Source organism: Eumetopias jubatus, unplaced genomic scaffold, assembly GCF_037043125.1.
Source record: "Eumetopias jubatus isolate StellerSeaLion01/CBP00866 unplaced genomic scaffold, mEumJub1_p1.0 scaffold_1, whole genome shotgun sequence".
In the NCBI taxonomy this organism is placed as follows: Eukaryota; Metazoa; Chordata; class Mammalia; order Carnivora; family Otariidae; genus Eumetopias; species Eumetopias jubatus.
In genome coordinates, this window is record NW_028274807.1 from 93,499,497 (window position 1) to 93,571,585 (window position 72,089).

Here is a 72,089-nt window from a genome sequence, read left to right on the forward strand (position 1 = left end):
TGTGCGTATGTGTGTGTTGAAAGGAGTGGGGAATGGGTGTGTCCACCAATCCATCCAGAAGTCAGACCTACACTCTAAGCCAGGCCACTCAGCCTCACATGTTCAGAATAAGGCATCAGGCCTTACCCCTCTATGTGGGCACCACTCTGAGATCCAGGGAGAAACATCTGGGGTCATTGTTTGGCCTTGCCTTCACCTGCCTATTTGAAACACAGAATGTGCCAGAGATCTCTGTGGCTGACACCTTTTTATATATTAATATTATCTATATTATTATAAATAATATATAAATATAGTAGAATTTTAAATAAATTTATAAAGGGAAAATATATGTAAACACATCCTCATCCTTTTACATATATTTTCTACAAAGGAAGCCAGGAGAAGACACAAGACCTACCTAACACCCATGGAGCCCAGCCTGGAGCTCCCCCGACACACTACCACTAGGGAGAGTGGACACCCGTGCAGCAGTGGGTATTTATTCTCTAAGGGGGTTGAAATCCCCCAGTTCATTCTCTTTTCACTTCTCCCATTCTCCTCCTACCCACTGAGCCCAGAACAAGGGGAACATGGACAAATTCAGAAATGGCTGTCTTTTCTAACACGGTAGTTCCCACCCAGGTCTGACAGCTCACCTTCCCCAACTATCACCTCATCCACTGGGGTTCTGACTCACTCGGTCTAGGTTAAGGGATAGTCTAGGCATGGGGAGTTTGAAAGGTCCCCACATGATTCCAATGTGCAGCCAAGGTCAAGAATCTCTGCTCTAACAGCAACAACACCGCCTCACACAAACACACACACATACACACACACACATACTTTAGTTTTAGGCCAACCTATCCCAAACTGCCCTGTCCCCCAGACCTCACTTAGGGGAAGATAGCCTTGGGCATTGTTTCAGCAGCATTGGGTGAGTCTGTGCTGCTATTATAAACAAAATAATGGTGAACTTGGATACAGTTCACCATAATATGTTCTCTCTTCCCTTGCTTGCTATTATTACCATTTTGGCACAGATAAAAATCAATATAAAAATAGCTTACTATGAGAGCTGGAACTGAAATGCCTAAACCATTTCACTATTTTTAAAAAACACAATGCCTGACAACAATTTGAATCAATACTAAAAATTATTTAGGAAAGATTTTAAATTGTAAAATTATAATACTTAATTAAAGACGATTATCTTTTATTTATATACTTAATAATAACAATAATAATAGTTAATAATAAAAGACGATTGTCTTTTCATTTACTTAGAGGTCTTCCGCCTATGAATCTGAAAATACTCAGCTTCTTTTTTTCAGAAAGGATGAAAGGAAGCTGAAGTGCACACTGAGCTCTCTAGAATTCTCATCCTGATCATTTGCCCTCAGGCCAAAGAAGCCAAAGTCCCAGAGGGCCTTCTAGAACCTCTCAGAGGACCTCCTTCCTGATGCTGACAGTCTTATGTCTCAGACTGGCTGCTGGGCTCATGTCCCCTGCTCTCCCTCACCAGACCATACTTTTTCTATTTGAGGGAAGATGTTGAGAACTAACCCAAAAGAGAATATGAAAAAGAAAACGAATTAGAATGTCACTGATAACAGTCTCTGCCTTTACATGGGGAGCAAAGAAAGTTAATTTGAAGGATTCAAACAGGGGGTGGCATAGTAGATGACAAGCGTGAGATCAGGAGTCATTGCGATCATAATATAAGACCAACCAAAGAGCTGTTTTTCAATTTACAGTGGCATTTGCTCTTTGATTAACTCGAGGCTGAGAAACAAGTCATTTTCCACTTCACTGGTGATAAGTCAATATTTTTACTCCAAAGAATGACTGCTTTCATTTTTTACTTTCGCCTAAATGAAATTCTTAATTGATTAGTATTTAACAATGTAAAACATTCAGACAGAGGTGTCAGAAGAACATCTTTCATTTAGCTCAGAACAATATATTCTCAAGAATGTGCTGGCTCAATCTGGAAGTCTTTCCTTTGGCGTGGACACTTTGCTGCCTCAGTCAGAGCCTGGCATTTGCCTATTATGGACGACCAAAGAGGATTCTCTCAGAAACTTTCTGAAGGGGAGAAGTGATGAGCAGTGCCAAACACTCTAAATACATCCTCAGAACAACTCTGGAAGCTGGAACTATTTCCATTTCACAGATTAGTATGGCCAGCCAATGACCAAAACAGAGAGAAAAACAAAGGACTGTGAACATTTAGTACATCCCTGTCATAGGGAAAGAGATGGGAGAGGTTTTCAGTAGAGCTTTAAGAAATCTGTGTTAGTTTGAATTATACTTCTATGTAGGGTGGCTTGGCACTATCTATCAAAATGTAACTACATATTCTAGGACACGACAATCCCAGGATGTGGGATTCATCCCACAGATGCATGAACGCCTGCAGAATGTGCCCATGCATTGTACTCATTTTAGCCGAGCTGGAATCACAAATGCTTGGCAACAAACTAAATGTCCATTGACAATAAACTGCTTAAATCATTTTATGGTACATCTATCAATAGAATGCTCTACAGTCCCTAAAAGTGAGGCCGCTCTTTCTGAAGCAGAGGATCTTCAAAGTATATTAAGTGAAAAAAGGGAGACATAGAACAGTTAATGTTGATTTGAAAAGCATACACATATTTATTTATAGCCACATGTATTCTATATTTAGAGGCTTCTCTGGGAGGATATACAAAAACCTGGTAGTAGGGGCTGCCTCTGTGAGGGGAGTTAAGTGGCTTCAATGAAGGGTAAGAAAGACTTAATTTTCATTTTTTACCTTTTGAATTTTGTACCATATGCATGAAGTAGTTATGAAAACAATTGTTTTTAATTATCTGAAGGGAATCTGTAATCTTCTGTTGAGGCTCAAGGAGGTAAAGCCATGAACCCAAGGTCAAAAGCAATGAAGCCAGGTGTGAACCTGGGTTGGTGTCATTCTAAATCCACAGGTTTTCCTGCCACCAGTGTGCTGTTTGTCCTGTTCTCCCCTTTTCACGTAATGAGATCTTAGGGCTGACCCAGAGCCCTCATCATCTGAAAAGGCACATGTCCCATCTTCAGCATGGCTGTCTTTAACCTCACCTGGAAGAGACCTACCTATAATAAATTGCTAAAGAAACGTAAGAAATTACCTTAACTTTCTTGGTCCAATATCTTAAAGGAAATTTTATTCAACAAAGCTTCTTTTTAATGTTTTATAGCAAACCAATCTCCTGAATAATTTATGTGAGAAAATATTATAAATTTATGTTGTGACTTTAAGTTGGAAACTTGACTACTCATTCATTTATTTCAAGAACATTTACAGAGGGCCTATTATGTACCAGCGACTGTACAGGCTCTCAGATTATAAAAATCAATAACACATGCATCAGCCCTCCAAGAGCTTGGATGGAGTCTATTGGGAGGCAATCAGGCATACAAGAATCTGCAATATGAAGCAGAATGTGATGCCAACTAGAAGCCAGATATGGAAGGGTGTGGAACAGAGAGGTAGGAGGTACTTGCTGAGTTGTTCCTTCAGAGTCCTGGTCATTAGTCATAGGACTCAAGGGGCACCATGAGTGAGAAGTGAGCCCAAGGCACCGGAAAGTTCAGGCCCCGTTTCAAGGGGCAGCCACTGCTTCCCTCCCTGCTACCGATGCCTCACAGGAATGAGGGCCAGTGTTGCCAGATCTTCCTATTTTATGAAAAATCTCTTGACTTTTATGTAGTGGCTTATATTTTTTAAAAAACCACCAAGCTTCTCAAACAAAATGTGTCTGTGGGCAAATTCTGCCCACAGAGCACCAATTTGAGAACCCCTTTCTTGTGTTTTCATGTGCTTCCTGCAGTTCTCCCATGGACAAATAGGCAGTTCAATCTCTTGCTCAAAAACAAAGGCCCTCACCTTTCTTTTCTCAGGGGGAACTTCTGGTCCAATAACCTGTCCTCTCAGCCTCCTGAACATTTACCAGTGACCTGCCCCTTACACCATCATGACTTTATTAGACTGTCCTTGAAGACAACTTTTTAATTCTGAATCTCCAGGGCAAATTTTCCCAAAGGGTTTCTGCAGCCCACCCTGAACACATTATCATTAAGAGCTGCACAGAGAGTTACTATGCCCATAATACCAGTACTGCTCTTCTATGATTATTCCCACCACATCCTCACTATTAACTTTGATGTAGGGCTTTGCTCACAGACTGATTGCCTCAGCATTGGAGACATATGGGAGAAGGAACCAAGCTCTAGAGTTTTGGGAAATTTTCCAGAGTTACTTGAATATGGCAGCAGTCTGGGCTTGAAGCCAGAAAACTTGGATTTGAGTCCTAGTTCTGTCACTTATTCACTGTGCGGCCTTGGGCAAGTCATTGCCAGTTAAATATCCATTTGCTCATCTTGACAAGCAGAATCTGATGAGAATATTCCTAATGGACCTCTGGCCCTTATTATTGAGATTCTCTTATCCTGATCTGAATGGACTTAGAGAAGGTCTCCGTGAGAATGCTATGAGTCGACACATGGCAGATTTAAATGACAACTGCAGGGCAGGGGAGCATCCTCCAAAGGCATCATCATCTTTATGAGGTCACCAGAGAATGAAGCACATATTTTGTCAGAGTAAGTTCTTGTCCTCAAATGCTTGAGTCAGAGTGAGGCCATGCAGCATGAGGCCCAGAAACATGAATGTCTGGGTTCTTCGCTTTCTCCACATCTGAGCCAAGTTAGCAATCCCAGGTAATGGATGCTCTGATGTGGAAGAAGAGGCCATGGGAGCACAGAGGGCAGGCTCCAACCCAGGGTTAAGGGGAGTCTTGGAAGTCTTTCCGGTTGAAATTTCTTTCAAGTAGAGGACTAAAATGTGAATAGGAATTAGCGTTAACCTTAAAAATAAAAGTCAGTTATTTTGCCAGCAAAAGTGGGTTTATTATTTGGGGCATGCAAGCCATTGACAAAACCATAGACAGGTCTAACAAACAAAGGAGATAAATTGTTATTTTTATGCCATATCATCACAACCATATTAAGCCATGAACTTCTATGATCAGTTCCTTAGTTCATTCATTTATTCATCCATCATTCATCCATGCATCCAGTCAGGCACCCATTGATCTATTTATTTATTCACCTGTCTCCCATCCAAGAAATAATGCTGTGGTTTCAACCTTGGCAGCTGACTAGAATTACATGAAGAAACTAAATATCCCAGTGCTTCAGCTGCATCCCAGACCAGCTAAATCAGAATCTGTAGGCGTAGGACCTGAGCATCAGTATTTTTTAAATCTACCCCCAAAATTTCAATGTGTAGCCAAGTTCAAGAACCACTGAAATGATGTGTTAATTTACATACCCATCAACTTAACCAAGGTTCTGCAATCAATTGCTCCACTTTCCCCTTATTGCTCTGCATTCTGGTCTGTCTATCCCAGGCCTGTGACTTGTGGGGGACTGGATATTCAGTCCAGACCACCTGCAGTCTATAGGACATCATTGTGCAAATTAGAACAGGTACCCCTCTCTCAGAATACATTGCTTCATTCTGTTTAAAAATGTCATAATATTGGGGCGCCTGGGTGGCTCAGTCGGTTGAGCGACTGCCTTCGGCTCAGGTCATGATCCTGGAGTCCTGGGATCGAGTCCCGCATCGGGCTCCCTGCTCAGCGGGGAGTCTGCTTCTCCCTCTGACCCTCCCCCCTCTCATGCTCTCTCTCTCTCTCTCTCTCTCTCTCTCTCTCATTCTCTCTCTCAAATAAATAAATAAAATCTTTAAAAAAAATGTCATAATATTATATACTGATTATACTAGAATAAAATCTGTCCATCTGCCATTTAATGAGATGTTGTAATAAATATATGAATCAATGACATTTACAATGTGAATAGAGAATCCTTATATGTGGTAGCCTTGTACAGTGTATAACTTATACAGCCACATAGGATGATCATTGGTCAGGGCAGGTGTCTGATTCTGACTCTCTGAGTTTCTGATTGGAGCCTAGTCAAGATGATCCATAAATAAGGGGAATATATTTCCAAAGCCTAAATATGTATCCTTGGCACTGAAAAAATCTTTTGTTTTTCTGATTAGTGGATTCATTTAAATGAAGAGTCTTGTTAAAGGCATAGAAATTAAATAACATCTACTTACTTATTCAAGTAAGAATCCAAGAGGATTCTTACTGGGAAACGAGAGACACACAGAGCACCATCTTTGCTGTGCTCTTCCTCCAAGGCATCTCATGCTCAGAGATGGCTGTTTGAGAAGGAACAACTAATCCCTGCAATCTCTCTCTTTACTAACCCATGGTAGGCACACTGCCATGTGGGAACTTGGGCTCCCTGATGGCCAAGAAAAAGAGAGACAAAAACTGACAAGAGTGATGATGGTCTCAGACACCCACATTTGTCCCACAAAAGTTCTGGAGGAAGGAGATGCACCTTCAGATGAGGAGGAGCTGTGCTGGACTGGAAAATACCATTTGTGAATGTGAGCATCTTCTACCCACCAGTGGAGGACAGAACAAGGACTACTGGTCAGTAGATAATACAGAAAAAAATAGTAGTGAAGCTAATCTTTCAAAGAACTATCATTTAAGTGGGGGTGGGGAAATGAGGTTATAGCTAAGTCCCCATCCTTCACAGAATTCTTTGTCCAATGAATCTAGGGTTACAGTGAAAACAGTCATATTCTAGAAGAGAGGATTGCAGTCCTGGTCCTGATATTAATCAACTATTTGATCTTAGGGGAGTCAACTCATCACCTGGTACCTGTGAGTGCACATTTGTGGATTAAGGGGATGAACTAACTGACTTCCAAGATCCCTTCCAGATCTAGAGGCAGCAAAGCATGGAGCAGAGACTCTGGAGCCGGAACACTTAGAAACACATTGTGGCTCTACCTCCTGCTAGCTGTGTGACCTTGGGCACATTACTCATCCTTTCTGTGCCAGAATAAAATAGGATAAAAATGGTACTTATTTCATAGTCTAGCTGTGAGGACTAAATGAGATAGCATATGCAAAAAGTACTTAGAGTTAGCCTGGCACACAGAACATGCTTAAGAACTCACATGAGAGCAGGGATCTATGTCTGTTTTGATCACTGATGCGATGTGAGTACTGATAACAGTATCTTTTTTTTTTACTGATAATATTATCTGGCACATAGTAGACGCTCAGTAAATATTTGTTGAAAGAATGAATGAATCACTGCACACCTATTAAAAAGCCCAAAATCTGTTGAAGCCAGTGTCTACTATAGAACAGTTACTGTGTGGATGAGTTCAGACAGCCTCATATCATATAACATTTAGCAAATATCAAAATAAATATACTAAGACACACACATACACATAAACCTGTATCAGTTTTGTTCCTTATGACTTGAAAAGTGAGGGATAAATTTGTTGAAAATTATCTGGGGATTCAAAAAAAATTTTTTTGGATAATATATACTGACTAGCACTGGAATCCTTAATTATGAAACTTTGTAGCTATTGTTGGAAAATGACATGCCTCCTACATAAAAACATTGACAAAGCAAGGTGGTTTCCAACAGATATGTGACCACTTACCTTTTATAAAGCACACTTTTGCACCAGGATTACCTCATGCCCAATCAGAAGCAAACAGCAAAATTTAAAGATGGGCAAATAATTCCCATGCCCGGTCTTTAAAGGTAATTCTGTACACAAAATTCTCACTTTATAGGTATTGGCTGGAGCAATTCAGTTTGAACAGATTTAGTAAGTATTTTGAATTTTTAATTTGTAAGAGGGCTTTCCCCTCTTTATGGTAAAGAATGAATAAGATTTCCATATCCTTTTATGTAGAACAGAATTCTGCAGCTTAAGGTTTTAATCCTTTCAAAAATCATATTAAGCAAAATGTACCTGTCATTGGATCCGAATACAATTAAACATAGTAATTGCACTGTTGTCATTTCATGACCTTTGGGATTGTGAAAATGCTAATTTGTGCTGCTTACCTTCAGTGCGCTTGTTGCTGGGGATTGACGGCATTAACAGGATGGACCCCCAGTTGGATTAGATGATTCATATGGTTACATTTTTAAAACTTTTGCATGTTTAAAATACATCTGACTTGTTCTGAGGAGTCTGGCTGCCTGCTGACAAAGTGAATAGTAATATATAACTGAGGTCAGTCAATCGATGTATGTAGGTAGTTGGGCCAGAGAATGTGATGACATTATGTAAACACACCTCAGTATGCACACATTTTTCTAGTATAATTCTTGGATACTTACTTTGAAGAGTAAAGAATATTGATTCTAAAATTCATGTAACTTCTTATCTGGCAGTAGGACTCTAGGGAAGTAGTTTTCCAGGTTATAACTCTAGAATCAGTTCATCTGCATTCTTTTATTTGCCTGTGTTAACATGTTCCCCAAATTTAAAAGCCTGGATTCCAAAAAGAATGTGGAAGTGTTAAAATGTGTATAATATGCAAACATTTTAATGCTGCTTTCTGCACTGTTGTTTTTGTTTTAAATATTTTATTTAAAAATTTTTATTAACATTATTTTGCTTGCTCAATGCTTTGTGATGAATCAATTAAAATTCCTTTCAATGTTAAAAAAAAAAAGCCCCAAATCTGGAACATTAACAACATCAAATATGGTTGAAGATGTGGAGCAACAGGAACTCTCATTCACTGCTGCTGGGAATGCAAAATGGTACAGCCACATTGAAGACAGTTTGGTGTTTGGTAGAAGACACTTTGGTATTTACCCAAAAGAGTTGAAAACTTATGTCCACACAAAAACCTGCACATTGATGTTTATAGCAGCTTTATTCATAATTGAAAAAACTTGGAAACTCCCAAGATGTCCTTCACTGGTGAATGGATAAACAGACTGTGGTACATCCAAACGATAGGGATATTTTTTAGCACTAGGAAAAAAAATGGACTACTGAGCCATGAAAAGACATGGAATAGCCTTAAATGTATATTATTAAGTGATAAAAAGCCCATCTGAAAGAAGCTACATACCGTATAATTCCAACTAAACAACATTCTGAAAAAGGCAAAACTTTGGGGGTAGTTAAAAAAAATCAGTGGTTGCCAGGGAGGATGGCAGAGAGCACAGAGAAATTCGAGATCAGTGAAACCATTCTGTATGATACTATAAAGGTGGGTACATATCATTATACATTTGTTTAAAGCCATAGAATGAATGTACATCAAGAGTGAACTCTAATGTAAACTACGGACTTTGGGTGATAATGATGTGTCAGTGTAGAGTCACTGATTGTAACAAACGTACCACTTTGGTGGGAGATCTTGATGTGGGAAGGTTATGCATGTGTGGAGGCAAGGCGTATATGACAACTCTCTGTCCTCCCTGCTCAGTTTTGCTGTGAATCTAAAACTGCTCTAAAAATTTAGTTTATTCAAAAAAAAATAATGAAAAAAGAACATAATGTATCATATAACTGTCAGAAGGAAAAATTATATTTTATATATACATTATATATATAATACACACATATGTTCTACTATGTATTACTGAACTTCTAATTAAGTTCTTCTAATGAAGAATTAATTGAATATGGGAAAAATGAGCTATAGCAGTTGATACAGTATTGCCAAGAGTAGCTAATTTGGGGCAAGTTATCATTTTAAAAAACAATACTGAAAATGGTAAGCAATAGTCACTGCAATTAAGGAAAGCATGTTATCTGTTTCTTTCCTACCATCCTTAATTTAAGTTATAGGAAAAAAATAGCAGTTAGCTAAGTAAGATTTCCTCTGCAACACTCATTTTCTGCCTACAGTAATATGTAGGCAGACAAACAAACAAAAACAGTGCTTTTCTTTTGTGAGTGCTTAGTACTTGGTGATTATGAAAAACTCAGGGCTTCTCAGAGGCAGCATCTTAAACAATTTACAGTATAATAAAATTAAATTCTTTCTTATCAAAATATGATTGGGAGAGGGACACAAAGAAATGAAAGCATCTAGAGGGTGTTCTTGGAGGGGGTCAGGAGTGTGGTGAATGTGATGCTATGTGACCTTCCAAGGCTAGGTCATAGAAAGTGATACAGCTTCCACCAGGTTTCCTCTCTCTCTTAAAATACTCAGTTTGGGACCCTGAGCTACCATGTAGGAAGTCTAAGGCTGCCATGCAGTGGGAAAGCACAAACCAGTCCACATGGTGTGATCCCATAGAAAAGCCTTGAGACCACCTGATGAAAAAGATACTGGCCAGGCCACAGCTGCTCCAGCACCCTACCTCCCACTCCAGTTCCAATGGGAGCTGACTGACCATTCCTGCATGACAGACCCTGAGCCAGAACCACTTACTGAGTTGTCCCCCAGTTCTTGACCCACAGAAACTAGGAGAAATAATCAGTGTTCTCATTTTAAGCCACTGTTTTGGGATTTTTTTTTTTCTGTAGCAATATTGTAACTGAACAAACTCTGTAGCAGACAACAACCAAGTCTGACTTATTCTGGTCCACACCCTCTCAAGCCTTAAATGGCTACTTGGTTCTTGAGAATATTGGAATTTTTCTGGCAGGGATTGAAACACAACTTCCCTCAATCTACCTGGGAACGTCCCTCCTGGAGATATACCAAAACCCCAAGCTCCTGTTCCTGCAGTTAAGACTGAAGCATCATGGATGACTCCAGCCTTGGCCCCCAACTTTGCTGGCCCTTGTCAGATTACAAGGGAACTCTCACTTTTCAGCAGGGACCCTGTTTTCTCTCTTTGCTTCCAATAAATGTTAGGCCCCTCAAAAATCCTTTCTCATTGGCTCTTTCTTGAGAGGTTTCACATTTCCTTCCTTTTCCCATCATTTCCCATCATTTTCCTCAAGTCTCAACATGACAGTAACTCCAGTGTCTTCTTTTGTCATTAATGTTTGACTGATTATGAAAGTGAACATCTATAAATCCTACATCCACACTGACAAGCATAATGAAGAGCTGGTTCCAGGAGGATAAGTTACATCTATCATGATGAGGGAAGAACTCTATCATAATAGCAATTCAGGGTGTTTATTTACACATTTTAAAAGAATAGCTATACTTCCGGTAATCCTTTCTAATAACGTGTCCAAGGAGCTGTTTACACAAATCTCCCTTGATAAATTCAAGGCCTGGCTGCTCTTCTGGGATGGAGACATCAAAGAGAGAACAAGTACACATCAGACATAACGTGTCTCAGGTGCCTGAAAAGGAGTTCTTCAAAGTTGACGGCCGGGAGTAAGGAAGTGTAATTCCAAGGTGACCACAGGGGACCACAGGTCTGACTTCTTAGGAGCAGCTCACATGCAGTAGAGCAAGCCCAGAATCTGGAGACAGAAACCAGCATTTATATTCCACCTCTGTGGCTTACTGGATACATGACTGGAAAAAGTAAGGTTTCTAAGGCCTAATTTCTTCATCTGTAAAACAAGATATTAATAAATCTACCTTAAAAGGTATGTAAAAAAGAGTTGAAAAAGGCATGTCAACAAAAACTTGTGAACAAACCTTTGTAACTATTTACAGTAGCCCAAAGGTGGAAACAACCTGAAAGTTTATCAACCGCTGAATGGACAAACAAAATACAGTATTTCCATACAATGGAATATTACTCAGCCATAACAAGGAATGAAGCACTGATGCAGGCTATCATTTGGATGAACAATGAAATCATGTTAAGCAAAAGACATCAAACAAAAAAGGCCACATACTGTATGATTCCATTTATACAAAGTGACCCAGATAGGTGAATCCAGGGACCAAAAGCAGATCAATGGTTGCCAGGGCCTGGGAATAGGGAGGAATGAGGAGTGACTTCTTAATGAGTACTGGGTTTCCCTTTGGAATGATGAAAATGTTCTGGAACTAGATAGTGGCAATGGTTGCACAATATTGAATGTTTTAAATGCCACTGAATTATACACTATAAAATGGTGAATTTTATGTCATGGGTATTTTAACACAACAACAAAGTAAAGTATGTAAAGCACACATGCCCCCCACCCATGTCATTAGACTGAAAGTAAACCAGCTGCAGCCTGGAACAGGTTGTCCCAACCACTCCATCACAAACCGAGATTCCCATTAAAAAGTCAGTATAAGAGAAAGGACGATAGGGATTCTGAATTATTTGCTTTGGGTGGGATTGGGGCACATGTATTTTGCAAAATCTCCCTGGTGATTCTTCATGTATGCTCCTAGTTAGGAACTTCTTTACTTCCTACAAATAGGCTCTGGCCCAAAACTTTGCTTCACACTGAGAGTCCTGTTTATCACCTGAGTTCATCCACAGTGAAGTTCTCTGCACCAAACACATGTAACTCACAAGACATTCTCTTCAGGGACACTTTCAGAAAGACAGATAAACCCCCTTGGTGGCCCAATTAAATGGAGCTACCTATTTTGAGTGGACTGAATTGCAATCAAAACTCGATCCTTGGCTTTTATCACTGTGAGAAACCACCATTAAAACAAAACAAAACAAAACAAAAACCTTCTAATTATTTTGCAAAATTGCTGTTGAGTGCTTTGTATAGTGAATTGAAGAGTTTCCCCCAAAAATGGTATATCCAAGTCCTATCCCTGGCACCTGTGAATGTGACTTCACTTGGAAATAGGGTCTTTGCAGATGTAATTAAGGTAAGGGTTTCGAGATGAGATCATCCTGGATGAGTACTGTCCTTACAATAGAAAGGAGAGGGAGTCTGGAGGCACAGGGAGAAGCCCATGGAAGACAGAAGCAGAGATTGGAGTGGTGCATCCAAGGAACGCCAAGGATTGGCAGTAGCCACCAGTTGCTAGAAGAGAGGATTCTCCTGCAGACCCTCCAGAAGGCGCCAACCCTGTCAACACCCTGATTTTGGACTTCTAGCCTCCAGAACTGTGAGAAAATAAATTTCTGTTGTTTTAAGCCACAAATTTGCATGAATTTGTTACAGCAGTCCCAGAACACTAAGACACTTGGTATCTTATATCACACTTTATGTCAGAGATTAGACAACAAATTTCCTTCTCGAATTCCGTCCAAGGAAGCAGTGTGTCTCTCCAGATGAATATAGATGCTCACCCTCACCCAGCAAGGAGATAGAGAGTTGCGTCCTGCCGTGTTTTGCATTCCTCTCTTCAGAGAGCTCAGATGGAGGTTAGGGCTCAAGCTGCGTGGTTACCCAGCTTGACTCTTGTAAACACGTCCTTGCTTTTCGATATCTGTTTTCTCTTTCATTTTCAATCTCATTGTGAATTTGCTTATTCTGTATAGGTGTAGTTTTATTATAAATCCCCTAAAATCCCTTTTGAAAAGAAATGACCGTAAGATAAGTAATAACAGTGCGGCTAAGAGAGTGGGCTCAAGAACCAAACTTCCTAGGTTTGAATCCCAGCTCTATAATTTAGGAGCCATGTGACTGTGTGGGCACTCCATACCTCTACTTCCTCGGTGTGAAGAGGGAATAACATTAGTATGTGCCCTAGAGGGCTGCTATAAGATTAAACGAGTTAATACATATATGAGAAGTACTTAGGACAACACTTGACAAGATGAAAAGTATTCATTCAGTAAATGTTAGCTATTACTCTTATTTGTCCATATTATTGCCTTAGTTAAAATGCTCTACTGATGCTTCATTTCTAGCAGGATGGAGTTCAAGCAGCCGAGCAACCAGCTTCATAGGGGTGCAGCTTATCTCCTGCCAAGGGGGTCCTGCCGGACCCTCCAGCAACACTGACCACATCCACACACTTGGCTGTCTGCTTTGCTAGGGATGCCTTGACTAATACCTACTCATCCTTCCAGACTCAGTCTGGGTCACCTTCTCCATGAGCCCAGTCCTGGCTTCCCCACCTGTGGTAGGTGGTCCTCACCCAACCCCCTCAGCAGGCCTGCCTCCATCTCCAGCCCACCACAACCTGTTAGAGGGACTTGCGCTTTGTCTCTCTCGTCTGGGATGTGTCTGAGTCTCCTGATTTCTGTTATCTCTGTGGGGGGACGATGAAAGCTCTGAAGCCCTGTGAAAGATTGAACTGTGAGGCTGTGGTGAGGGAGGGACTTGTGTGAAGTCTGTATACTGATCAGATCAACCAGGATGTCCCCAGAAGGGCTGGTAGCACCTGGCAAGCCAAAGCTCTCCACGTCCCACAAACCACGGAACTGCTAATGCTTGGGATAAAAGTTCCATTAAGGCCTTTGACCCCCAGGGTTGTTGTTATTCAGTTAGCTAAATATCATTCTGCATTTAGCACCACTAACCCCTGCTTTTGAGGAAGTTAAAGAATAACAACCTTTGAGAGATATAGATTTTCCAGATGGCTTTGTTTAATCACGTTTGGAATTGTGATATTAAATTCGCTGAGAGGTTTTTCCTTGTGCCCTTTATTTTTTCCAGCTTATTGAGGTATCGTTGACAAATAAAATTGTAAGATATTTAAAGTGTATGTTGTAGAAATTTATTTATTTGTTTTTTAAAGATTTTATTTATTTATTTGACAGAGAGAGACACAGCGAGAGCAGGAACACAAGCAGGGGGTGAGGGAGAGGGAGAAGCAGGCTTCCTGTGGATCAGGGAGCCCAATGCGGGGCTCGATCCCAGAACCCTGGGCTCATGACCTGAGCCAAAGGCAGACGCTTAATGACTGAGCCACCCAGGTGCCCCTGTTGTGGAGATTTAATGTACATATATATAGTGAAAAGATTCCCACCATTTGGTTAATTAACATATCAGCACTTTATTTATTTATTTATTTAGAGAACATTTATGTTCTACTCTCTTAACAAATTTGTTATGTAATACAGCATTATCAACTATAGTCACCCTGTTTTATACTGGATCCTCAGAACTTATTCATCTGAAAGTTGAAAGTTTGTACCTTTTAAAGAACCTCTCCCTAACTTCCTACTCCCCAGCCCCTGGCAACCATTTTTCCACTCCCGGTTTCTATGAGTTTGATTTTTTTTTGTTAGATTCCCCATATAAGTGATTCCATACAGTATTTGTCTTTCTTTGTTTGACTTTACTCGGCATAATGCCCTCAAGATCCATCTGCATTGTTGCACATGGCAGGATTTCCTTCTTTCTCATGGCTGAATAATATTCCTCATGTTCTTTTTGAAGACCTCAGATCTGGGGCTTGATGTGATGCGTGTGTATGTGTATGTGTGTGTGTAAGAGAGATACAGAGTGACAGAGAGGGAAAATTGGCCAAACATTCTCCTGTGGTGTCATGGAAACATCCCCATTTGAGAATCCAAAGACATCAAACTTCAGGGGAAAAAACCTATACATGGACCCATGTTTAGCTGGCCCTGCGTCCCTTCCTTACACACAGCCCAGCTCTCTGGCTTCTTCCCACAAAGTCCAAGGCCTTCTCTCTCGGGTCTCCTCATTCCTACCAAGAGCAGGATACATGAGCTTGAGGCCTCCAGACCTGGAGTGCACCTGCTGGAACAGGAGCCTCAACCTGCATGGGGAGAGATACAGAGCAACCAGGCTACAGTTTTCCAAACAACAAGGGACTTCCTGCATTCCCTCCCAAGGCTGCACCATTTTTTTAAAAGATTTATTTTTTTTAATTGTTATTTTTTTAAAACTTTTTATTTATTTATTCATGAGAGACAGAGAGAGAGAGAGAGAGAAGCAGAGGGAGAAGCAGGCTCCCAAGGAGCAGGGAGCCCAATGCGGGACTCAATCCCAGGACCCTGGGATCATGACCTGAGCTGAAGGCAGATGCTTAACCATCTGAGCCACCCAAGCACCCTAAAAGATTTATTTATTTATTTGATAGAGAGAGTGCGTGTAGGCACATGAGCACAATTGGGGGGGCAGAGGGAGATAATCTCAAGCAGACTGTCCGTTGAGTGGGGAACCTGAAGTGGGGCTCAATCCCACAACTCATGAGATCATGCCCTGAACCAAAACCAAGAGTCAGACACTCAACCAATTGAGCCACTCAGGTGCCCTAAGGCTGCACCTTTTAACACCTTCCTCCATTCAAGGAAGCCCTTGGTGCTCACTATGCCCAGCATTCATATGCAGAAAATTAAGTGTTCGTGAGTGAATGGAAAGGGAACACAAGATGATTTCTCTCAAGATAGCCTGTAGCCATCAGCCAGGATGTAAACAAAATGGACAGAATAGATCCTGGAGTTAGGCAGACCTGTATTAGGTCTGGGGTGAGAAAAGGAAGGAAAATGGGAACCTGCTACTTCCAGGCTTGATTTTAAAGGCCTGTGGATGGGTAGCTCATGCTTGGCTCTCCTCCCTGCATTGAAGGCTGACACAGTGCACTTTCCTGCACACAGAAATCCTGGCATTATAGGTATCAGCCTATACCCTATCTCCACTCGGCCTTTCAATTGCAACCTGCCAGGAGGGAAGGGGTGGAAAGCTTAGTACTCCTTTGAGATCCTCTGGCATTGTCTCATCATTCAGCAGGTAGGAAAATGGGACTCAATGGTGCTTACACCAAGATTAGGCTTATCTTGAACCTGAGTTGCAAGTGAATGCATCCCTGGCTTTTTAAAGCAGGACTCAGATCATTTACAGAGAGACCACAGATAAGTCAAGTGCAACCCAGGAGGCAAGGCATGAAGTCAAATTCAGTTCAAGTGCAGGATAAGGGGTGCCAAGTGAAGCAACCATTGGCCTGAATTGTGTTCTAGAGCTAAGGTGAGACATTACCAGCAGCAAATAGGTGACAGTCAGTCAATCAACGGACAATTATTGAGCACCTAGTAAGTGTCCTGCACCCTTCTAGTTACTGAGGACAGAGAAGGAGCCTCTATTCCCTGAAAACGCTGGTGGGCCAACCCAAGTTAAAAGGTGCACTGTGGTGAGGTGAGGAGCTTGGGCTCAGACTGAGTTTGACTCCTTTCAGCCTCTTACATTTGTGACCTTGGGCAAGCCATGCAGTCTCTGTGCCTCAGTTTCCTCATCTGCAAAGTGGAGGTAATAAAAGTAACAGCCCCAGAGAGCCCCTGTGAAGGTGAAATCAGTTAAGTAAGGCACCAAGCATGGTGAGAATTTAGTTATCATCTTCCTGGATGCTAATCTTATTAAAACGCTGGGAATAAGCAATGCTTGCACTGCAGAGCATTTTAGAGGCCACCCATGGGGTCTGACAGCTTGTGTCCCTTCAGTGGTGACAAATTGCTGCCTGGCTTCAAACAGGTCACTCATTGTTCTCAGCCTCCATTCCATTCCCCAGTCCGGGGATGGCAGAGGAGGGAGGATGCCAGTTTGCTCAAGAGGCATTGGCAGGTGATATGAGGTCATCTCCAGCAGAGTCATGGCAGGCGGCTCTGTGTTTGCCATGGAAAGAGATGGCAAGGCAGCCTGATCACAGAAGGGCACTCAAGGCTTCATCTGTGTGGGAGCTTGGGGCTCCCAGAGGTTGTGTGTGCCCTCATGAGCTGCCAGGAGGGTAGCATCTGGAATGTTATGGCATGATTTATTGAAAGCCATACTCAAGTTAAATCAAGAGTGAAAAGATTAATTACTGAACTCACAGTTTTTAAAAATATATAATTGGCTTATTTTGATGAAGTTAGGATAGGAGCAAGCAAGGAGATGATTGAGTGTCCTGCAAGTAAAATTCAGGAAGTCTTTCACTACTCTGGTTTGCCATCACCAGGACACAGTCTGAAATAATAGGAGTATCCAGCAAAAAAAAAAAAAGCCCTTGGCTGTGTTTAGAACACCTATACTGGGCGCCTGGGTGGCTCAGTTGGTTAAGCGACTGCCTTCAGCTCAGGTCATGATCCTGGAGTCCCGGGATCGAGTCCCACATTGGGCTCCCTGCTCCGCAGGGAGTCTGCTTCTCCCTCTGACCCTCTTCCCTCTCGTGCTCTCTCTCATTCTCTCTCTCTCAAATAAATAAATAAAATCTTAAAAAAAAAAAACTAAGGTTAGAACACCTATACTGTCCCAATATGGTAGACACAAATCAGTTGTGGATATGGAGCACTTGAAATGTGGCTAGTCCATGTGCTGTATGGGTACACCCTGGACTTCTCAGACTTAGCAGGGAAAAAAAGTGTAAATATATCATTAATAATTTTTATTGGTTACATATTGAAATATAATATTTTGGATATACTGGACTAAATAAAATATATTACCAAAATTAGTTCTGTTTCTTTTTGCTTTTTAAAATATGATTACTAGAAAATCTGCTGCTTCTGTCACTTGCCTGATATTTCTATTAGATGGTGATGTTTAGATAAGGGATGGTGGTCAGGGGTTCTGCTTTTTCCAGCAATGCTGGTTGATCCATAATTGATTCTTCTTATTCAAATAGCAAGAAGACTTTGAGATAGAGAAAACACTGGATAAAGAGACTACAGATCCAAATTATCATTTTACATCAGTCATCAATTTGCTGCATGGCCTTGATAATTACAATAATAGTAGCAAACCTTTCTACAATAGTTTTTATAGTTCAGGCAACATTCTAAGTATTTGACACATGTCAGTGTCTCACAACAATTCTATAAGATGGGAACTATTATTTGCTCTGATTTCTACATAGAGCCACTAAGGTGTGATGAGGTTAAGAAACAAACCCATATCTACAATAGTAATAGCCAAGATACGGAAGCAACCCAAGTGTCCGTCAAGAGACGAATGGGTAAAGAAGATGTCACACACACACACACACACACACACACACACACACACACTGGACTTTTACAGCCATAAAGAAGAATGAGGTGTCGCCATTTCTGACAATGTGGGTGGACCTAGAGGGTATTATGTCAAATGAAATAAGCCAGACAGAGAAAGAGAAATACTATATGATTTCCTTTATATGTGAATCTAAAAAACAGAACAAAGAAATAAACAATAAAAACATTAAAGATAGAAACAGATTTATAAATACGGAGAACAAACTAGTGGTTGCCAAAGGGAAGAGGGGTGAAGGAATGAGCAGAATGGGTGAAGGGGTGAAGATTAAGAGCTATGAACTTCCAATTAAAAATTAAATAAGTCACAGGGATGAAAAATAAAACATACAGAATATAGTCAATAATATTGTAATATACTTATCATGATGAATATTTCATAATTATTCAATCATTATATTGTACACCTGAAACTAATTTAATATTACATGTCAACAATAATAGAGAATTTTTTTTTAGAGAGAGAAAGTGCATGCACACACACAAGTGCAAGCATGAGCAGGGAGAGGCAGAGGAAGAGGGAGAGAGAGGCTCTTAAGTAGGCTCCATGCCCAGCACAGAGCCTGACATGGGGCTCAACCTGACCATACTGAAACCATAACCTGAGTTGAAGTCAAGACTTGGTCACTTAACCGACTTAGCCACCCAAGCTCCCCAAGAACAATATTTTTTAGTAAAAAAGAAACAAGTCCAGAGATCACAGATGAGAAGTGTGGAGCTGGGATTCAAACCTAGGAAGCTGTTTCCAAGGTCAGTGCTGTGAACCACCTCATTGCCTCTCAACTTATGCAGACTAGCTTGGGTTCAGTTTTGTTATCTACAAAATAGAGTTAATGACTCTGTTCTGTCTACCTTCCAGGACTGTGATGAGGACCAAAAAAAGACGTGGCTGACCATAGACTGATGGTACACATGTCAGATGGCAGAAGCTTTGGAAAGGCAATCACACTGAAAGAGCTCCCCATCTGTAAAGCTATTAAAATCCAGAGCCCGTTATTTCATACAGTGCCTTCCCAAATGCCCCCAAATGGAATTAATATTTTCCTCTTCTTGTGATCCATAGCATTCTGTGATACATCACAGTCCTTACAAATCTTGTCTTTCATTGCATGTATGCATCTATTTCCTTCCTCACAGTTCAGGCATCTTAAAGGCAGACTGTTTTGAAGATCAGTGTTTCTCAACTGAAGGTGATTTTGCCTCCAGGGACATTTGGCAACATCTGGAAACATCTTTGGTTGTCACAACTTGGCAGGGTGGGAGTGTTACTGACTTCTAGTGGGCAAAGGTCAAGGATGATGTTAAACATCCTACAATGCACAGGACAGCCCCCATGACAAAGGATTATCTAGTCAAAATGTCAATAGTGTCCATTGTGCCTCAGACATGCTTGAAACAATAGGTGCTCAATAAGTGATGAAATATTGATTGAGTAAATGAATAAGAAATATTATAATTACCTATTTGCCTTGGATATAATTTTCATTTAGTTACATTCAACAAACACATATTAAATACCCACAAGACATGCCAAGCACATACTATAGCTGGAAAAGGGGGATGCAAAAATCTGAAAGACAGAGGCTCCTGCCCTCAGGGTCTGGCCATCTCCTATGCAAGTCAGGGTCACAACAAGGAGCCTGTCAAAAATGTGGCAAAATGATGAGTGCCATAGTCTTCACTGGCTCTAGGCAGAAGCGCCACTCAGGAGCTTTGTAAAAGGACAGATGGCCTGACCAGTCTGGATGGAACTAATATTTTTTTTCTCAATTTTTTATTTTGAAAAATTTCAAACCCCAAAAAGGTAAGATAACAGTACAAGAAAGGCTTAATTATACACATTTTGATAGATAGAGATAGATGATGATTATAGATAGAAGACAGATAGATGATAGATAGATAGATAGATAGATAGATAGATAGATAGATAGATAGATAGATGAGAGATAGATGATAGACGATAGAGAAATATAAACACACACACACACACACACACACACACACCCCATTTCTGAACCATTGGGAAATAAGATGCAGACATTATGACCTCAGCTAAAAGTATCAGCATGCATTGGACAGACCTAGTAATTTAATAGGTCTGGAGTGGGGCCCTGGCCTTGGACATACAGCCCAAGTTTTTCCAAAGTTCTCAGAGAAGCCATGAAATAGAGGGGTTATGGGGACCAGGCCACTCTTGGGAAAGAGGAAATGTTTCTAGAGGAGGCAAACTGAGTTTTGAAAGTAAGAGTCATCCAAGTAAATAAGACAGAGAGGGAAGTTCTAAGCAAAGGAAATAATGTGAACACAACTTCAGGGGCTAGACATACTATGGCATGTTTTAATATTCCTAGAACACAAACACACAAGGTGAGGCTGAAAAGGAGGGAAAGACCAGTCACTAAGGCTCATATGCCACTATGAGGTGCCATGAGGAGCCACTGAGCATTTGGGGCAGAGGAGGGATGTGGTCAGATCTGGCTGCCAGGTGAAGAGGTTGAAGGAGGCAATGATGGAGGAGGGGACAGCAGCTGAGCTATTGCATTAGTCCTAGAGAGAGACATGGGAGTCTGAGCAAGGGCAGTGGTAGATTTGCAGAGGGAGGAGGGAAGAATTCAAGGGGGATTTGTTTAGGAGGTAATCAGAACCACTTGGTTCCTGATTCCCTTCTCCCCACTCTGGGATGGAGTAGTCCCATCTGCAAGCTTACTTCTCTAAGTCTTTAGAGCTCATCATGAACCAAGACAGGGTGATACGAGAAGCTTCTGCTCAAAATCAAATCACTCTTGGTACGGTCTTAATTCTGACAGATGAACTCTATCCTGTCTCCATGAGAGTCCTCAGTCTTAGAATCTGTGTTCTTGCCTTGTTCCTGTGCTCATGCCTACATCTGTGTCTCAACAACCTGCCCAAGCCTTCCAAGATGGGAGTCCTCACAGTCCTCCTCCCTTTATCAAAGATCCCCAAAGACTTTGCCTGGATCTCTGAGTTCCACTTGCTCCCCAACTAACCACTGCACTTTCTATGCACTGCTGGGCCCCTCACACGTGTCAGCTGTGCTACTGTTGCTATGCCTTTCAGATACCTTGCTGTACCCACCATGATGGACATTCCACGGCCCCATCCACTCACCACCCTATCTAGTGTCTGGGTCTGCTTCCAGGACCCCTTCCATCTCAGTTACCACAGTCCTGGTATATTTACCCATTTCTATTTTCCATTTCCTCATCTGCACATGGCCAGGAGGCTTGCTTGAGTGATCCTAGGGCATCTCGGGGGTCAAATGTCTTGTCAGTATCTTGTCTGATTCTCAAATGTGATTGATGATAACAGCACCAGAGCACATGCAGAAAGCCCATACCTTGGCTGTGGCTATCTTCAGACTTAGCCTAGCAGCCACATAATTTCAATATTCAGTGAGGGCAAAGCCATCAGAAAGGCTTGTTTTTAGTCATTATACCAACAAAATATGCATTGCTTGGTTGATTGCACTGTTAAATCATCTTATGCTAAATATCTCATTAATATCCTTCTACCGCCCTAGTATTCTAGTGATACTTCACTCTGTTCATCTTAAGTATATTTATCCCTTTCGTTTCCCTCAATCTAGTAAGTCAAGGCAAAATGCCTCCATGTCCCCTCTGATTTCAAGAGAGTCTACCAAAGCAGCTACCTTTAAAGAGGCCAAAAGAGAAGAGAGACTTGAGGACAAATGACATCAGTCTTGGGCCTTGGACTTGTCTCTTCAAGTTCTGCTCTGCTGGCTGTGCACAGAATGAATTTTGGCTCCCAGGTGGTGGTGGCCTAGACCCAGGGACACTATTTCTGTGGGCAGATCGCAAGAGTCTTTCTTGCCAAATTCCTCCCAGGTGGGAGGTGCTGAATGCCGGGAGCTCCCAAGGTGGAAAGGATCTGCAAGTCACTGAGGCCAACCCTCCTATTTTACACATTAAAAAAAAATGAAGCCCAGAAATAGCAAGTGCCTTCCCTGAGTTCACACATCTAATTAGTATGTGTTTGTCTGCTGTCTCTACTTGTTGTCTGGCCCTGAAATTCCACTTCATGTACTGCCAACCACAGCTGTGCTCACACACAGGTACGGTGGTGTATAAGCAGGTACAGTGGTGTATTCACTGCAGCCTGCAACACAGAAAAGATGGGGAACAGCCTCCGTGTCCACCATGGAGAACTAAATGTCCAGTGAAATACTAAGCCCCCGAAAGAAAGAAGGAGGCAGTTGTCTATGTGCTCATGTGGAAAGGCGCCTGAAATATGTCAGAGGAACACACGAGGTGCTGAACTGTATGTATGTTGTGTTACTACTTGCATGAAAATGGAAGAAGAGTATTAATTTAGATGCACAAGTGCTTATCTGTCTGGGAGATAACACCATGACCTTGTTTGCCTATAAAGAGGGAAACTGCATGGCTGGGGATGGGAGACACTGTAAAAATTTAAAAATGTTGAACTATATTATTATATATTCAAAACCTTAAATGAACATATTGGCCACATATCAGACTGGAGGCCAGTAACTTGCCCAAGGTGATACACCGGCTAAATGGCAGAGCTGCTGCTGGGACTTAGGCCTCCTTATTCTTGACCTGCACACACAAAAGTTTCCCAAAACACTTCTTAAAGTCTAGAAAGAGAAAAGTGGTCAATTCAGAAGAGGAGGGGGAAAAAGTTTAATGAGGGGAGGGGTTCTAATGGGATGAGATGGAGGGAGAAGACAAAGGAGGCAGGCCGGAAGGAGAGCAGAAGTGGAGGATGGGGGGTGGGAGTCCCGCGAGAGCTGAGGGTGGATGTGGAGCCAGCACCCCTCCTAGACTGGAGATGACTGGGGTTCAACAGCTGCTGTAGCCAAGGCTCAGGGGCAACAGCAAGGGTGTTAGAAAGGGACAGACTCGGGGAGCTGCTGCCATGACCTCTGTAGAAGGGTCATCAAACACACCAGACCACGTCCAGGCCCAAAAACCAACTCCACACACCACCTATGCTCCTTGAGCACAGACTCACCCCAACTCCAACCCCACAGCATAAACCCTTCCAGGACAACCCCACCTCACCATGCTGTGTGAGCTCCCCCAGCACCACAGCCTCACCCAAGACGGCTGTGCACCAATCTCTCCAGCCTCCGGACAGAACAGCACCCTCCATGTGGCACTTGTTTCTCCACTGGAGGCCTGACAGAACCTGCTGAAGGTGCTGATGGGGGCCAACCTGGGGCTGCGGCCAATTTGGCCCTGGGCAGGGGTTACAGCCAACTCCACGATTCACTCTTACATTTTCTAAATGTGCCCCTTCCAGGAAGAGGACAGCTCTATCAGAGCCCCATTTTAAATACTCTCCCTCCTCAGCTCTGCCCTTCCCAGGGGCAGGGGAGAAGAGGTGTGGGTGAGTCAGGCCTCGTGCCGTTTTCACTGTCTCATAATGGGGAATAAAGGTATGGTTCAGGAAAATCTAAAGTCTTCACTCTACAACCTTTGGGGTCATGGCTCCTTTGTTCAGTCTTTTCTTTTTTTCACATGTAAAGCACAAAAGCAACTTTCTGATACTGTTTAGATAAGCTGATGCAAACGCAACAAGAAACTTAGAGAAGACCTCTGCAGCCCCCATGGCCCAGTTCCTATCTTGTGCTCAGTTGAGACTAGGGGTTGCAGGGGAACCCTGGTGGTCGGCTGTGTGGCTGCCTTGAAGTCTCACCGCAGCCTGGCTCTTATAGGCCTGGGTGCTCCACCTCCAGCCAAAACTGCATCGGAGGTGCTGAGGCATTGCTCTTGTTGTTGGCAACAAGGCCCCTCACCCTGGAGGGGAAACAAATCCTAGAGATTTCAAATGGCTTGCCTTAGTCAATATATTGTTAGGTAGGTGGGGGAAAGGCATCAAAAATGGTGCCCATCTGACATAGGAAATCCCTATGTTCAGAGAGATGACACAGTGAAACTTGAATGAATAAGTCCTCGGGAGCAAAGAGCCTTTTACTACATCAGCTGAGCACAAAATGGAGTTCGGTCTTCCAGCCCCTTCCACTCCAAGTTGGCGTGCAGCTGCTGAAAGGGGGTAGGGGCGCGGTCTCAGCCCAGGTGTGGGCCTCTAGAAGGTGGACCAGTTATGTCTGAGATGGGGAGCTCACACAACCATCACCAATAGTGTCTCACAGGTCTTGGGAAGTGCATTCCCTCAGTCACAGCAGGGTGGGAAGGAGAGAAGGGGACCCATCACAAGGCTGTGGGCAGGGGATGCATATCTGGGTCTCATCACTGTACCTTTTCTATCTTCTTCTGATTGAAACACTTTTTCCTAATAGAGATGGTCACTGGGCTTTCCGAAAATTTTATTCATGAATAAATGTGGAAAAGAGCAGGAAGCATTGGCTGGTAATCAGATGCAGAGTAATTGTGAAATAGAGAAAATGACACCTAGCAATTTGCAAGCATGGCACAGGATGGTCTTACCTGTAATACTAACCCCATCCCCCACAACATCTCCACATTCTGCTTTTTACCCCATCCTATAACAAAGGCCATTCTTGCTCCACCATTTTTCGAGCCTTGATTGAGCCCTAAATTGTCAGTACCTGGTCCAATACTGGTCCTGGGAGAGTGGACTGGTATTATTGGGTTCTTCACACTATAGTTCAAGCCCAAAGGCCAGACTAGTTCCAGGAAAACTCTCTAAGGGTCGGCTTCTCTGCCTCCATCAACCACCCATGTGCTCCAAGCTCAGCCACTTCCCCCAGGAAAATCTTCGAAATCGTCTCCAATTCAGACCCACTGCTTGGATGTGGCCCACTGTATATCTGGCTTGGGCCATCATGGCACCTCAAGTGGCACTTATTTTCCATAGATTTTGGTGTCCAGATGATAGCCAGGCATTTCCACACCTCACTCAATGAAGCTAAAGGCTTTTTTTGTGAAAACATAAGAGCAACTAGATTCACTAAACTAAGATCAGATGACAGACTGACCCCTCTCTATGCCAGCTTGCTGATAGTCATCTTTTCTGAAACCAAGCCAAGACTTAAGCTCTTTAGGAGGAGTAAGCCTAAATCTAATTTAGCAGGGAGATAAGATGCCAGCTCTTCAACACCACATCTCCAAGTCCCTTATTTCCCTCTGCAGACATCTGTTGCTTTTGGCTTCCACATCATAATGGCATCCGTCAATAATAGCAGTGAAGTTACGCCTGGGACTCCAACATTGGACAGACTTGTGTTTATTCATTTCTTTTCCCTTCATTAGGAATGGGTTTGATTATAATTAGTGCACTCCATGGAGTGCTTTTGGGTTTCAGAATCTTTATATATCTTCAGTAAAAACATTTCCTTTTCATACCAAGATACTTGATAAATCAGTGTTTAGTGAACGTTGTACATTCAATCTCATAAATAAATAAATACAATGTGCACATAGATGTCTCGCCAAGTTCCTGACGCCTTCTCAGAGTGGGAACCTGCGGCTGGTGGATGGAGGGTAAGTGATGCCCTGGCCACTGCCCTTACTGCTGTTGGCTTGAGTCAGGCCCTGTGCCGTTTGGTTATGGTTTAGTAAAGCACCTCTGACCTTGGACTCATGTTCTCCCAGAGCAGCAGGAAAGCATTGCCAGCCTTCAGTTAAGGAGCTTTTCCCTGATGTGCGCAGTTAATCAACAGGCCATGCAAATTAGATGGTAATTAATTTCTGGCAGCAAGAATGTGTCCATCGAAACTGCTGCTATAGCTGCATATGCTATGTGGTGACCATTTTTGTCTCCAGAGAAGCCCTTCATCTTTCTCCAAAGTTTGAGGGTGTTGGACTTGTATAAAGAAGGCAGGGTTTAGAGCCTTTGGAAATCCCAATCTTTTTATTCAGTCCCACAGGTGACCTAGCCCCAGAACAGAGGGTCAGTCTGGGACCGTATACTTTGGAGCCCCCTCAAGCCTGTGCACCTCCTGCCCTATCTAATGAGTCATCTCCCAACCCACCTGCAGTCAAGTTACATGTGGTTGCAAGATCAGTCTTCCTGAAGAACAGCTCAAATCATGTCACTTGCCTGCCAAAAACCCATGATGGCTTCCTGTTTGAACTTCAAAATGATGTCTAAACTCCTTTGTGATGAACTTACTTGAAACTCTGTGTGGTAAGAGAAATTTCTCATTTTCTGATGGTTGTAAAGCTGAAATTTACGCCTCAGATGGTGGCTGAGAGGTTTCCTCATTCCTGGCAGACCACTCTCCCAACATGTGTCCCACTACAGGCTGCTTTTTAAGGCAGGACGTGGCACCTTTAAGCCAGGATTGCTTCTTGTCTGTCAATTATCGCAGGCTGCTAGGACAGTCATTATTGTCAATTATGAAAATTTCATCTGACTTGGGTGTGAGAAAGGAAACTGATTGATGGTACCTATTCCTAGACTTTGCCATTCATAGTTATAGCCAAGAGAAATAAATGTGTGAGTGTGTGTTATACATGATCATAGACTGTACAGAGTCTTTTACATGTCTTCATTGCTAACAGTTTGCTAACCAGGGAACCCAAAAAAAGACATTAATTGCCCTCTAATTGCAAAAAAGGCTTATGGACTCAGGGTTAGAAACTAGAACCAGAAGGTCTCAGTACAGGCTGGGAATGCCTACTGGGAAGGGGCTGCAGGCAGGAGAGTTTAAAGGACCCGAGGTTAAGAAGGAGCAGAGCATCAAAGTCAGCCCCCTATCAGGAAGCTGAAGTCAGGGAAAAAAACAGGGACAAGGGGGGAGGTAAGTGCAAGCTGAGCAATTAAACGAACAGAGGCAGACAGAGGGAAGTCTGAAACTGAAGAAAGCCCAGACAGAAACCTCTTCTAGCCTCCTGCTGCAGAGGCCAGGCTTGCCAGGGTGAGCGCAGCCCCAGTCCAGACTCTGCAGTGCTGCTGTGTCTGGTCCCCACACCTGGTCTGGCCTGGGAGGGCCACCCAGCCCCTCATCAGTGGCAACCTTTCGCCCTCCACCATGCCCAGTTCTGTATGTTCAAAACCTCCCCACCTAGCTCACATGCACCTGCTTTCTCCATACAGGAAGAAACCTGCATTCCTCCTAATCTCATTTCTGTAAAGATTTCAGGCTCTGTCACTGAGTTCACCTTAACCAGAGGCTCTCAACTCCAGCAATACATTAGCATTACCCAATGAGTTTTTATAAATTACTGATGACTTCACCCCCAAAGATTCTGATTTTATGTGGTCTTGGGTGAAACCTTGCATGGATATTTTTTAGAAAGAAGCAGTCCAGGCGACTCTGATGTGCAGCCAGGGCTAAAGATGACTGACTTCCTCAGCCAGCAGAATCTTAGCCATAGAAGACACTCCTTGCACATTTAGAACAAGCAGAGTTTATGACACCCCCTCTCCCTGGCTGTTTGAAGGACATCAAGCACACCCCTGCCACAGGGCCTTTGCCCTCACTCTTCCCTCTGCTTGGAATGCCCTTCCACCACAATTTCATGGCTTGCTCCCTCACTTCATTCAGGACTGCTGAAGTGTCACTTCTTCAGAATGGCCCTACCTGATGCTCTTGGCTAAAAGAACAGCTCTATTACTCTCCACCCCTTTACCTTGCTTATTCATAGCATTTCTCTCTGCTGATATATATTAAATTTCTATTTATTTATGTATTTATTTAGAGAGAGAGAGAAATAGACGGGAGAGGAGCAGAGGGAGAGGGAGAAAGAGAATCCCAAACAGGTTCCCAGCACAGAGCCCAATGGGGGGGGGCTCAATCCCACATCCCTGATATCTTGACCTGAGCCAAAATCAAGAGTCAGACGCTTAACGGACTGACCCACCCAGGTGCTTCAATATACTAAATTTCTATTTAACTCTGTTTTTATTGTCTAATTCCCCCAGCAGAATAAGGGGCAGGAACATTTTCTCATCCACCATGGGTATCCCCAAAGCCTATGACAGCTTCTAGAATATAATAGAGTTTCCATAGATATTTGTTGTCTGAATAAGGAACTGATTTAACAGAGGAGGAATCTGGGGCTCAAAAAGAGGGAGTGACTTACAGCCATCAGGAAAGCTGCTAAATACCCCACAACACACAGGACACCCCCCCCACACACACACACAGCAAAGCCATGTCAGCAGAGCCGAGCTGAGGATGGCTGGGCTAGCGGCCAGGTGGGGAGGTTGGTAGTGAGGAAGAGACATCAGAGCTGGACCTAGAAAAGGTGGCAGATAGGGAGATGTGCAGGAGCTGGTGAGGCAGGACATTAAATGCCTGCTTCTGTCACTTCCCAGGGTGTGACCTCTGTAAGTCACGCCCTTGTTTTGAGACTAGAGCCTCCTATTGTGCCAACCAAAAATGTCTCCAGATATTGGCAAATGTTCTTCCCTGGAGGACAAGATTGTCCTGGTTGAGAACCACTGCAAATCTACCCTCTCCTCCCTCAGAACTTCAGCCTCACTTTGTGGGAACGCTTCTTAAAGATCTTGTTCCATTTTGGGGTCAAGAGCACTCTTTGAACTGGTGCATCTTCTCTCCTGCTGGACTGTGTGGCTTTTTTTTTTTTTTTTTTTTTGAGAGAAAGAGAGCATAAGTGAGCAGGGAGGGGTAGAGGGAAAGGGAGACGCTGACTCCCCGCTGAGCAGGGAGTGGGATGCGATGCCATGCTGGTCTCAATCCCAGGACCCTGAGATCAGGACCTGAGCTGAAGGCAGATGCTTAACCACCTGAGCCACCCAGGTGCCCCTGGACCCCTGGACCATGGGCTTTCCATTCACCGTCTCCCTGACTCCCCTGCACACACTCTCGCCTCTGCACTTCACAACAGGAACAAGGGGCATCCAGGGGAATCGGTTTCTAGAGCATCTGGCAACTTTGAAGACAAACTGACCTAACTTAGGGCCAAACAGAGATAAATCCAAAATCTGGAGATTCCAGCTATCACTGGCTGCCTTGTGGGTGTGATGATTATTAAGCCATTATGCTAAACTGGTTTGTAAATAGCTAATATAGCTCTGATACTATAGGGAAAGCTTGTGAAATAAAAGACCAACAACTCTCTATTAGTCACTGAGAGCATTTGATGAAAGCTGGGAAAGAAGCGCGGAGAGCAGAAAACCAAGTGACTTGATTGGCGGTTCAGACAACGATCTCTGAGGGGCACCAGGGAGGGCTCAGGACTGACTCATTTAGCATTTAAAGATGTTGCACTCTGTTCATTCAAAGGGAAAAAAAAAAAAAAACAACCTTTTTTTTGTTCAGTTTGGCTTTCTTTCTTCCTGGTTTAAGATTCAGCACATCACCCGGGTTGGTGGATTTCACTAAAATATTTTCCCCAAATGACCTACAGTTCCATTTTCTAATACACTACCACCCTCCCCCAGCCCAGAAGTCAGAGACTGATATTCTGTCATTTTCAACCACCAGCTGAAGCTTTCCTGTTCACTTTTGTAACACCACTGCTCATTACAGGTAAAAATAAAGGAAGTGATCACTGCACCGGTGGAAAATCAGCTGCAGCTCAAAGACAATATAACTCTAAGCTATAGAAGGGTTGGGAATCCACGGCTCGACTGAGCAAGTATAGGTCAGCAATTTCATGTTAAATTGCCTATTGCAAGGTGGGGCTGGAAGATACTGCAAAGCAAATTCAATTTACCTTGAAAATAGTGAGATGCAAAGCCTTGGAGATGGAAAATTTCTTTGAAATTAATTATCGCTGTTCAAATCCAGCCAATCTCTTTCAGCAGTAAGGACAGTCTGCGCCTAGAGATTTCATCTCTTTGAGTGCTGCTGGAAGCTTCTATTGGATCTTGATCTAAAATCAGCTTGAGTCTAGCATTAGAGAGGATAGCCCGTGCTGTATAAGGAGCTGCATAGTCAAAGGGTCAGAGCTTCAAATGCAGAGGGAAGAGAACAGTAGGAAGCAATAGCTGAACCAAGCAATCAAGTCTGATTTAGAGGCCTTAGTCTGGTCTAGTAACCTAGGTAACTGTCAATTCTTTGTGTGGAAGAGGAGAGATGAATGTCTCCTTCACTCACCATACCCAGCACACCCTCAGTCGTGGAACACATAAAAATCTAGCAGAGTGACACATCCTTTTTCTAAGGTGCAGTTCACAGCACCCTTACTTGGAGCATCCAGGCACAGAGGCAGAAGTTGTGAAGTGAATTAAAATCATCAGCAACAATTGGCAAGGAAACTTGAACAATAAAGGGGGTGGTAGGAGTGTACGCACACACCAAGGACTGGGGCTCGCATCCCACAAAGGAGAGGGTAGCTCATTTCCTTGCACGGATGGCTCCTTTAGATCTGATGTCATCATCCACTACAGATGGGAATGGTGAGCCCAGGTCTGCCAACTGTGCTGTTGGCCCTGCATCACGCAGGCCTCCAGTGAGCTGGGGGAGGGTGTCTGCGTGAAAACACAGCTGAAGGAACAGGTGAAAACAGCCACAAACACTAAACAACAGAGGAACGGTCATTGTTGGTTTGTGGTCTTTCTGTTGCTATGGGAACAGCCAAAGTAGTCAACATTTGGAAAGCACTTGGAGCCCCTCTTGTTACTGCTTTTGTGGCTGCAGCTGTAGGTACAGATGACTCATGGGGCTGCAGGCAAAGCTGTAACTCACATGATGGAGGGGACAAGAAAAAATGGATCTATCAGCAGATTTTCTTTTTTAGAAAGTGGAAGCTCGTATCCATACATTCAGCCTGAGGTGGCACCCGCCCACACTCTCCAGTATGAGCATTAAAAAGGGGCATCTCCAGGTGCCTGGCGGGCTCAGTAGGAAGAGCATGTGACTCTTGATCTCAGGGTCGTGAGTTCAAGACCCACGTTGGGTGTAGAGATTTTTTTTTTTTTAAGATTTTTATTTATTTATTTGACAGAGAAAGAGACAGCGAGAGAGGGAACACAAGCAGGGGGAGCGGGAGAGGGAGAAGCAGGCTTCCCTTGGAGCAGGGAGCCAGATGTGGGGCTCAATCCCAGGACCCTGGGATCATGACCTGAGCCGAAGGCAGACGCTTAGCGACTGAGCCACCCAGGTGTCCCAGGTGTAGAGATCACTTTAAAAAAAAAAAATCAATAAATAAACTGGAACACAGTTTCAGTTTCAGAACTCCCCGGCTGAAGGGATGAGAGTCACAGCGTCCTGAGACCCCTGGAAAGAAAGAGTTGGGTGGAGAAATTCACCTTCCAGGTGCTGTGACCTCGGGAAAGCAGCTAGTAGAAAGCATTCTCACAGGGAGGAAGTCAAGAGAATAAATACCCCAACCTCACTCGGCTCCCTCCAAACTTCTTCTGGGATTCACTGGCTGACCTGGAAAGCCAGAGGTGAAGAGAGTTCTTTGATGTGGCCTGTGCAGGTCAGCCAGCTGGGCAGAGAAGCCGGCAGAGGGTGGAGAGGACCTGGGAGCATACACAGGAGGTATCCACCCTCCAAGGCAGCACCACTGCAATCATTTATTTCCCATTCAAACATGTTCAGAGCTGTCTTCTAGGCACTGCACGGCATTCTGGGGACACCCACCATTTGACATGTCCATTCTGGGTCCCTAAACTCAAGCAGGTTTTTCCAGCAAGGGAGATAGCTTGCTTGCTTGTTTCCTTCCTTCCTTCCTTTCTTCTTTCTTTCTTTTGCCTGTGAATCAGAATAGATCTAACAATCTTGGGAAATTGGAATTCTTTTCTCTTTATTTCCAGCCATGTGGCTTAAGCTTCCAGTTTGGGTGACTAGAGGGAGCTGATGTTATCTTGAAGGCCCCTGACACCTTGCATTTTATGAGTTTGTCTGCTCTCTAAAATATCAACCAGAAAAATATTAAAGTTTACCAATGTGGCAACAGACCCAGAGGGACAATGTGTTGAGATCATTTTTGATATGTGTTTAAAAACATGAAAAGCATAGCTGACCACAAAAGGGGGGAAAGGCAGTGTGAGTTTTTTTTCTCCTTTCAATGTAAGCAGGGTGGTATAGGTTTGTTTTCTATGGACAGTGCTGATTCACCAGGATTTAAGGATTACTAATGAGTATTTTCCCTTCTCGTTAACAAGTGGAATATATTAAGAAACTACTCAGCCACTCTGTGTGGCTTTTAATAGAAACCTACTTCTCTGTGTGGATGAGTAGAATTTGTTTTTCATTGCATATGGGGGCTGCTTGCCCTTTTCAGCTTCACAGGGCCTGAAATGTAGTCGACATATTTCCGCTTTTCACATTGAACAATCCATGCAATCTGTTTAAACAGAATAACCAAATTGTCTGACGTTTCTTAGAATCCAGAATTCCTTGCCTTAGAATTCTCTTCTCTACCTCCCCTCACTCCATTCCTCCTGCCCCACCTTCTGAGCACCTTTTAGATAAGATGCAGCAGGAGATGACATATTTATGAACCCAACATCTAGTATCTATTTCAAAATATGCAATATACCATAGACTGGAAGGAATTATTAGCCCAAATGTGACGGGCAAAGACCTGTTATCTTCTCATATTCAAACACTGATAAAAATCAATAACAACCTAACACCAATAAGTAAATGGACAAAGGACATAACTAGACAAGGCATTCAGAAATCACATATACTGAAATGAGGAATTTAGCAAATATTTTTAATGATAATGCTTGACATCATAAAGCAATAGTTAATTGGGCTAACCCTGTGTCTATTTGGCTTTCTATTTCTGGAGTTTCATGTTAAGGGAATAATCTATCAAAAAAGCTATCTGCCATAAGATGTTTATATATCATATAATACTGTTACATACTGTAGCAAAAAATGGAATTATTCTAAATGCCCAACATCCACAAAACATTCAGTTAATTGTAGTATATCCATTTGCCTGAATATTCTGTGTCCATTAGAAATGCTAATGATATAACAACCAAAAAAAAGAAAACTATGTATATACTAAATAATAATTTTAAAATATGCACAGTGGGGAAAAAAAAAACCTGGGAAGGAATACATTAAAATGCTAAGAGTGATCACATGCATGATATTTTTTCTTTTTCTTAAGTTCCAAAAACTTTTTAATAGAATAAAATTCAAATATGCATAAAATGCATAATTTACAAGGAAAATAAAATCCTACCCATGTCACATCAGGAGCAGTTTTCCATCAGCTTGAGTTCAAACAGCAGGAAAAATGGTGTCCTCTGTTGTGAGTCCTGGAGAGTGGGCCCATCTCCAATCACTGGGTAATTTTGGTCAAGCCCCTTATCGTTCTAATTTTGTTTTCAGAAACTAAGAGAGATGCACTGAATTATCTCTAAAGCCCCTTCTGGCCCCCAAATCTATCAATCTTGACATTCTAGAAGGAAGAGTATGTGCCTGAATTCACTGAAATCACAAACAGGCCTTGAGACACTTCCTCACATAAATCAGGTACAAAACGTCAGGCAGAGAAGGGATAGAATCAGAAAACAACGTGTGTTTGTTTCATCAGACACTTCTCAGAAAAGATTAAACAGTGTCTTTCCCACTGAATTCATCACAGTCTCTCCTTCTTGTTTTTAAATCCAGTCTTTATGGAAGAACAAGCTTTATCAATTATTCAGCACATGTCCATCTATTGTTATTCAGCCATGTGGAGATGGCACCTTTTATGTAGGATTTGGGTTTCCATATGCCAATACAAAGCCTATGTCTCTAATTTATAGGTCCTTCTGCCCTTTTTTATATGGTTGTACACAATAGAGCATACTCGGAGCTTCTACAGAGTGTCTCAAGCTGAAGGTGACCCTGGATCACAGAATCTACCAATTCTTCAGAGGCGCAAGTGCGGCATTAGTAGGGGATTTCTTAGTGTGCATCAGGACCTGGAAAACTCTCCATTTTTTCCCCAATGATAGAGGTTTTAAACATTGGATTGGTCTTTTCTTAGGGGCCAAAGGAAGCCAGTCATCTCTTGGACTGAATGAATATCATCAGGCTGCTGACTACTCCCAAATTGATCTCAGAATCATGCCCAGCTGGACAACTCCACTTGGATGCCTCATAAGGCATTTCCCACTTAAATATCCAAAGAGAATTCTTGATTCCTGCTTTCCACTTCTATATTTGGTGCTCCCACAAACCCTGGAGTCATTATTGGCGTCTTCCTTCTCCCTCGTCCTTTGCAATCATTTCAGCTGAGGTTCCAGCCATTGTTACCTCTCATGGGGGTGACACCAATAACTTCTTAATTCCTCTCTCTACTTCCACTTCTGACTCCCTTCCAAACTAGTTTCCACATAGCAGCCAAAAGTTCTTTTCAAAACATGGTCTGAATTATGCCATCCACCTACTTAAGACTTAATCCCTGTCTTCCCATTGTTCTTAGAATGAAATCTAGGCTCATGCCACTGGGTCCTGGGGGCTTCAGGACAGTGCACTGCAGTCCCACTGGCCAAGTTAGCTTGCCAAGTGTGTGATCATGCCTTAGAGCCTTTGCCCCCTCTGTTCCCTCTTTCCCCTGCTCTTTGTGTGGCTGACTCTTCTTCTTCAGGTTTCAGTGTCAATGTGACTTCTGCAGAGAGGTCTTCTCTGATCACCCATCCAAAGGATGCCCCACCTTCATTTTTGTCTGTGACAGTGCCCTGTTTGTTCTCTCTGAGCACTTTCTAAAACTTGTAATTATTTTATCATGTCCTTGGTTACTGTTCTTTATCTGATCTAGATCATCAACTTTAGAGAATTAGAGGTTCTCTTCTTTTCTATGTATCCCACATCCAGCATATAACCGGTACTCAATAAATATCTGTTGATTAAGTTAACTAATAAAGAAGGCCATTAAGTATTCATATTTTATGGCTAGTTGCTAGGAAATCATTCTGATTAACCTAAGCTGATTGAGTCATGCTACGTCGCTCCCTCCACCTCAGCGCAAGTAGAGGTCCTGCTGCACAAAGGGAAAAAAGAATTTGCAGCCTTATTTCCTGAAACCAACTCTTAAAAGAATAGAAAGATCTATTCCTTTTTTAGGAGGGCATCTGAACAGTTTCCTTTTCTAGAGCCTCTCCCCTAGAAAGTTTTAGTTTCACAGGGTAAAGAGAATATTAATTCTAATTTATGTGAGCTGTTCTCCATTTTATAGTCAATTGCCTTGTAGCTCAATAACATTTATGTTTATCATTAATATGTGTCAGATTGATGTTCTTTTAAGTTTTATTTAATTACAGCTCCAGATAATACAGTTTTCCCTTTTCTTTAAATTAGAGGAAACAATACATCAACCGGATGGACTATTATGCAACCATATAAAATTATTATTATGTAAACATAGTAATAAGCAGCAGTATTTATGATTCATTTTAAAAGGTAAAGGCAGAATACATAATTGCTCTGATCTGTAATTAAAGCAATCAGAGTATGTATACAAATGAACAAGTGCTAATAGGAAACAGGAAAAAACACTTTGGTTTTCTAGTGTGCTGGATTTATGTATGTTCTTTTAAAAATTATTATTATTCCTTGATGCAATATTAATTGCACACTAGTCATAGGGAACATGGGTTATAAATACATTGCTGGTATATACCTGAAGTTATTGTACTGACTAGAAACACCTGGGGCTAGTCTGAGAAAGTCCCACTGTTACTATTCCTGCTTATTTGGACTGCCTAAAAAGTGTGCCCTTCTGTTTAATGTCTATGACTTTAGTGCCTGATTAAACCCTTCACTTAAATATTCCTATGAGAAAATGACACCAAGATGAGTCTCCTTAAAGTAATATTTCCTGTGTGTGCTCCATGAGGATATCTGTGTGAAAGTGTGTTGGTTAGGGTGGAGGAAGCAGGGAGGACAATGTATTTAAAATAAATGCAGTAAAATAAGTAACAAGGAATGAGACAGATTTGTATGTCCTATATGCAACAATTCCCAAGATTTATTACTAAGTTAATTTTCTTTAAAAAGTAGAAACATGTTGGGGTGCGTGGGGGACTCCATCAGTTAGGCATCAGACTCTTGGTTTTTACTCAAGTCATAATCTCAGGGTTGTGAGATTGAGCTCCCATCATGGTCCAGCTGAAGATTCTCTCTGTCCCTCTGCCCTTCCCCCACCCCCTCTCTCTCTCAAATAAATAAATAAATCTTAAAAAAAAATAAGATATGTCATGCTCACTTCAGCAGCACATATGCTAAAATTGGAACGATACAGAGAAGATTAGCATGGGCCCTGAGCAAGAATGACCCACAAATTCGTGAAGCGTTCCATATTTTTACTTTTAAATAAACATCTGACTATAAAAATACAGTAGAAACGTGTGCATTATACCATCGTTTGATAAAAACAAAATAAAACAAAAAAAATCAGAGGAGAATATATATTTATACTTGTATATTTATACCTATATCTGTATATAGAGATTTTCTTAAAGCATGTCTTTGCATAAATACATATGCCATATATCTATAATATAGATGTGTATATTCTATACACACACGTGCACACATGCTGTTAAGCAAAGATTTTTTTTTTTTTTTTTTTTTTTTTGTTAAGCAAAGATTTATCTGGAAAGACAGACAACACACTCATGGTAATAGCTGCCTCTAGGGAAGAGAACTGAGAGACCAAGGTGTGAGGGAGGTTCACCTTTCACCATATAAACTTTCATACTGTTTAAATACTTATCTTGGGCATCTATTAGCTATTCAAACAAACGATTAAGTCTTTGTTAATGAAGATAGAAAGCCATTTGCTGACAAACCAAAATAACCACCTGTGAAGCAAATTATGTTAAATATGTTTCATGGATGGATTTTTTAAAAATACATGAAGGATAAAAAGTAAAACAAATACAACTAGCATTATTAAGTGCTGCCTAAATTGTGTGCTGAGCATTGTGTGTGGCACAATGGCACAGATATGTCAGAGAAATGTAAGAGGTCACTATCTGTATTAGTTTGCTAGGGCCTCCATAAAAAAATACCACCAGCCAGGTGGCTCAAGCAATAGAAATTTATTTTCCCTGCAGTTCTGGAAGTCTGGAAGACCAAGGTGTTGGCAGGTTTGGTTTCCTCTGAGGCCTCTCTCTTAGTCTTGCAGAGAGCCGCCTTTTAGTTGTGTCCTCACATGGTCTTTTTTCCATATTGTTCATCCCTGGTGTCTCTTTGTGTGTCCTAATCTCCTCTTCTTATAAGGACACAGATTGGATGAGAGCCCAGCCTAACAGCCTCATTTTAACTGTAACACCTCTTTTAAAGGCCTTCCCTCCAAATACAGTCCCATTTTAAAGGTTTAAACATATGCATTTTGAGGGACACAATTTAGCCCACAATACTTGCCTTGAGAAGTTTTCACTTGAGTCGGTGAGCTTAGCCAGATATGCTTGAAGAAAAGAAAAGAAACAATGTTAAAGGCAGAACACAATTAAATGTCAAAATTAATACAGAAGCAAATGGGTGAGATTTTCTAGAGATTGCCAAGAACAATCTCCTATCTAAAAAAAAAAAAAAAGAGAGAGAGAGAGAGAGAAAAGAAAATCAGGAATCTATGAAGAAGAAAACAAGTTAATCCTTGCCACAGGTTACTGTGCCAGGCAGTGAGTCTGTCTGCACTGTTTGGGAAAACTATTAGTTCACTAAATTATAATGTGATACGCATATTTCCACACCATACCAAGGCAACTCATGAATTCAATCAGTCTAGTGGAAAAATATTATCCCTAATGCTATTTGAAGTTGTCTAGGCAAGAGAAAATTAGATTGTTGGAAAATTTTGTTACCAGTTAGTTTATGACAAGAACGGGTGAATGGGATTCATACATGTAAAAATACAAGAATTCCTCCATCCAAGAGAAGGCATTATAAATCATCCTTCTTAATCACTTCAGGCAGCAAATATTGAAGTGAGGGCCTCTATGAGAAGCCCAGGCCTTTTTAGGGCTTGTCATAGGTCAGAAAAGAAAACCACCACATCTGCCTGTTGGAGCATGTAATCTAGTCAACAGAAGCTTCCAGGTTGGTTAGGTGCTCTACCTGTTATTTTAACACCCTGATACATCTTCCTTACTTGCTTCTTCTTACCCAATTTCTCTCTCTTCTTTCTTTCCTCATTTTTTTTCTCATTCTCTTTACCTTGTCAATAGACAGAGCACATGATCCAGAATCACACCAAAGTTATGTACTCCCTAACCTCCCCGCTGCACACAATACAATGGTGAAAGTTGTATATGACCCACTATGTACAGGAGCTCCTAATCATATTCTGTTCAACTCACCCCTCAGGAACTGGGAGGGCTTGATCAGGCAATGTGGATGAAAGCATGCAGGAGCAGTGAAGCCCTTTTCAAAAGCTGGTATTACTACCATGGAGAAGTAGAATGAAGAACTGGAATAAAAGTCGGGCTATTGGAGCTGGTCAAGCGGCCCAGCCCGCTATAACCATCACTGATCTGGAAGGCTCCGGAGCTAAGAAGATGTCCTTGCTCCCCCCACTGTGAAATGAGGAGCCATGCAATGAGGGCAAGCCCCACCAGTAAATATATCAGGAGCAAATATACATATTGTGGGACAAAGGGAATTTTGGTATCTTCTTGCATTTTGAAAATCATTTATAAATCAGTATTGACTATTCGGTTTCCTTCAAAATGCCTGTCTTATGGGTATCTCAAGGGAATACATTGTAAAACAGAACAAATGATATTTTTGGTGCTCTGAATTCCAGGAGAAGGAAGAGACCCAATAAACTCAAGTGCCCATCAGCAACTCTATATGATTAATCATTTGGGGAAGATGATGTAGTGGCTCAAAGACAGCTTAAAAGCAGAACAACAGATGAAGTTGGTGGGCTGTAGCTTGACCACACAGATCTCCTTTTCCCTCCAAAATGGAAGCCATGGTCACCGCGTAACAGTGGACTCAGCCTGCACCACTCTCTGCCCCAGGCAGCCATGGCTATTCCCTGATTGCCTGGTTCCTGTGACAGATGTCAGAGGAGGTAACTCTTGGGACAATTCTCCAGGCCATTGACCTGGGCAACATAGAATCCTCGGGGGAATCCAAACTAAGAAAGTTGTCAACTATCATTTCCTCAGTTTAAAATTCTGGAGGAAAAACACCACGGATGTTTGGGGTTGGGGGAAAGCATCAGACCACTTTTTTGGATTAGCTGAGCTCCGTACACTGGCTTGTTTGTTTGTTTATCTGTTTGTTTCTCCCCACTAACCTGATATAAACAGTCAGTCTAAATAACAAAATTTCATTTTGCTTCAAGGCCAAGCCTGGTTTTCATTAGAACACCTATTTGTTTTGAATGAGAGGCCCTTGGATCTTCCCCTTTCCTACAGAAAAGTGTCCACATCCAATCTGGGATGAAGGACTTTCCAGTTATCTCAAGGGTGGGGAGGAAGCTGGGAGCAGAAACCTGTTACATCATACCAGTCAGTGCCTGTCTGTCCACCAGATCATACCAGTTCCTGCTAAGCTGAGCCAGAGAGCATCTGGAAGGGCAGCGTGGAACTCCTCGCTATCATCATTTGTCCTTTCCTCCCCCGCGTTAGTGCTTCCAAGAAGGGGGAGGCCAATATGAAACTGGGGAATCAGATCTGCTCTGTGCTTACAAATTATATTCATGCCTAGGTGGGCCTCTCCTGGGGATGGCTGTGCCTTCCTGAAACTTTGCCAAGCTTCCAATGGGAATTTGTAGAAGGAGGTTAAGGAGGGATGAGGAGGTGCTGCATTTGCACAGATGTGGAGCTTAAACCCCTGTGTCCTTCCTGCTGGGAGGTGGTGTGCTATGAGAGAAAAAGCATGGGCTTTGAAGTCAGACAAGTCTGGGTTCAAATCCTGTTTCAGTCACTGTGTTAATCAGCTCAGGCTAAGTTATGGTGAAGTAACAAACAAATCCAGACTGTTGGTGGCTTGCACTAACAAAAGTTTATTTCTCACTCATTCTACTTATCATTTGTAGGTCAGCTGCAGTTCTGTTTCTTGTTCTTCATCTCAAGACCCAGGCTGAGGAAGCAGCCTCTATCTGGGAAACTGACCTTGTGGAAGAAGGAGAGGATACAATGAAATCATATGCTGGCTTCTCAGGTTTCTGCTTTCATCCTTTCCATTCATATTTTACTGACCAAATTAGTCATACAGAGCAGGGATAGTTAGCCCATGCCCAACGAAGGATAGCAAATATATTGAATAATAATACAACTTTCCACAGCCACCTACTAACTGTGCGTCCTTTGGCAAATTTTTGTGAGGTGAAAACTTCAGATCGTTGTTAGAGGGTGAACCTGAAGATGATGACAGGAAGGTTAAATAAAATATGGATTTTAAAATTGAGTATAATATGGTAGGAACTAGACAAGTTAGTTCCCTCTCACAATTCATATACCAGACTTATCAAAGAAACTCTCATCCTTTCAGAATTAGCTTTTCTGATACTCTTCTATGCAGCTGTGCCAATGTTAATTAGTTCTCTTGATAAATACTTGCATTTTAATGATGGCCTTACATGCTATTTTAACTTCTTAACTCTAACGGCGGGAATTTCAGACACCAGAAGGTGTTGATATGCTTGACCACTTGCTTCCTTGCATCTCTGACCCTCTAAACTTTCCAGTTTGGACCACTTATCAGAATGCGAAGGAACTATAATGCATCATGCCATGTAAGAACATGAGAGTCGGGACAGCCTCATTTCAGTCCCCCAGGACTCTCAGAGGCTAAGATGGTTTCAATGACACCATGCAAAGAAGTATAGACATTGGAGGAGGAGTTACAGGGTTGCCAGGAAAGTCACTGGGCCAGGTGAAGTGATACCCTATTGGGAGAGGAGGGTGGAGATACAGACCACTGGCCAGGCCAAAGACACACAACTATCTCTCTCTGAGGGATCCTCAGTACCAACGGTGGGGCGGGGAGAGAATCAGACAAAGTTTGAGACCACCCTCAAAGAAATCTTGAATAGTTATCTATATAACACCACCCCATCAGCAAAGGCAACCAGCACCAAACAGAACCGGATCCAAACAGAGCTTGGCCAGGGACATTGTCCTGCCACATATATATGGTCAGACATATAATATGACCCCTGCCTACACCATCTCTCCTTCCAGCCCTCTACTACCCCAGAGGATGGAGCTCTAGAAAAGGAGGCAACAGGGTGTGTGCATCTCACCTCCTCTGCTTCCCCCATCCAGAGGTCATGCTCAGGCCTGTGCTGCAGGGAGGGGAGAGAGTGAGCTTTAACAGACTTTGAAATTGAACTGGACTCTTAATTAGCAAAAGTGACAAGAAAGTTATGGAATCGGCTGAAGATGCTGCAGCAGGAAACAGGAAATAGAGGACTTATCAGAGCGTAGTTTAATTGAAATTGGAAAAAATAAAGCTGTTATACTCCACTGAGTTAAATCTCCTCAATAAATTGTGAAACCTATTTCTGAATCATTACCTGATTGTATTTCCCTGATTAAAGACTAACTTTCTAATTCCAGAGGTGGAGTTAAAAGTGGGTTCTTCTTCCTTTAAATAGTAGCCATTAATTCAGGGAACATAGACTGGTAAGCCCAGATAAAACCTAACCAAGCTTTAATTCTGCCTTTCAGTCTGCCGTGTCCCAAAGGGATCCCAAAAGGAAGTGGGGCTCCCAACCAGAAAAGAGTGAAATTTTTTTTCTCATTTCAAGAGGAATTTCACACTTACAGATGGTGAAGAAGGGATGGAGTGGTTCCAACTGCCTGTGGGTTCCTAAGAAAACTAGGTCTGCTTCCTCCAGTCAGGAGAAAGGACAGCATGGTAGTAGTTCTCAGAAGGTATACCATGGAAGCATGGACTGTGTGTCCCATTACCTGAGACCATCCTGGAGAGACTGGGTAAGCCCTGATTCTTAACAAGAGGGGTAATGCCATTTCTTCACTAATTAAGCTGGTGCATTCATACAGCAGATACATACTCAGCACCACGATAAGTCAGGCATTCATCTGCTTCGCTGTTAGGATACGTCAGTGAACACACAAAAATATCCTTACCCCTATAGGGATCAGATTGCAATTTGGGGGAGAGAGATAATAAACAATGATCATATAATATATATTTTTGAATCAAGTGAGGAAGTGGGTTGTGCAGTTATCTGCATTCCTGCATTCAAACAACCAATTGACTCAGCATTGAAAGATTACCCTTTCCTCTGCTATTCTTTTCCAACAGGCCATATACCACATAAGCAACTTCGTAGAGTAGTGTCAAAAGGTTAGCCATCATTGCCTTGACCTTTGATGTCAAGAAGACTTAGAGTGAGCAGGTGCCCCTCCTTGTAAAGACTATCTGTGATACGAATGATGTACTCTTAGGCCAAGCAAAACAATTAGAAAACATCATTACTTTCATGCCATGCTCAGAGTACCTGCACTCTTTTTTATATCTGCAGATTATATTAACATTCAAGTTAGAAAAGAGCCTTTCAAAAAACATCCAGAGCCTGGCAATTTCTCACCAAATCTATCACTCTCACACTGATGTGACCATCATTTTTTAATCTAGTATATAACCAAAGTTACAAACCAAAACAATAATGAAAGAATATATTATTTAGAAAATGATATTGGGAAAAAATATCAATATGTCAAAAAAATTAAGGGAATCCCCATCTCTTACTATATATTTTAAAAAAACAGCCCTTCTTGTGATTAAATATCTAAATGTGAAAGTAAATATAAATGAATAAGGACAGATTTCAAATCCTGAGTTTGGAAATAGCACAAAGATATGTGCTACCATCCCTTCAATAGAATGTTGTACTAGAAGTCATAGCAATATGAGGTGGGAGGGAGTATGAGTTTAGAAAAGAAGAATGAAACTGTCATTATTTGCACATGACATGTAGTGTAGACAGTTAGTTCACAGACTATAAATACAAACTTTTATAAATAGTCATTTAATTTAGCAAAGTTACTGGATACCAAGTCAATATTTAAAAATCAATAGTATTTCCATATATAAACAAAAAAATAGAAAATAGTATCTTCATAACAGTATTAAAAATATCAATTCCTTGGGAATAGACTTAACAAAAGATGCACAAAATCTCTACCAGAAAACTCTAAAAAATTGCTGAGATAGATAAAAGAAACCTAAGTAAGTGAAAACCTCTAGCATTTTATAGATTAGAATATTTCACAAATAAGTTGATCCTCCCCAAAATTGACCTAAATATTCAACACAATCCAAGTTGAAATCTTAAGTAGGTTTTTCTATGGAAATGGACAAGATGATTCCAAAATTAATAAAGAAATGCAAAGGATCATGAATAGACAAAAATCTTAAATAATAAGGAAAAATGGAAGTACTTGAATAAATCCAAGACATATGAAGATATAATTTTAATAGAGAGCAGTGTTTATGTGGGGTTAGACAAATAGATCAATGAAATGAACAGTCTAGAAATAGAGCAACAACCACACGGATTTGTGAAGTGTTACCCAGGTGGTATTGCAGAGTAGTGGGAAAAGGCCATCTTTCAGTGCTGACTCAATTGGTTATTTGAGTGTTTTAAAAAAATTAAATGACCTCTCCTTCACTTTTCACAACGAATGCCAAATAGATTGAGGATCTATCTGTAGAAGATAAAACATTACAACTTTATGGTGATAATATAGACTCATGTCTTCATATTAGAGATAAAGATTAAACATATAAAAAACACTAAGAACAAAGGAAAAGACTGATAAATTGAAGTGTACAGTAAAGTCAAAAACTTCTGCTCATCAAAAGATACCATTAAGAGAATGAAAAAAGCAAGATATAAGTAGGAAAAGATATTTGTAATTCATGAAATGAAAATTTATAAAGAATTCCCATAAATCAATAAGAAGTAAGACAACTCAACAGAAAAATGAGCAAAATAGTTGAAGAGACAATTTACAAGAAAAGTTATCCAAACGGTCAATGAAATGAAAAGGAGTTCAATCTCATTAGAAATCAGGAAAATACAAATTAAAACTAAAATGAGATGTTGCTATACATTTCCTAGAATAGCTAAAATAAAAAAGACTGATAATACCTAGTGCTAACAAAAATGTAGAGTAACTGGAACTCTCATACACTGCTGGTGACAATGTAAATTGATACAACCACTTTAGAAAACTCTCTGGCATCATGTACCAAAGTTACATATATGCATCCTCTATGACCCAGCAGTTCACTCCAAAGTACATATCCATCAGAAATGCATACACATGTGTACCAAAAGTTATGTCCAAGAATATTTATGCAATATTATTTGTAACAGTCCCAAACTGAAATCAACACTGTCTATGAATATATCAACTGTGAGATATTGGGCCACTATCCAGAAATTAAAATGAATAACATACTGCTATGCTCAAAAATGAATCCCACAAATGCAATTCTAAGTGGAAGAAGCTAGATACTAAAGGATATATTCTATTTCTTTAAAGTTCACAGAGAAGAAAAATGCAAAGATGTTAGAAGTAGAAGTAATTTTAGTGTTGATTTAAAAAATATGTCCACAAATTTTTTTATGTTGCTCCCTTCAAGAAGTGGAGTTTAGTTACCTTTCCCTTAAGGGTGGGCTGGACTTAGAATACAGCTTCCAACAAATAGAATAAAGTGAAAATGACAGTGTGTGACTTCAGAGACTAGGTCAGAATAAAGCACTACAGATCTTCCACCCTCCCTCTCTTCTCCCCTTTACCACCTCCACTCTGGGAAAGCTAGCTAACACATTCTGAAGAGCTCCAGGGAAAGACCCACATGGTGAGAGAATGAGGCCTCTTACAATAGCCAAGAGGACTAAGGACCCCCGTAAAGTCAATGAATGAGACTTCTTGGAAGAAGATCCTCCAGTCTTAATAAAGCCTTTAGAAGACCATGGCCCTTGACCACATCTTGACTGCAATCTCATGAAAGTCTGAGCTCAAATCACCAAGCTAAGTGGCCTCTAGAGTTCTGACATTCAAAAAGTGTGGGATAATAAATGTTTATTATTTTAACTCACTAGATTTGGGATAATTTGTTATGCAGAAATAGATGACTAAGGCAGAAAAAAAGGTTAGTAAAGAGAAGAGAGCAAAAAGGAGACTTATATTCTTAATGTTCTATTTCTTGTCCTGAAAGTGAACACATAAGAGTGTTCACTTAGTAATAAACCATTACGCTGTACACTTAGATTTGTGCAAAATTTTACATCTATTATATTCCAGATATAGCCCAACCTGAAAATTTTGCTAAATTCAACCACATCATCTAAAAGGTTTTTGTTCTTTAAAGAGATACTAAAGACAAAATTAACAGATACCTGACTATCTAGGAAAAGAGGTTTATAATGTCCATGACTGACAAGATCTAAAATATATAAAGAATTCTGCCATGCAAAGAAAGGTAAGAAAACACTAAAGTGGTCAAATAATAAAAACAATTCATAGGAAACACAATTACTTAATAACCATGTAAAGAAATGTTCAACTTCACCAGTAAACAGAGAAATTCAAATAAAAAAATAGAAACATACCACTTTACATGCATCATATTGGCAAAAAATAGATAATTTCAAGTGCTGATGAGAATGTGTGAAAACAGAATCTCTCTTACACTGCTGGTGGAAAGACAAATTAGAATAGCCATTAAAGCAATCAATCCTACAAAGCATGCTTGTACTTGACAGCTCTGTCATTCTACTCCTGGACATATAACCTCAGAAACAAATGTACAGGGAAACATATAAATTAATATTAATTGGAGTGTGGTTTGAAACAGCAAAGAATAAGATTCAACACCACGGGATTTCATAAGTAAAATACGGTTGATATATTAAGAAGGAAACCTAGGCAGGTATCTGATAGAATGAACTAGGCCTGCGTATTGCAATAAGAACAAAGCTCAAAACATAGTTCTGAACTTTAAATTAAAGAACAAAATGATATTTCTGACAAAATGCCATTTCTGTACACTTAAAACACACAACAATACTACATATTTTATTTACATACATATGTGTAAATAGGCATATGAATAGTAAAATAGGCATTCATAAAATAAGCAAGAGTAGGTCCTTTGAGTGAAGGAGGAAAGACAGATTGGGTTTAAAGGGATATGGGAGAAAATATTGAAATAAAGTATAAATAAAGGAAGGATTTTCTATGAACCAATGATGATAATGAGGCATGAATTTAGGAGATAGTGAGGCATGAACTTAGGAGTACGTATGATGAACTAATTCTGTACTCCAGAATGAAGAAAAGGAAAGGAAATTCGTGAACAGTGGATAACCCATTAAACTACCCTGGATAGGAAATTTAGCTTCAAAGCTGTCAAGGCCTCATTCTTAACCGCACCAGCCTCTGCCATACACTTTACCATACAGCTCCTTTCTCAGCAAGAATAAAGGAGAAATGAAGGTACTCTGGGCCTACCTATAGTGAGACTGTATTGGCTCCTACAAAAAGATAATATCTTCTGCTTCTCTGCCCACACACCCACCTCCAAGAGAAAAAAAGAAAAGCCCTTACTGCAAATAGTAATATTTAAGTTTAATAACTACCATTTATGAGGCATCTACTGTTTATCAGGAACTTTGCTGGCACTTTACATGTGTTATGCCTATAAAGCCTTACTACAATTCAGTAAGTTAAGTTTCTTACCCCGTTTTATAGATTAGCAAGCCAATGCTTACTGAATTAACTTCTCCAAAGTCATATATCTGGCAAATAAATTAACTGAGCTTCCAGGCCTCTCTGGTTTCTACCACACTGTGCTGCATCCACACTCGTCTTTCAAAGAAAGATACAAGCCCTTTGGGACAGAAAAATCTAGACATCATATGACTAATGTATAGAAAAAAGCCCTATGTTTAAACATGTTTTAAGTGTGTCCCTGGAGGTGGTGCATTTGTAAATACAGTCTTGGCCACAACCCTGACAATAACTGCTGGGAAAGGTGGTCCAGGAACAGCTGCTGTACTATGTGTCCAGACACCCACACCCTGGCTGCCTACACATATGCATGGCATTTGTTGCATCAGAACATGGGGGCAGAGAGCATCTACACTCACTGTGCTTCCCCCACACTTGTGTGCTGAGCCTTTCTTGGAGCCAATGAATCACATAAGGAATTCAACAATACAGGACCGTGTTGTCTCTCAGTGATGACTGCTCATAAACACTTCCTCCTCTATTAGTCCAAATGGAATCCACCCACCCTTTGTCTAGCCTGTCCTCTAGATAAATATCTTCATTTCTACCCCTCTCCCCAATTTTAGAAACCAGTGCTGTTTTTACATACCCACACAGAAATATCTGTTCCAGCACCAAGGACTGCGACCCTTGGCTTCTTGGGTTTGTGGGTGGGAGACACTGCCATTCTAAGAACCACACCAAGTTTAAGGCAAAGGTCTTCTTCAGCAGGTGAAAGGGACTTATAAATATTGTCTGATCATTCCTGCCTAGCTGATCAACCCCTACTTTATTTCCAGGCCAGCTCATGAAATGAAAGCCATAAACACTAATGACTGTTTTAGGCAATCACTGATTCTCTTAGGGCTTTCCAATAGCACCCACCAGACTGTACTGTAATTTTCAGTGTACTCTCTGCCTCCTCAATTGGTAAGCTCCTGAAAGGCAGAGATTTTATCCGTTTATTCCTAAAAATTAGCATGCCATTGAGTACATAGAGGCTTTATAAATGATTGCTTAAATAAATGAGATCCAGAGCCTGATGATGTGTCTAAATAAAAACCTAAAGGGTGTACAATGTTTTAAAACTAAAACCAAGAGCTAAATTCTACTATCACTTTCTCAGTCCTCCTTTGGTTTCCTCCCCAGCCCCAAGCTTTCCCCACCCCATTTACTCAGGCCACCATCTTAGATCAAAAGAAGAATCATTAAACAATTTATTTATCCATTCAAAAATATGGCCTAAGAATTAACTGAGTGTGGCTGGAAGGATGGTGAAAGGAAAACTCAATGGAGCTAAAGGATGATGATTTCACTTAAGGTCATGTCAACTCCCAAAATCAAAAGAGAAATTATAAAAAGAAAAAGAAGCATACAAGAGTGCTCAGCGAAAAATGAGAAGAGCTTGTCCAAAGCCAAAGGAACTACAAGGAAGTATTGACATCATAGTACAGAGTACAGATTAAAAGTTGGAAGCAAAAGCAAGCATAAGTGAATGCCATTATCTCTAAACATGGAGATATGAAGGAAAGTTTAAGTCATACTCCATCGGGATACCATCTATTTAGATGTTTAAGAGAAACTGAATGCAAATATCTCTTAATGTAATTTTTCCAGAAAAAAAAGTTTCACAAATAACCCCTGGCATAAACACAGGCAACTTCCAATCAAAGCATTTAGTCATTTCTGCCATCACTGAGTAGTTCCAGACATACTTTAACAGCAGTTCAGATTTAACATGACAAGATATTTTAAGAACTGTTCACTTAGTTTTACAACAGCACAGAAGTACTCCTCTCCAAAATGATGCAATTTTCCATGAAAAATTGGTGCTGAAGTATAAATCATGAATTCTGATGCAGATTGTTGCAGAGGGAAGCAATATGGAAAAGAAATTCTACTCATTTTTTTCTATAAATTCACAGTCTTTTGTGCATGCTCTGATTTTTCAACTACTCATCTGTGACATGAATAAAAAGCATAATTTAATTTGATTATAAGTTTATTCCATTGGAAGAGAACAATTTTTTTTGCACAGACATATGGAAGATTTGGCAGGTCATCCATCTGAGTGACCATGACTTACCATAGTGATCCCTACAAAAATTATTACACACTGATGATTGGAGATGATCATTTGAGTAATGTGTTCTACCACTAGTAACACATTCAAATAAGAGTAGCTTTAAAAACTTATAAGTGAATTTTTCTCACACATAAAAGAAGATTCTAGGTAGGAAGTCCAGGGCTGACCTGGCAATTCTACAGTCATAAAGGACCCAGCATTCTTCTATCTTTCTGCTCCACCACCCCAACACATGGTCTCCATTCTCAAATCCCCTCCTGATCCAAAATGGCTGCCTGGGCTCTAATGATTACAACCTGATTCAAGGTAGGGAGCAAGATAAAACAGAGAAAGTCAAGAAAGTCACACATCACTTGTCAGTTCACTTTTAAGATTTCCCAAAAGCCTTAGAGATAGAGTAGACCAAAAATTTTAGACTTTAGCTAGCAATTTTCCAATCAGAACAGAAAGGCAGTATTATTGGATATCAAGTAGGTGAGTAGCCCCTGTTATTCAGATAAGGAAAATAAAGTTTGAAGTGGCTAGCTGGCTTGCCTAATCTCATACAGCTAGTAAAGACAGATCCTAGACTAGTGTCCGGGCATTCATTCTTCTCTTTCTGCTGCTCTCCTAATAGAACCCTGATTTTATTCAGATATCCACTCCTCACACACATGGTGCCCTTGTATTGGCAGAAGCTGTCCACGCATCTAGCCCCAAAGGTGGACTTGATTCACTTAAGGTCATCCCACCTTCCTTGCTATAATTGGCTCCAGATATCAATTAGATCAATTAGATGGGGGGGGGGGAAAGGTTTTCTCATGGCTTCTGAATAAGTTACTCCTTGATCTTCTAGAAGGAAATCCCTGGAAGCAATACTTTATCTATCTGCCTTTATATTCCCTCACTGGTAGATAGGAGGTTTAATTCTACGGCAACACCTCAATACCAGCATGAAGCTACCATGCAGAGGGGAGAGAAGAACCAAGAAAACAGCAGAAAAATAAAGATGGCATAAATGGATTAAGTTGGCATAGATAGTACCTACCTCTGGATTACTGGTAAATCTCCTTATTCTTTACGATGATTTGAGTTTGGTAGTTCTTGTTATTGTCAGGTTGTCAGATAGTCAGACACACCTGGTTTAACACTGGTCCCTACTTATTTGCCTGCACCATCCTGAAAGACTCTTTTTCTTTCTGTAATGAGAGCCATAGTATTAACATGTTAGTGCCTAACAGCGCTTTGAAATTAACATACAAAAGGCCATGTGAGTAATAAGTGCTATCTTGAATTTAGACTAACCCTAAGGATATTTCTATATTTAGCTATTCACCACAGTAAGTATAATTAAAGTTTCCCTTTTTTTCTGCTTTCACAGAAATCCACATTTTGTTTCTTCAACAAAGCCTCATGTCATAGTATGGGTCACAGCATGTCTTCTTTATCTCAACAATCATGTCAGTTTTGTGGCTTGACATAGATTGAGCATCATTTGACTTCCCATTGCTTAAGTCTGAATACATTCTTCATTGTGTCTGATCTCTAGCTCCTGTTGCATGTCAGCTGTCTCCTTAAATTGTTACTTGCTGGTGCATATTTAAGGCAGCAATCTAATCAGCTGAAATTGATGCTGCTACATTTGCTCCTGGGGGAGTTTCCATCACAAATACTACCGTAGCATGAGTGAACATGCCATGACCAAAGTCCACCAACAGGTTAACCTCTATCAACACTGACTTTTTAGAATTGTACACAAGCTGTCTTTACTGACAGCTGTTTACACATCCAACACTGTTGATCCCAGTGCTTATCATAATTGGACATTTTAAATATTTTTTGTTGTGCTAAGTATTTTTATGATTAATAGTTAAATAAGGAACAGGTCATTAGAGGATGTAAGCAGATTGTCAACAAATACACAAATACTCATTAGAGGATTATTAATGAATTTTAGCCAGTTGATGGACATTTGCTTTAATAGCATATAAAATAAATAGATGACAGTGTTTATAACTGAAGTTATTCACTTATATCAAGATTGAAAAAAGCATTTGATGTAATATGTATTAATAATGGAAGATTATTAGTAAATTAGCTCAAAATTGGCCTGTTTACATATCAATTGTCAATTTAGTTTGTTATAGTCCTAATGGTCTATACACAATAATGTACTTCAATCTGAGAAATAATAATGAATTATGTACTTGGAGTTTACTCCCTGAGATCTGTCCTTAATCATTTTTTTTAATTTTTATATTTTATTTATTCTTTAAAGAAAGCTCTATGCCAGGGTGCCTGGGTGGCTCAGTCATTAAGCGTCTGCCTTCGGCTCAGGTCATGATCCCAAGGTCCTGGGATAAAGCCCCACGTCGCCCTCCCTACTCCGCGGGAAGCCTGCTTCTCCCTCTCCCACTACCCCTGCTTGTGTTCCCTCTCTCACTGTGTCTCTCTGTCAAATAAATAAAGAAAAGAAAAGAAAAGAAAAAGAAAGAAAGCTCTAGGCCCAACATAGGGCTTGAACTCATGACCCTGAGATCAAGAGTTACACACTCACCCAGCTGCCCCAAGCACTGGCTTTATACCCAAATAATGAATCATGGAACACTACATCAAAAACTAATGTTGTAATGTATGGTGATTAACATAACATAATAATAAAAAAAAAAGAATTACATACTCTACCAACTGAGCCAGCCAGGTGCCCCAGTCCTTAAAACTCAAGTTTTAAACAGTGATTTTTTTTACAATGTCTTACTTAAGATTAAAAGATTAAGATTAATGGCTTTTGGGCAGTAACTGTTAATAAATTTGCCACAAGCTACCCCCAGTTTTCCAAATTTGGTTTTTTACTAAAAACACACAGTACAGGGGCCTGGGTGGTGCAGTTGTTTAAGTGTCTGACTCTTGGCTTCAGCTCAGGTCATGATCTCAGGGTCATGAGGTCAAGCCCTGCACATGGAGTCTTCTTGAGATTCTCTCTCCCTCCCGCTCATGCTTTCTCACCCTCTCTCTCTAAAATAAATAAACCTTTGAAAAAAAAACACAGTACATATTACATATTAGAAGAGAAATATAAAATGTTAAGAGCTAAAGGCATCTCAGCAATCATCTGCTACACCTACCTTATTTTACAGATAACGAAGTTGAAGGCAGGGAGGTTAAGTTATTTCCCCAAAGTTGTGATGATACATAGTGTTTAGAACTTACACCTTCTAATTCTTAGTCTGTGATCATTCTACTAGCCCACAGTATTCGATAATTATTACTGTTGATAAATGTTTAATCATTCTTAAACACAAACTTCTATTCATTTGCACAATAACTACAGCTTTTATTAGAGTACGAAGTCTACTTAGAATTCCCAATTAGATTGATATTTCTATATTATTTCCAGTCCAGAAACAAAGTTCTCAAATTCAACCTATACATACGTCTAGTGATAAGATAGAATTTGTGCCATAAATACAGATTTCAAAGAGTTTAAATGGAACAAAATGCATTTAATCTTAAGGTTGATTTGAATGTTACTCTGCCTATGTTTGATGATTCAGAGGTACTAACAATATCCTGAGAGTCATTATTACAAATATTAACCAACACTGAACTATTAATTCACAGATATACTGGCCAGCAGGAATTCCCAGTATATAAGATAAAAATTGATTTTCCAAACTTCAAAAGGTAAGAAGTAGATCTATAAACTGACATATTGATAATGAATGGATGGCTGTCTGTTTGTATTTTATACTCAAATCCCTCTGGTAATAGAAATCAACTTGGAAACATTGAGCCAAGCATGCTAAGACACTTTAAGAAATTTGGAAATCACCATTTATAAATATCTTAATGTCATCTCCAAATCATTTTTTAGGATTAAGAATATAAGGAATTCTATTCAAAATATTTACGGACTTCTGAGGTTTAGAGAAGAAAGTTTCAGAGATAAGGTCCTCTTATTATTATCCACTTGTAAATTTACCAATTACAGGCAGCCTGAGGAGTTACCACTTAGTAAGCAGCTACTATGTGCCAGGCACCATTTGGCACTATATAGTCACCAACTTACATAACATCTCTCAAATATTATGAGCTCAGTGTCATTATCTCCTTTGTCATATAAGAAACCTGAGGATCGAAGAGGTTAATGATTGCTCATGGTTATGCCACAATTTGGTGTCTGTTCCAAAACCCATGTTTTTTACCTCTGGATATTCCAAGGAGAATAACTAGTACAGTACTTTGTACTGCAGAGCATAATTTCTCCCCACATGACACTGTCCTAGGATACTGAACATGTTTCTAAAAATAACTCATTTTATCATAGAGGCATCCATCTGGTCTTTCTCCAGCTATTCCAAAGTCATTGTTTCCTGTGCTCAGCACCATATATCTAAAAGCCACTGCTGCTGCTTTTTTCGGCAACGGGAAGTTTAGGATAGAACATTTTCCAAAGCAAATCTGCTGCTCTGAGTGATTGCTCTGAAATCTCTATTCCTCATTAAATGATGACAGCCATAAAAAAAAAGCAACAACTTACATTTGCATTATAAACTAGAAAATGCTACTAAATTAGTGATCTTTTCTTTGATCACAACAACGTTGTCAGGTAAGTAGGGTGAATATTATTCTAATTTATCCAATGAGAGAGACTGAATTTCAGATATAAGGTATGGGACTTGCCCAAGGTCACAGAGATGGGATGTGGCATCAGTGAATTCCAAATCCAGTACTCTCTCTGTTATTCTCAACCCCTTCCTATAGATGGCCCGTGTTTATAGATGTCCGCCTGAAATGCTTTATAGAATGAGGATAGATAGACAATATCTCAAAGGTAAGAGAGATTGGGTTGGGGGAAGAGTATACAATAATATAATCCTACTCTAATGGGCTTTGTTTGAAGTTTCTTCCCCTATATCTGACTCCCATTCCTTGATAACAACCCAGTTCGCTCAGCCCACATATGATTCAGGGTAAGTCAACCCCATGTCTGACTGCAGGGACAGCATATCAATTGGCATAATCCAAATATCTGGTTAGAGCTTTTGATCAGGAAGGGGTATATGACCTAATCCAGGCCAACGAAACTGGAGAGGATGTTTGCTAGGATTTCGTGTGATAAAAAGGCATGCTCTCCCCTTCTGGATGGCACATGGGGCAGATGTAAAGCCTTTTTGATGCCACGCTAAGTTCTTTTTGATGACTGTGGTAAGCCACTGAATCAAAAAAAATGCTGAACTCTACCCTACATATAATATCTATCATCTATCTATCTATCTATCATGTATCATCTATCCATTCTTGTCCTAAGAAGACTCTAAGGCAGGCATAGGGTTATATGAGCCAATAAATTCCCTTTATTTTTAAGTCAATTTGAGTTGGACTTTCCTTTCCTTACAACCAAATACAATCCTCACTGATTCATATATACATACATTATATGTTCTTGGTTAAAAATGAATTGCCTAGTTTTCAGTGGCAACTCCAACTAAGCCATTTCAATGCCACTGCTCTTAAACATAAATAACTTGGGGCCTGGGCCATTGCCTTCTGTTACTTTTCAGATCAATAGCTGGGTGTAATTTGCCAGTCTTCTCCTTCCAAGCAGCCCTTTCTTCTGCTAATTTCTTATGGCACTAAAATGAAAGGTATTTTCAGTAAGGCAAAGTTAATTAACATACTTAACATCTTCATTAAGAGTTTTTGAGTCCAGCTAGGTGACAGGTAGAGTTCAAGGGAGCTGGGAATTAGGTATGATATTTTGACAACTAATGACAAGAAGACTGATGTCTGGTAGCTGTGGTCATTGAGTAATTAACTACATTTAATAGCATCTAAGAGCCAATGAGATGGTATGTGGGCGGGGGACTTGATAAAGTGTACAGTACTGAACAAATGCAGACTGGTTCTTTTAAGAAGAAATTTAATCACAGTTATCACTGTCAATATGGCAGGTCCTAGGGGTATAAAAACCAGGCAATGCATTTGTCACTTTTATTTACCAACAACTTTAATGGGGTCAGATAAGAATTTCTAGGCATAAGACCATGATTATTATGAGACATTTTTTAAGGATCATATCACTTAAGACTGCATTTACCCAAGTGTGTTCTACTGAATAGTAATCTCAAGGAAAAAGGATTCTATAGGCAGCAAAGTGTGGAAAAGCTCTATTGTTTTCACCTACCTATAATCTATTTCTTTCTCCTGATAACAGTGTCTTTTTTTTAAAGATTTTTTTATTTATTTATTCATGAGAGACAGAGGAGGAGAGAGAGAAGCAGAGGGAGAAGCAGGCTCCCAAGGAGCAGGGAGCCCGATGCGGGACTTGATCCCAGGACCCTGGGATCATGACCTGAGCCAAAGGCAGACGCTTAACCATCTGAGCCACCCAGGCACCCGTGATAACAGTGTCTTATCCCCAGTCCAAGCCCATGTAGTTTATGCGGTTCTAACCTCTTATCCTAGAACTATCATGGGTACCGGGCATAAACCAGCCAATTAGCACATTCAATTTCCCTGAACTTAATGATTAGTAAAAGAATGGGCAAACAACATCAGTCAGTCCAAGCCATGGGACTTGTGCTGGAACTATTGAAAAAGAGATACTTTCCTTCCACTGGGGTCATTAACCTGTTTAAAAAAAAAAAAAAAAAGTGAGCCTGGAGCCAGTGGTGGCCATTTGCCACCTTTGAAGAGAGCTTGGCTGAGGCAGAAGCTAACTCAGAAACAAGCAAAACCAAAAGATCATGACAAACACCTTGTGAAGGTCTTTCAGCACCTGAATCCAGCTGTGTCTTAAGTCCCTAACTTTTCAGTTACATGAGCCTTCCATTTAGAAAATCATTCACAAGAAAAACTGCAGAGATCAAGTCACAGCCACATTCTCCTTACTGCTCACACTATTTCAGATCACAGCAAGGCTAGCCAAACTGCTGGATACCAACTGCCCCTCACTCATACCTACTCTTCATTCACACATGCCATCTTAGGGTCTATATAAAAAAAAATTCTCAGTTCTACAAAGCAATTCAACTTTAGGCATTCTGTTCTTCCTCTTTTTCTTTTATCACAAAGTCCCATGTTGGCCCCAAATGACATCTGTGTTTCTCAAATCCCATCAAGTCAGCACCCAATATGTGTTAGCCGTTATAACTTTTTTTAAGATTTTCATTTAATTATTTGAGAGAGAGAGACAGAGAGCATGAGTGGGCTGGGGCAAGAATAGATGAAGAAGCAGACTCCATGCTGAGCAGGGAGGCTGACTTAGGCGCTCAATCCCAGGAACCTGGGATCATGACCTGAGCCAAAGATAGACACAACCAACTGAGCCACCCAGGTGCCCCTAACTTTTATTTAAAAATCTTCTGGTTTTTTCAACCAGGTCGAAATCACCCAAAAAGATGCTTTTTTACTTGTATCCTCCCATAAACATCTCCTCCAATAACTGTACTAAACCAGCCCAAGTCTCATCAGGGAAGGCTTCAGGGCATAGCAGTCATTTCCATATCTCATATCAGTGAAGATTATTTTACCCCCAACATAAACACAATACATACAATTTAGGATTTCTTTACCTTGTAATTCACTTACCCAACATGGGGAAAAGATATGATTCTCAAAATCCCTAGTGCTATTCCCTTAACTAGACATATACTCCTCTCATATCCAAAAGTCATGTGGCTTTCTTGACCTATCTTTCATGTTGACGATTTTTCTCTTGTTTTACGAGGATTTCAAACCAACCAAAAGCACTGGCATGTGTGAAATTGGCCCAAGTTTAATGCAGAGATCATAGCAAAGAATTAGGGATATTAAAGCTACTTACAGAATTCAGAAGAGATGGGCACTTGCTTGTTAAATCAGCCATTGTCAGCATCTGTTCTGGACAAAACAATTACAGTCTTTAAGCTATTGTGAGATGAGATTAATTTTGCCTCATTTCCCACTATAGCTTAAAGTACTTCTTCTGATGATACATTAATTGGTACAAATGTTTCCAAGACTAAACATAGTGAAAAGAGCAGCAGCTGGTTCAGCCTGGGTAGAGGGCTTAAGATGCTGGGGAGTGGGAGGAAAGGCATCAACACTATTACTGCACGGTCATCATCATCATCTTAATCACCATATCTTCATATCAGAAGGTGGAGATTCCAGGGAACAAGAAGAAAAGATCAAGACTGGAAACAAATCTCATGGATGAAGCAAACCTTTGCAATTACTTATCAGGGCAGGGTAGGGATAAAGGGAGCGATCCTTATTTTTCATAACATTATACGTTAGATTAGGTGTGCCTCCTATTTGATCACCATTTTAATAGATACTCAAGCCTCTATTGAACATGGATATATAAACATAGATCAAAACAAGAAATAATTCAGTGTATCTCCTATGCAATAATACAAGTCTTGGCTAGATAATTAAAAGGGAGGCCTGTAGAGTCAGAACCTAGAAAGCAGTGAACTTGTATTCTTCAACACTTGGTTCAAGACTTGGTCCAAGATGCTAAGTCATGTTTTAGGATCTGAAAGTTCATTAGTAGTTGCCCCAAGCCACATGGAGAAGGTGTCCCAAGCCAATTTGAACACAGAATGAAGGGCCAGTGCCTAGGGTGATCACCCAATCTGAAGACAGAGGGCTGCAGTTAGTGGGGTGACTGAGTCCTCCAAGCACTTGAACATAGCGACTCTTGCTTGAATCATCTTATAGGCACTCCTGGTACCTGATACGATGGACATAGAAAACCTCAATGCAAGGATAACCAAACACTGTAACATTTTGTTGAAGGAGGGGGAGTGGGGCAGCCAGGCTGTAAACTCTCCCTCCCTGGGGATTCTGAAAACAGGTATTTGTGGTCATTGACTTAGGCCTTCCTCTACTAGGACCTGGAGGAGAGGAACTGGAACTTCACTGCCTTTTCTAAATTATCTCATAGCTTTCATCTAATGTGTTTGAATGCTTTACAGAGTCTTTGGTCTTCTTAAGAGCTTTAAGGAATGAATAAATGGAATAAAATATTCTCATTTTCTAAAAGTCATTGAATTAAACAGGAGAAAGCTTATACACAGCAGGTGAATACATATCTTTAAAAGGCTGACAATAAAATAATCACTGTTTTACAGGATGGATGTTTACTCAGTGTAGTGATTTGCCTGCCCGTCTCATGAAGGGAATGTGCTGTGAACATACTTGACCCACTACCAATAAAATCCATCCTTCACTTGGTGGCAATAGCAGGGGTTGCAGAGACTGGAGCAAACTTACAATCCCATTAATGTGAGCTTCATTCCTCTTCCCGTATTTCTCTCTGGTGCTTATTGATTGTTTTGTATTCAAATCTGCTGCTGAGGCTGTCGCCTCTGTTAATGTGACCTTTCTTACATGCAAAGGTGGGTAAAAAGACCACCCCTTGACCCATAATCATCCTTACATTGCCTATTGTTATAATGGGTCATTGGTTGGTGGCAATGGCAATAAAATCAGCAATTTGCTGCTGTCTGGGGCTCAGGAATTCTGATGATGGGCCCAGGAACTCCTTCATTCAGCACAAACTATTCCCCTTCTCATTGCTGCATTAGGTGTGAATGGTCACCAGGACTATTCCCTAGCTTTCCCCGGGGGGAATTCCATGACTTCCGGTTCACTGACTTTAGTCTATGGAAGAACTTTTAGAAGGAGAAATCTGCTCCCATTCCATCATTTTTCCCAAGAACAAATGAAGGCTCAGAACAGGAAACTGCCATAGTTAACCCTACTCAAATAATTGGAGGTTGAGCCTCTTCAGTTTCTTTCACATACATCTTCTTTTTACTAATAACATTAACAATAGCCATTGATGAGCAACTATATGTGCTGGGCACATTATGTATATTATTTTCAATTTTCATCATAACTCTGCAATTAAGCCTTATCATCCCCTTTCACAAACTGGAATACTGAACCTCAGAGAACTTGAATGATTTGCCACATGCCAAATGCCACGTCAGTAACAGGTAGTTGAATTTGGATACAAATCCTGCTCTGACTCCCGTGTCCCTGCTCCTTCTCATGATGACCTCAGCAGCACATGGGACAGTTCTAGACCCCATCATTCTCAGTCTCCAGAGGAAGACTCCCCCGTATCCATGCTAGCCTTAACTATTCCATCCTCTCCTTAGTAGCCTCCCTCAGAAGAAGCTTGGCCTCCCAGGAGGACTGTATAATCCCACATAGTAGCCACTATGAAATCGGATGTTTCAGCTGTATGTCTGCAAATGCCTACTACAGCAGTGCCAAGTCTCAAGAATTCGAATGTCACTGTGAACAAGTAATCTCTTCTCCAGGACCAATCCTGCTTTGCTCTCTAAGAGTGACTTTCTTAGACTCCCTGGGAGACGCCCTAGGTTTACAGTCTGGCATTGATTCTGATTTACTCTCTGTGTTGACCTTGACAAGTTATATAAGCCGTCTGAGCCTCTGTTTCTTTGGGTGTAAAACAAGCTAATAACACCAGAGAGGAATTTTATGAGGACAAAATCCGTAAATGTCCTAATAAAGGGTCTAAATTTTCTAAGCCATAAAAAAATGATCATTTCCTTTCCTTACCTTTCTCTTTTTCTCTGCCCCTCCCCTCTCACAGTCACCATAACCTCTCTCCCTGACTGGGCTCTTTCTTTTGATGCCCCTGCTATTACTGAAGTGTCCTGGCATCCTATAGTCTCTGCAATTAAACTTCCTTTTCTTTCTATATGACACAGAAGGACCCAGGAGAGAAATAGACTAATGGTAACCTTGTTAGCCTGGAAAACTCAGATATGGGAGATCATGACAAGAAGGAAAAGATTGATATGATGGAATCATGGAATTTTAGTGATAGAGAAACTATATTATTTGGTAGAGACTTTTAATGTTAACTGTATCTGATTCTATTCTCATTCCAGGCAGATGGAAGTATTATTCTTCTCCACCCCTCCTTGTAATTGCAGTTGAGTTCTAGCCAGTGGGTTATGGATAATAGTGATGTGCATCACTTCTAAGCCAGAGCATTTAGTTGTTGGTACAAGGTCCTCCAGCCTTGGTCCTGCCTGCCAAAATGAACTCTGAAGTATCATGTTGGTTGGAATGGAGCAACATAAAATGGCATAGAGTGACTACATGGAACAGAGCCCATAATGACCCACAGTGGAAACATGATGTCAATAATAAGTATACTAATTTTAGGTTACTGCCAGTTTGCGCATGTTTGTTACTATAGCATAACCTATAGAATACAGCAATCCAAACTTTGACTTTCCTGTCACTGCCCCTTGAAAAAGGTTTTTTTGTCCCTAGTAGCAAGTCAGTGACTTTACAGATCTTTTGGGAAAGAGCACTAGACTGAAAGACAGGAAGCCCATGAAATGAGTTTTAGCCCTGGCTTTTCTACCAACTATAGGACCTTAGGTTATTCATAACCTCCAAGTCCTCACTTTTCTCATCTATAAAATAAGAGTTAGCATATTGCCAAATATGAGACACACAACACCACTGGTACTTTAGATTCTTGCTACTCAAACAGTGATCCAAGAACCAACAACACCAGCATTCCTGAAATTGTATTAGAAATGCAAGTCTTGGGACACCTGGGTGGTTCAGTTGGTTAAGCGTCTGCCTTTTGCTCAGGTCATGATCCCAGAGTCCTGGGATCAAGTCCCGCATGGGGCTCCCTGCTCAGTGGGGAGCCTGCTTCTCCCTCTGCTTGTCACTCCCCTTGCTTATGTGCTCGCTCGCTCTCTCTCTCTCTCTCTCTCTGACATAAATAAATAAATATTTAAAAAAAAGAAAAAAAAATGCAAGTCCTTGGGTCCCCCACCCACAGACTCCTGAGTCCAATTCTACATTTTTAACAAAATCCCCACATAATTCCTATGCACATTAAAGTTAGGAGAAATATAAGGTCTCCTGGGTGGCTCAGTCAGTTAAGCCTCTGACTCTTATTTCGGCTGAGGCCATGATCTCTGATGGAGAGATCAAACACGTCCCCCAACCCCAGGGACTCTCAGACCAGCCGCAGCCGGGTATAGAGCCTGCTTAAGGTTCTCTCCCTCTCCCTCTGCCCCTCCCCACTTTGAGCACCTATGTGCTCCCCGCTCTCTAAATAAATAAATACATACATAAATAAAGTTAGGAGAAATGCTCATTTTGATGCTACTAGGGCTGAACACTAAATGCCATATAATCATAGAGTGAGAAGTTATTCATTTTCCACTTGTCTTTCAATCTTTCTGATTACTTCATGGAGAAAGTCTCAGTTTGATGCCAATATGTCTTTAATACTTCTTTATAGTTGCCAATTTTCTTTTTTAATAAGGAGAAAACAAGCCTCAGGTTCCTAGGCAGGGAATAGTATTTAGCTTGACTATAATGACATTGTTTTATTTTCATTGTGTTTATTTAAATGGTTATCTTGTATTTATGGCAACTGATACCAGTTTTTTATTTAAATTAGTAATAGAAACCTCTTCAAAATATATTAATTTAAGTAGAAAAGTGAATGAATTTAAAGAAAACATCATAAATGGGAAGAAGTGTTTGCTCTAATGTTTCCCCGCATGTCAGGGAACTCCATTGGTTTGACATTCCTAACTCCTCTCCACAGCTTCATCATTAAGGGATTTTATTCACTCCACATGGGGTGGGTGTGGGAAAAGTGCTATATGTCACTGTAAATTTGGGAAGAATGAAACGAACATGCTAGGACAGAATCTCCCTTCTTCCTCTTAGAATTTAGATACCCAGAGTATAATTACTTGTAGATAATTGACTTACAAACTTCCAATCTAATTTGTAGAATCCTAGCAGCAGGTTATTTATTCAATATACCTTTATTGTGTGCCTATGACATACCAGGCTCTTCTCTTCTCTTCTGGCTACACAGAAGCACCTCCCCCTTTGGAGGGTTTTGGACCAGCCTCTGGCCAGGCTGTTGTGGTGCTTTTGATTTCTCAGCTTCCTAATACACTCAGAGGAAAATGTCAGTAGCATTGATGAGCTTGGAATCCTTCTAGAAGAAAGCATCAGGTACTCATCATCATAAGTCATGAGACCAAAAAACAGGTAATTGTTCTTAAGGCATCTGGCCAATTTTCTCATAGCCTAACCATAATCCACCCAAGCAGGTCTATCATGAAGGATTTTAGAGATTACCCTGCTAATGACACAGAATTTTAGCAAAAAGCCCTTACGTAAGAGGGCACTGCCCCTTTCTTGCAGAGTAATCACTTTTATTTCTCGGCCCCTGCATTTGCCTTTGTCAGTTCTCCACCATTCAATACAGTAGTGCCCCTTCACTCCTTACTATAACACTACATTTTGTTTTCATCATGGTACTTATCTGTACTTCTTTGTTTTCTTAGAGTCTGACTCCCTCCACTATATTGTAAGCTAAAGGAGAGCAGGAATCATCTCTGTATTGCTTGTGGCTGTATCTCAAGTGTCTAGAACATGTTGAATAAATGATTCAACCCTCCCATATTCCAGTTAGAACAAAAAAACAAAGATGTGTACTTTCAAGGTCTAATTAGCAGTCACTCTGTAGTAACATTGCTTAACCCTGGAACTGATATATGCATCAATTTTTCCTGCTATGTGTGACTCTAAATGCTCAACTACATTTTTATCTACTGCTTTTCTATTTGTTGGCTCATATATGCTCTGCCAACAGCTGAAAAGTGTCTGCACTGGCTTATAAGGGCAACAATCAACAGGCAAGAGATAAGAGCTTATAAGTAAAGGAGTAAGACCCAAGGGAAACCTTATCAAGAAATCTTTGTTAAGGTGTAACTTTCTATGGGTCTAAAAGAAATCATTGTTAGGGTATAACTTTCTATTGCAATCAATCCAAGATCTGTCCCCCAAGCTCCCTTTCCTGCCCCTAGCTAGGTAAAGTTGACTTGGGCATTCAAAACTGGTTCAAAAAAATTATTCAGAGTCCCAGAGCAATTTCTGGAGAAACTATCCAAAATTCCCTAAAATTTATACTCATCTAAGTAGCTGTTTATAAAGGCACCATTTTTGAGGCAAATTATTTCATGCTTATTCTTCCATTTCTTGTGTTTTGCATGACAACACAAAAGTGGGTAGGAGTCAGAGGCAGCATTTTACTTAGTCTTGACAATATTTTTAAATGATATGTTTAGAAGCATGAGTTGGCACCTTCTGGTCTTTTGATCTCTCTAAATATAAAGAGGTCAGATTGATACTTTCTAAGGAATATTAAAAGGAAATAAACCAGAAAACTGGACTGGACTCTACTTAAAGATAGGGGAGCTTCCTTGGAAGTTTCTGGTTTGTGTGAGGATTTTATTGGATTTATTGGCAGTGGATTGGAGATTCATATCATCATTTAGGTCTGATTAATAACCAGAAATTGCTCCTGGATGCTGAATATTTTTTACTTTGAAATGAAATCCATTTTGAATTTTTAACCCAAATCAATTTTACCTAGCAAAGGCAGAGAAATCTAAATTCTCCTGTCCTGAAATACAGGCACAAACTTATCTCAGATATTAAATACTCATAACCCCTGTGATTGTGGCTGGTGTTGTTCTAAAAATGAAAGGCCGGGGGGAAAATGAGATTTAATCCAGCAGTCCGTCACAGAAGAGTGAAAATGAAAAAACACAATGCTCAAAACACCACACCCCTTGAGTTACATGCACACACACAGACTTACAGAAATACATTGACCCTTTTAGTAGCTGCCCATCTTATGACAAATCCTATCTTCCCGTCATGCCCATAATGCATCTAGAACAAATTCAGGGTTTTATTCAGTCCATAATATTAACAGTTTGCATTTGTTTACTTTTTATCTTTCACAGTGTGTCTTCTCACACATTATCTCATTTTAGCATTACAACTATCTCATGGAGAAGGCAGATAAACATTCTACTCCCATTTTTTGGAAAGATTTTATTTATTTATTTATTTGAGAGAGAGAAAGAATGAGCAATAGGGAGGGGCAGAAGGAGAGAGAGAGAGAGAAGCAGACTCCCTGCTCAACAGGAAGCCCTATGTGGGACTCAATCCCAGGACCTGAAGATCATGACCTGAGCCAAAGGCAGAAGTTTAGCCAGCTGAGCTACCCAGGCACCCCTCTATTCCCATTTTAAAGGTGAGACTCTGAAAACGTAATTGATTTGCCAAAGATCATACAATAAGTAATGGGCAGAACCTGCACTAAGACTCCAAACTTCTGATTCTTTAACTCTATGCCTTTCCTGCAATATTTCAGAGCTTCTTGGGTATCCCAGGAGGTCTGACATACCCTGCAGGACTCTCATAACCTTAAATTATGGGGATTTCTCAAGACTTCAGACCTGGATGCTATTCCAAAATAGTAATGAGCTTGAGCTACGTGTACTTACCAAGACTGTCCTGGCACCAATCAGTGAGTTTTCTGGGGAGAACCAGAGCCTCTGAGCTAGAATCCACAACCTAAAGGTAGATTTGGACTGCTCCATCATAGAGAGACGGTATCAGTCAGCCAGTATTCTTCTCAAACATAAGCCCAGTGAATTTGTTTCCAAGGGTAGAGAGTTACATTTCATTAGTTCCCATGTATTCTGAGGGCTTGGACCAAAGATGCAAAAATTCATGTAGGCACTTTCCATCTATATCAGTCTACTCAATGCATGTTAAGTAATTCTTTCTCTGATGAGACCAAACATGCCTGGGTTGGTACAATCTAGTCCTCATCTTTTTGAGTTGTAACACAGTTCTGGGATACTTACTATAATGGAACCAGTGAAAAATGTAAGTCTTGTGTCTCTTCTGTCCCCTTTCAGACTGGTTATCTCTCTAACTTAACCTCACAGATGCCCCTCCCAATTTTATAGAAGATATGTGCGTTCTGCTGGCACAAATCACAGTCCTCTTGTTTTCTGAAATTTATTTCAATAAAGGCAGGAGAACTCTTATTTATTGATTTACAAATATGTGCTCACCATGCAATTTCAAGAACATTATCATTTAGAATTCTCAAAACAGTCCTGTGAGGTGGTCATTCACAGATGAGAGAAGAAAGGATAGGAGTTAAATAACCCAAGGTCACACAGACTAGAATTCCTGGTGGGTCTTCAAATCTCAAACCCACAGTCTTTCCACTCATAAGATGTTGAGAACCCAAAGATAAATTTGACCTACTTGAGCTTTGGAGAAGGAGGAGGGTCTTGTCTTTTTTAGGAAGAGAGAAGAAATCAATCTCTCCCATCCTTTCTTTCCAGTAATGCTGGGGAAGTGGAAGAAATTTAAGAGCAGCAAGGCTCAGCAAAGGAAGAGGGAAGCTTTCAGAGGGTAGGAAGCAGGTCTGGAGAGCCTGCGTTGTTCAGCGCCAAGTCCAGCAAAGGTGGAGCTGCTGGAGGATGCCTTCTCAACACACCGACACTGCAGACATCTGCCTGGTCCTGCTTTCTCAGGGCAGGGAACAGGCAAGGGACCCCCTAAGCCTTAGGACAGCCTGAGATACTGGAAGAGGCACCCGGAGGCTCAGTAGGCCATAGAGGAGTTAAGAGTGGCATATAGCTGGGTGTGTGTGTGTGTGTGTGTGTGTGTGTGTGTGTGTGTGTGTGTGTGTCTTGTGTGTGCGTGTGTGCGCGCTGGGAGGCGGGGGCGTCTGGAGAGAGGCCTCGGCTCAATAATGTAAGGAGTTGGGCCGCCCACGTGATTCCAGGAAGGCGGAGACAGGCGAGCTGGAGAGAGGACTGACAGGCGGTCTGGAGGGAGGTGAGGAGGGGGGCGAACTGAATAATTGAGGAGCTGTTCAGCAGCAGCGGCTGCCTCCTGCCTTCCTTTGCCACCACCACTCTGCATCAGAGTGGGAGAGACAGACTCTGGCGCTGTAAGTGCAGACGGCTAGCCACCAGTCCCTGCAGCCAGTTAATCGCCTCCAGCCCTCCGGTGAGTGAACGTCCCCCTTCGCCGCAGTCTGTCCCCCTCCGAGCTCCCTGCACCCAAACTGGACCCCCGCGAATAGGATGGTCGCCTCTTGTTGAATGAACCAGGGAGCCGGAGCCACAGGGAGGGGGGAAACAGGAACATGGCGCGGAGGCTGAGGGCGCCCTCCGGGAAGGGGTCCCTTGGAAGAAGGAGGGAACTGGGTTGGGATCTCTTCGTATCTGGCCCAGAATGGGGCCTGGACAGTGTCCGGGGTCGGGGGACGCCGGGTTCCGACTCACGGGAGCGGCCAGGTGGGGTTGGGGCAAAAGCAGCCCTGGCGCGGCCGGAGTGAGAGGCAGAGGAGGGAGCCTCGAGCAGTGTCCGGGTCGCCTGGGTCTCCACAGATGCCGGGCCTGTCCTTTCCTCCCTGCCTTGTCACACACCCGGCTCCCGCAGCTAGGTTCTCGGCCTCGGACTGAGCCCACGGAAAGAAAGGGACGTTTTTTTCCGGCCGTAGCCGGAGGGGAGGGCGGAGACAACGTCTGTCCTTTTACCTGGGAGCAAACTCTTCAAAAGGACTCCAGCTCAGCCCGATACCCAGACCAGGCTGGTGCGCTACGAGGGGCATCTGTCCCCAGAGAGTGGTGATACGCGGCGGGGCAGCGAGAAGGACGTGATGGGAGAAATGTCCTGGGAAGCTCTCTGGCCAGAGCGGGCAGCCCGGGGGAGAGGATTCTCGCCTACACTTCACCGTGTCTGAGCCTCCTCTCTTCCCCCATCCCAAATACATCAGTTTCTTACAAATCCAGAGCACCAGAGTAGGGCAGTGTGGCCTCGCGTGATACAGTCCCAAACCTCCTTCTCCCACCAGAGTCATCCCCCAAGTGTATTTTATATTGTGATGGAAAAGTAAGATAGAAGTCACCACATGACTAGAAGCAAAGGGAAAGCAGGGGAAAGATGGAAGGAAAACTAGAACAGCAGGGCTCTCTCGCCTGCTCCTGGCACTCCTCACCCCACTACCTGTGCGAGGCTCCATTCAGAGTTCTGCCTGAACTGAGAGTCTCGAACTGGATGCAAATTTAAAGGAAAAACTTGGGAGGGGGAGCAGGTGGGATCTCGTCGGAGTGGCGGGGCCAGTCACTGGAATGAGTTGGCCAAGGACCACAGAGTGTAAACCCGCCTGTCCCCCAGGGTAAGGGGTTCTGAAGAACATCTTAGGCAGCAGAGCAGCTCCAGGGAGGAGCCTGGGCCGCAGAGCCTACGGCTGGGAAGGGCGCTGTCCGCGGTGCTGAAAGTTCGGCGAGGCTGGGCGGTAATATTGCGGGGCAACTGGCGGCTCGCTGCTTGCCAGCGTTTCCCGCAAGCAGAAACTGCCTTAGAACCATGTAAAGGAGGATCATGTGGAATAAGCGAGCTGGAGAGACAGGTATAGGTGCTCTGTGTTCCCCGGTTCTCTGCCTTCCCCCGGACTCCTCTTGGAAGGAGGTTTTCTGGACTCCTGGGTAGAGGAGCAAGGAATGTGTGTCACTCCAGAATCCAGCTTTGCTAACTTCAGGTGGGAATAAGACGTGTGGCTCCACTTTCTATGTCCCTCTGTCAGTGCGGTGAATCTTCCTACTGGTAAACTGTTGGAAAAGCAGTAAACACTTCTGTGACTTTCAGGAACCAGAGAACTGTGAGGCTACCAAAAGAAGAGGCTTCGTTAATGGAGTGGCTGGGCTGTCTATTTATGGCTATGGTTTTTCTCTCTTCAGCACCCTTCCCTCCCCACCACAGATTGTTTACATCCTCTAGATATAGATCTCTAAGCAGCCCTGCATGGTTGTTTCCTTGACTAGTCTTTTATATTATGGGTAAAATGGGAAAGAATTGAGCCAACTTGGGGAGACCAAGTTAAGAAAATATTTACTGAACACCTACTATCTGCTGGGTAATATTATCTCATTTAATCTTCATAATGGTTGCTAACTATAAATATCACAAAGGTTAGAAAACTGAAGTTAGATGTCTTGAATTCAGAGCTTGGATTCAAATTCAGATCTGCTTAACTACAAACTCCAAGCAATTTTCATACCCTCATTTTGGCATTTGGCCTTGGAGAGCTGTTATTGGAGAATATAGCAAAAGAATGTCAAAAGAGGAAGGTCTACGTTCTTTTTCACACACACTACTCTCTTCCAACCCTTTCCTCTTTAATCTGTTCACCCACCCACTGTCACTCACTCCCACCATACCAACTGCTTTTGTGCATGTTGATTGAGATACCCCTGTTCACACAACTTGAGCTTTAGGATTACAAAAACAAGTTAGAGGACTAAAACAACAAGCTTTCCTGATAGAGCAGCAGGGCTTCATGGGATCTGGAGGACTAGAGCCTACACGTGCTTTGATATTTAGAATTATACTCCTGACTTTTAGGGCTGGAATAACCTTAAAAGTCATTCAGCACCATGCAGATCACTGTTTTACAAGAAGAAGAATTTGGGGACCAAAAGACCATTATTAGTCTAAATCTCATGATTGAAAAGTTAGGATTGGAACCCCATTAACTCTATTCTAAGGTCAGTGTCCTTTCCACTACCCTCATGGTGACTCAAATATTCTTCCCTGCTTCTTTCTTTGGTTATCTTTGACAAGAACATCAGCATCAGTAAACTACATTCAGTAAAAAACCACAAATACAAATACCTAAAATACAAACACTCATGTTACCTTCCTATTCTTTTCCCCTCTGGTCTCACTGTTTCAGTGCTGTCTGGCCCAACATACCGGACCCACCTTCCTCACCATCAGTTCTCACTATGGTAGCAATTTGCAAATGGGGATGGGGCTATGGCATTTCTCTACTTGCCTTTGTGTTGCCTGTATTTCCTCTTCTATGGTCTATTCCCAACAAAATAACTTTTCCAAAAGAAATTATCCTAAGCACCTTCCTATGTTCTCACAGGTACTTGGAAGAGGCCTTAAAAAGATCTAGGCAGAATTATATGATCGTTGTAAGTGCTAATATCAATCAACTGTGGGGCACTATCCTAGGTCCTTTCATAAATAATTTCTTCGAATCTTCACAATTCTGTCAAGTAGATCATTTCATTAGAGGTGGTCCTAGAGTTCTAGTCCACTCTAACATGCAGCAGATCTGATGTTCTATGTATTTCTTCTTGCTTCTCTTTCAGCCCCTAATAAAATCCCAACTTTATTAATTGGATTCTTATAACCCTAATAATTACATTGGCAAGGAGGAAATTTTTATACTGAATTGAATTGTTCTATCCTGCTCCAATATGTAAAGTTTAGAAATTCAAATTCAGTTCAAATGGTAATGTTCTGTTCTTTTATCTCAATATTTACCACAAAATATTCTCCCTTCATGTGTTATCTTTTACTTAAAGATCCCTATATACTTTCTTAATTCTAATGTTAACATTCTGCTTCAAACCCCATCTATTACCAAGACACAACTCATAACTAAATACATAACTTCTATTGTACCCTCACAGAGTGATCCTGCAAGGATGTTGTTGCTGGGATGCTCTGGGCCTGTAAACCATAATCTCAAACTGTCTAGAACCACTCTGCCCAATATGGTATCACTAGACACGTGTACATTAAGATTTAAATTTTAATTAATTAACATTAAAATCTTCAATTTTTAAATCACACTAGCCATATTTCAAGTGCCCAATAACCATATGTGGCTAATGGCTACTTAAATGAACAGTGCAGATATAGAACATTTTCAGCATTGCAGAAAGTTCTTTTGGACAATGCTGCTTTGGAAAGTGCTAAAAACATCCTCACGGCAACTGAGAACTTGGAACCGGGAAGAAGAACTGGACACTTTGCTTTGAAACTTCTGCCAAGAAAGGAGGAAAAGCCACTTGTGGCCTAGGACACCCCCAAAAGCCCAAATAGCCTCAAGACAATAAGGCTAGCAAGGAGAATATATGTCTCACTAAAGGAGCTGGCGACTATGGGATTTGCTTCATATGGATTCCATTTTACCATGGAGTAAAACCATGAATGGGTCTTGCTGGTTTCCTGGATTCCAGCTTAGAAATAACCTGGAAGTTCTTATTCAAAATTCGAGTTTTATACATATATATACATATATATATACATCACATATACATGTAACAACATGTATATATATGTGTGTGTTTATGTGTTTATGTACGTGCATTTTGTCTTAGTAAGTATAGTATGATAAATATAGAAAGAATACAGGACTTGGAGATAGTAGTAAGTGTGCCACATACTATTTGGTGACATTATAAGGCCCTCTAGAGCTCCATTCCTTCATTTGTAAAATGGTGATGAGAATTGCAACACCCATCTCAAAAGGTTATTGTGAGACTCAAAGTATAGGTAAATGAAAGTACTTTGCAGAGCGCATGATTGATATTTACTTATATACTATATTTTATTATATAGTATACAAATATATAGTATATATTTGTATACTATACTGTATCTACAAGAGATCTTGATAATCTCATGTAGATATAGTATAGTATATAAAAATCTCATGTAGATACAGTATATAATCTCATGTAGATATAGTATAGTATATTTAAAAAAAGGGTAGTTTAAACTGAATGCATTTCTGAATGTTTTTAATCCCAGATAAATAAATTTTGCTTTTGTTGTCATTTTTCCCTGAAAAGTAGAATGCTGAAGAAAAATCTTTTTGGTTGTTGAGATTTCTTATTGGTTAATTTCTATGAACTGAAATACTGTTTATTGCTCATGGTTTACTTTATTTCGCCCTGAAAATTTTCCCTTTTCCAGGAAAAAAAAATACCTAGGAAGTCTCAGTGGTTCTGAAACAGCATTTACCCTTTAACTAAAAGGTTTTTTTTAAAGAGCACATGCGTGAGCGAGTGCAGGAGCAGGGGGAGGGGCAGAGGGAGAGGGAGAAAAGCAAACACCCTGCTAAGCAGGAAACCTGATGCAGGCTCAATCCCAAGACGCTGAGATCACGACCTGAGCCAAAAATCAAGAGTCAGACACTCAACCAACTGAGCCACCCAGGTACCCCTCTTTAACTAATAGCTTTAAGTCAATTGTCAGTAATTAGCCTGTCATGACAATAGTGGTTCAGATAATAGAAAAAGTATTATTGATATTCTTCAGCATGGGTGGGTGAAGGAGATGATTTATTGAGCCTCTACCCATCTCATGAGTTGATAAAAACAAAAATAATTCTATTTCATGCATTGATTAACCTAAAATAAAAGTAAAGACTATCAGTTTGACTGAATTCTTAAAGTTATATTAAGAATGCTGACCTTAAATAAAGGATCTTCACACTATCCCTTCTCTAAGGTAAAATCTGTTGGGGGTCATAAGTGGAAACTTAACTTACTGACAGAGGATAGGGAGGCCAGAAGATCCAGGGCACTATGCAGCTATTCTCCACCACCTCTGAACCTTAATCCATGCCTTTTATAGAACAAGGGGCATTGTGGTGAGGTCAAAGGGTAGTTATCTAAAGTGACACCACCTGTGTGCCAGTCATCTCTATTCATCATCTAAAGTGGAGACTTCTGTGTGCCACTTTAGGGACAATCAGAACAAGCCTTCCCATATTCTGACCAAGGCACATATTAACCTCCAAGGGGCCTGAACACTTAGCCCCAAGGAAGGTCACTGCATAGGCATGAACAAGATGAAAGGCCAAAGATGGAGTCAATGTTGACAGCACTCCTACAACTTAGCTAACATTTACTCCCAAACCTGGCATCTATTGCCTATACCTGAACCCTGATCTACAGTTTTTATAACTCAAGTAGGAGTGTTTTTTTTTATATCCCTGACTGAGTCAGGAAATCACAAACGCTGTCATGCCTTCTTTAATAGATCACTATTTTGATGCTTAAATATTTTTGTC

At 41.1% G+C, this 72,089-nt stretch overlaps 1 non-coding gene across 1 annotated transcript; it reads left to right on the forward strand.

The window, feature by feature from the left end:
* The first annotated feature begins 36,717 nt into the window (after window positions 1–36,717).
* Window positions 36,718–36,824, forward strand: LOC114207197 (U6 spliceosomal RNA). Its single transcript, XR_003608798.1, has one exon. It is a non-coding gene; the product is annotated as a U6 spliceosomal RNA (small nuclear RNA).
* The last annotated feature ends 35,265 nt before the right edge of the window (window positions 36,825–72,089 follow it).